We start from the raw sequence: 72,089 nt of genomic DNA on the forward strand, positions 1-72,089 counted from the left end.
CCAGTGTCTGTTCCAGTTCCTGAGCCGGAGCCAGTGTCTGTGTCTGTTCCAGTTCCTGAGCCGGAGTCTGTGTCTGTTCCAGTTCCTGAGCCGGTGGAGTCTGTTCCAGTTCCTGAGCCGGTGGAGTCTGTTCCAGTTCCTGAGCCGGTGGAGTCTGTTCCAGTTTCTGAGCCGGTGGAGCCGGAGCCAGTGTCTGTTCCAGTTCCTGAGCCGGAGCCAGTGTCTGTGTCTGTTCCAGTTCCTGAGCCGGTGGAGTCTGTTCCAGTTTCTGAGCCGGTGGAGCCGGAGCCAGTGTCTGTTCCAGTTCCTGAGCCGGAGCCAGTGTCTGTGTCTGTTCCAGTTCCTGAGCCGGTGGAGTCTGTTCCAGTTTCTGAGCCGGTGGAGCCGGAGCCAGTGTCTGTTCCAGTTCCTGAGCCGGAGCCAGTGTCTGTGTCTGTTCCAGTTCCTGAGCCGGAGTCTGTGTCTGTTCCAGTTCCTGAGCCGGTGGAGTCTGTTCCAGTTCCTGAGCCGGTGGAGTCTGTTCCAGTTCCTGAGCCGGTGGAGTCTGTTCCAGTTTCTGAGCCGGTGGAGCCGGAGCCAGTGTCTGTTCCAGTTCCTGAGCCGGAGCCAGTGTCTGTGTCTGTTCCAGTTCCTGAGCCGGTGGAGTCTGTTCCAGTTTCTGAGCCGGTGGAGCCGGAGCCAGTGTCTGTTCCAGTTCCTGAGCCGGAGCCAGTGTCTGTGTCTGTTCCAGTTCCTGAGCCGGAGTCTGTGTCTGTTCCAGTTCCTGAGCCGGTGGAGTCTGTGTCTGTTCCAGTTCCTGAGCCGGTGGAGTCTGTTCCAGTTCCTGAGCCGGTGGAGTCTGTTCCAGTTCCTGAGCCGGTGGAGTCTGTTCCAGTTTCTGAGCCGGTGGAGTCTCCGCCGTGGCCGCCCGAGGGGTCGTCTCCGCCGTGGCCGCCCGAGGGGTCGTCTCCGCCGTGGCCGCCCGAGGGGTCGTCTCCGCCGTGGCCGCCCGAGGGGTCGTCTCCGCCGTGGCCGCCCGAGGGGTCGTCTCCGCCGTGGCCGCCCGAGGGGTCGTCTCCGCCGTGGCCGCCCGAGGGGTCGTCTCCGCCGTGGCCGCCCGAGGGGTCGTCTCCGCCGTGGCCGCCCGAGGGGTCGTCTCCGCCGTGGCCGCCCGAGGGGTCGTCTCCTCCCTGGCCGCCCGAGGGGTCGTCTCCTCCCTGGCCGCCTGATGGACTGTCTACTCCGCCCTGGCCGCCTGAGGGGAGGTCTCCGCCATGGCCGCTCGATGGACTATCTGCTCCGCCCTGGCCGCCCGATGAGTGGTCTGTTCTGCCTTGGCCGCCCGAGGGAAAGTCTCCGCCCTGGCCGCCCGATGGACTCTCTGCTTCGCCCCGGTCGCCGGTTAAGCTGTCAGCTCCTGTTCCCCTCCATGGACCTGGCCCCCCATCCCTCCCCCTGATCCTCCATCGTTGCACCTTCATCCTGGACTTTTGTTGGGTTTTTGTTATGTCTTGGAGCGTCTGGTAGCCGCTCCGTAGAGGGGGGGTTATGTCACAGTGTCTGGTTTATGTTCTTTGGGTCACCACTAGATGTCCTCCTTCCTCACGGTGTCCAGCACACTCTTGGACTACATTCCCCATGATCCTTGTCTTTTCATTGCACTCAGCTGTCCCTTATCACTGATCATTGCACTCAACCTGTTTCCCATTATCATTGTCATTTCCCTGTGTATAAATACCCTGCCTGTTTAGTGTTTGTTACGGAGTCCTTGTCTTAGATCACACCACTTTTGAGTACTGCCTTCCTGCCTGTCTGGTATTGTTCTTGTTTTTGGATTGCTTCTCTGGTTTTGACCCCTGCATGGACTGTTTGTGAGTACGGATTCCCCAATAAATCAACTGCTTTTGGATCTTTAATTCCCTGTGTGTGTGTCGTGACAAATGGACAATGAAAATTGGCAAATTGGCAACTCATCTGTCTCTAGCCAACTTAATTGCAATAAACATACATTCTCTTGATTTGTTTATCTATAGTAAATAGTGAATGATATAAACGAGTGTCCTGTTCTGATAATACTATAATATTTTCTATCATTATCCTAGCCTATAACGACCCTCTACTATTTGCTTTTGAATAGTCTAGGCTACTATTTAAATGAATTCTTACCACTTTAGTGTTAAATAATGTTATATATATATATATATTGACAATATTGTCCACTTGAAATGTTTATTAAAGCTGAAAAAGAGACAGTACATTACCACATTTAATGCCTGAACATCCTCCACCCAGTGAAGGGTAACAAAACTGATTTTAATTCAGTTGAAATACAGATATGACATTAAAAAATGGGAATATGTATTGCTGTAGCTGTGTGAGAGACCTGCTGCTATAGGATGGAACCATCTTTAATAATGAAGATGTACATTTGAAGATGTAGCATAATTAAATATTTTCTATATTTAAAACTTCAAACAAGAGTGTGTTAGAATCAGGTCAGAAAACATTATACTGAATTATAATTAATTGAAGTTTGAAGTTCATTATAATCTAGGCTTCTTTTATTTATGGCGACATTATATAGCCTATGCAAAAAGAAATGAAGGCTATTAAAACATAGATATTGTTGCTGTTTGTGACTAGGTGGTACGCCATTGCTTGGGACGTCTCTACGCACGCAGTATTATGAATGTTATTTACCGGTATTTATTTGTTTATTTATTTTAAGACGCTCTGAGAGAGACGAATAAATTATTCAAATAGGAGTGATCAATCTCCCAAGCAGCCAATCCGGGTCGGTGTAGAAAGTAGGGGCGGGGCTTGTGTTGGAGCTCACCTTTCTAATCCACACTCAGGTGACCGAGAAAGAACCGTGGCGTCAGAGCTCTCTGGATCTTTAAAGTGAGATCTGACAGATAAATAGAACCGTCGCGGCGAATTGCACTGAGCCACGATTATGAAATATGAAAAAGAGACGGTATTATGATTGGTTCAACGACAGAGGAATATAACAGAGGGACACGGAGCTGCTTAGTCGAAGTTTTGACAGGTGTCGAAGAAAAAAAGCGTTTGGACATTAAAGGCGAAGTATGTGCTATTTTACAATGCTGTCTATGTTGGTGCTGTTTTATTCTTATATGTTTAATGGTTTTAAAAAAAGCATATTCTACCGGGTTATTGTGTTGTTCTGCTCGAAATCGGAGTTGTACCTTGTTTCTAATCCAGCCCGAACATGAACAGATTGGTCTAGGTTCAAAACATGCGTGGACTCTTGATGGAGCCATGACTACTAAAACAAAACTCTTATTTACATAACCACATAGTTAATAACCTACCTAGTTATTTATACACGTACTCAGTCCATTGTCCACTCTAAAGATCTTCCTCTGTGTAGTGTAGGCTACCAAGTTTCTTTGTTGACATGACATGAAAAATGCAACAGATGTTTTGTTTGAATTTGGTCATACAGGAAACACCTATATTTTACACATGGATCATTTTTATTTAAAATGTAATGCTGTGTGTATGCTGGGATTGGCTCAACGAAGTTGGAATTCAAACGTTTATACACTGATAATGAGACAGTCAAGAAAACTTTAACAAGGGTGGGAATAAAAATGAAAGGGGAGCTGAGCAGAAACGTAAGTTAAGGGGGAAGAAACGGACATAGAAACCAAAATATATGACAGAACAGCGGGAGGGTCTGAGAAAATCACTGCTAGATTTAGTATGAAAGTGTGAGAATTCCAAGAATGCTCTAGATCCCTCTGTGCAATGTTATTCTTCAGCAACAAGTGAAGAAGTTGCACATCTGAAGCTTTTTTTCTGGTTGCACCTGTGATGGAAGTTGGAACCATGTGACTTTATGGCAGTATGTTTCTACCAAGTTGAAATAGATAAGTAATTTTATAAAAAAATAATTTTTATTTGTGCTTACAGCAGCAAAAATACTGTTAAGTTGTCACATATGCCAGTGGTTCCCAACCCTGTTCCCTGAGGCACACCAACACTTCACATTTTCAAACTCTTCCTAATCAAATACACCTGAATCAACTCTGCTTGTTTATAGAGACTCCAAGACCAGAAATATATTGATCGGATAAGGGAGACATCCAAAAATGTGCACTGTTGGTGTGCCTCTGGGAACAGGGTTGGGAAACACTGACATATGCTATCATCCCCACAGTTGCCTGTCATAGATATAGTCTCAATAACTCTAAAATGCGTCATCTCAAAGCTTGTCCATGATGCTTTCCGGTAGCTGCCAAGCTGAATATAATGGATTGTATGGTTTTTGAAAGGAGAAACCCTTCAGGTTGATTTTTATGCTACTTTTTTGCAGTAGAAGACAGATTAACAGCTTTAACTTGTTTCTAAACTTCAGTATAGCCTACAATTCCAGCCGTAGCTCCTCCCCTCTGCTTGCCCCTGTTTGGTTCAGCCTTGTCTTGTGTTGAAGATTAAAACACACACACACACACACACACACACACACACACACACACACACACACACACACACACACACACACACACACACACACACACACACACACACACACACACACACCAACCAACCTTCAGTACTGCATAGCTGTGACATTAGACGCACTAGGGAATGCTGGGGGAATAGTGACTGATTATTACATCACTTGAACTATGAATGTCACGATGTTGGGCAAACAAAATGTTTAATCCCTGCCTCCAGTTATTTCACTAATTTCCTGGTTTATTATGTTCTATTCATAAATCGTGTTTACTGAATCATCAGAGACTCCTGGTGAAAGAGTGGCATTGAATGCTTACAGGAAAAAATGGCTCAATGGGACTGCAAAGAGCGTTCAGACTTCAAAAAGCACTTTGTGTCTCTCTCATCTCTGCGTTTGATCTGACTTGTGTAACTGGAGCATGCGTGCATCTCTTTTGCTTTGTGAGACAAACCACGTCGTGAGGGTGCAAACATTCCCTCTTCTTTCTATCATTTTTTACGATCTGCCTCATTTTGTTTGCCCTTCCCCTTTGAATCATACACAAACAGCCTTTGCTCATTATGTAAACATCTCACACGTTTTGATAAATGCTAGCAAACCAACAATGATGTAGCATGCCTGTCATATCAGAATCATGTCAGTACAGTGTTTATGTTGTTTCCTTAGGCATTTTCAGAAGATTGTAAAATTACGAGATTGGTACTCATGAACACATCCTGAACTCGAATAGCCTAAGTTTAACGCCAATAATCAATTTAAAGGTGCCTTCAGTAAGCCTTTGTTTGCCTTCTCTTCTTCGTCCTATTGTGTTGAGCTTCCTTCACCTTCGTTGTCACGAAGGCGTTGTCACCTTTATTTATATAGCGCTTTTTACAATACAAATTGTTTCAAAGCAGCTTAATTGTGATAATTGGAAATTAATGCAACAAAGATAGTTTTGGCTGTACAGCAGCTCTAGAAGAAAGTCATTGTCTAGCTTAAAGGGACTGTGTGTAGGAATTTCTCCCATCTAGTGGTGAAATTGTATTTTGCATTCAAACGAATAATGCTCTCCAGCGCCTCACTTTTTCAAATACGCGTTGCATCTACGGTAGCCGTTATGTACCAAAAAGCTATGACGGGATGTCTTATAATAGCACTTCGAGTTTTTCTTCGGGTGAACAGGTTTGTTATTTAAAACAAACTGAAACTTGAAACAACGAAAAAAAGAATGTTACAGTACGAATTACTGACTGTGAAAAACATTAACTATGGTAATTAGTAGTAATGCCTTCTTTACTCGTTATATTTTTTGAAGTACGTGCATTGTTAGATATCATCATCATCATCATCAGAGCCTTCTCTAACGTTACTTTACTCAATAGCTGCTATTCATCAAAGAGCCTTTTTAACTTTTAACTATAAATGTTCTACTGTCTATATAATAAAGTTCACAACCAAGCAATGAAAAAAAAGCTTGTAATTAAGACCGTAACATTGACGCTTCTGCTGGGTTCAGTCACGTGACGCTGGTTCTGAACGAAAACGCGTTGTGGAAACGCGTTGGCCTAGTACTTTTTGTCCCTCTCTGCTATTATAGTTTTTCAAGATGGTGGAACTACATGGAAGCCTCCGTGGACCAACCCGTCCCATGTATATAAAGATAATAAATTCTTCGTTTACGAGGATTAGTCTGATCATTGGCATAGGTATTTGTACACCATTGAGGGCATATTTATTAATACAAATATTGATTTTGGATAATAAAATACCTAAAAAGCTACACATAGTCCCTTTAAGTAAGTTTCTGATTGATTCATTTCCATTGTAAAAATCATTAGTTATTTGGGGCCGCTTACACAACACCGTTTTCAACTGAAAACGGAAAACATTTAATGTTCTGGCCATTCATTTACATGACAACACCTGGTTGCTTGAATGCATGAAACTTATCAACTGCTGTGGCTTGGTAGGCTCCTTTTTTTTTTTACATTTTTTACATGTAGTTTTTACCCTTTTTTGCCCATTTTTCTGCTTTCACACAAAATGACATTTTGTTTTGTTGTTTTTCTCTTTTTACCCTTTCCCTCAAATGGGGTTTTGTGTTTGCTTTTGGGTTTTATTCCCAGCCATAAATGTTTTTCTCCGTTTGATAAATTACATTTTCAGATTCAATCGCAAAAAATGTATATTCTAGATGGTTAATGCAGTTGGCTGCTGCATTTCACTGTAGCTATCCTGTTTGTGCTTGATATTTTGCTGTTTATCCTCAATCTGTAGCTTGGGAGCTATGAATTTTCTCAGTTTCATCTCTCCAGCAGGCACTGCTTGTTTGTACATTTTATTTTGTACTTACACTTATTCTATTTGGACAGGTGAATGGCACTCATACAGGCCCATGCCATCCCGCTAGATTACGCTGTTGAATTGGGTGTCTTATGAGGATTTGTAGCATTTGTTTTTCTTATTGTTTATGCATTTATTAGGGGTGTGACAATACTCTTCACTCACAAGATGAGACGATACACAATATTGGGTTCACGAGAACAAGACAATATTTTAACACTATTTTTAAAAACTCTTCAATGACTAAATATAATACTGGAAAAATACAATGCAGGTGCACTTTGAAATGTTTTTTCTTAATCTATGGCTGTGACGATTATTTTGTGTAATCGTGTGAACCGGTCGATTATTTTGACAATTAATCGAGTAATCAGATATTTTTTGTGGTACTAAAAATAGACCTATGCAAACAATAATAGCCTTTAAAATGACTTAAAATAGATTTATATTAAAAATGAGGCAATAGTAATCAGTATCAAAAGCAAGTAATCATATGATTTTGTTGAACAACACTGTTAAACTGCATAATGTAGGCTATTATACATAATATAAACACAATCATATTATGTACATTACAAATTATAACAAATGCCTGCAGAGGCGCAACGGCCTGGTGATTGTTGTTACACTTTACAGCAGATCAAATCCTTGTTTAATATTGGCCAAACATTTCATTAAAATGTCCACTTAGTCTTTAATATTTGGTCACTTCTTTACGACAGAGCATTACAAAGAACATGTGGACATCAAAACATGCAAACTGGCAATGAACAGTTTGCATATTTAGAAACCTATTTATGTATTCTCCTGTGTTGGCGTAGGTTTGTAAATTATTTACGTAACAAATCTGGTGAAATGGCGCACGTTGCGTTCCCAGATGAACATTTATAAGCAACCCAAACTCACAGAATATGCAGAGATAGAGTTTGAGACACGCTCTCTCCACACATTTAACGGAGTAACCCTTCGCAATGAAACACAAAGCACGTCAGACTTTATATGCATTCCTCCTACACAGATTAATTTAAATCAAAAACCTAAACTTTTGTCAAATACTCACACAACCACTGGTCTACGTGATATCTTCCTTTTTTCAATGAGTAGTTCTTCAGGGCTCGCAAAATTTCAAAATCGCTGGTAGCCCTTCGGGCAGCCACTCTCCAGATTTTGGTAGCCCGAAATGAATTTTACTAGCCCAGATAAAAAGACAATTTTATTAATGTAGTCAAAACACAAAATATCAATAAATATGCATCTGGTTCTAACTGAACTGAAAGGTGTGTGACCAGTATGTAAAATGAATCAGTCTGTGTCTGTGGCTCAGCCCCCAATGAGGGTATGATAATAAAAAAAAAAGTAACACTTTAGTTTAGGGTCTAATGCTCACTATTAAGTTTCATTAACCTGCAGATGGCAGGGTTTTATCATCACTGAGGTCCCGAATGTGAGGTAGACTAGTTAGGGGGGTTCGGGGGCACCCCTGAGAAAATTTTGATTTCTCTGATCTACATATGTGCATTTTAAGATGTTTTGAGGGCCAAAAAAATTGGATAACAATAGCTTTAAAACCATGTAAGTGGGCAGCTGATTATTTTTCTCTCCTCATCAGCATCACACTCCTATTCTCTTTGTTTTTCTCTTGCTCTGTCTCTTCCCCTCCTAAAGCTGAGCTTTGACTGATATAGGCTTTTCATTTTTGTCTGTCAGTGAAGTAAACATAGGGTCAACTGATAGGTTGATTTATAAATAATTTTCTGAGACGCATTAATTTACTGAAAGCTACTAGGAAAGCTAGGTAGCCTAACTAAGTTTATTAAATTTATTCACAGTATGTACACATTCATTATTGATCTTATTCCTAACACAGGGCTTTATAATCATATAGGCCTAGGTCCTACATTTAAGGTTATTAGGGGGTTAACATTTTTTATTTCTCTGATATGTCCATTTCAAGACGTTTGAATGCCAAAAAAGGATAAGAAATAGCTTTAAAACAATGTCAGTGGGCAGTAGATTATGTGTCAATACCTGCTCTCTCCTCTTATCCATCACTCTTTCTTTTTCTCTCAGTCTCCTCATCTTGCCCTGTCTCTTCCCCTCCTAAAGCTGAACTTTTTTAATTTACTGAAGGATACAAATTGTATATTAATTCTCAACATGTACACACACATTCATTATTAATCTTGTGCCTAACATGAAAACGGCTTTGTTAATGCTCTAATGTCCCCTCACAATGACAGTAAACTAATTATTAGTCACGTTACATAGGCCTATTTTCAGTTCAAAATGGCGAAATTCGACAAAAGTATATTCGTTTGTCTGATTATTTTTGTCTATCGTTTCATATTTATGACCTAAAAAAGCTGTCAAATATGAAATGTTTAGTTTAGCTACTTGCATCTTATCTCGCACTTGACCGTAAACTGAAGCGTCAGTTAGTTGCTCTGCTCAAATTCGCGCTCTGCAGCTTCTTGTGAACATAAAGCCCGCCTACTTCGATTTGATTGGTCATCTAAAATATTCTGACATTGACAGACCAATGAGACTCAGATAAACACACACACACACACACACACACCTTTCTGACGTGCGCTCTGCTCTGAGCCGCTGCGGATTGAAGATGAAGAACGCGCTGAATCTGATTATAACAAGACTGACGCGAACACTATTTTAGATAGCCCGTCGGGCAGGCCGGTTATGAATTTTGGTAGCCCGACTGGAAAACACAATAGCCCCGGGACGTCGGGCAGGCGATTTTGCGAGCCCTGTTCTTAATACAGTATTTTATGCAGGTTTAAAACATTTAATTTATTGCCAGTTTAACAAACATTTAAGAAGTAAAAAATAAACATTAAAAGTAATTCAAGTGTAATCAATCAGTCTCTGTTATCCCGTTTCCACTGTGTTCGGCTGTGGAACTGCTAACTTCAGACCGCCACCCTGTGTTTCACTCATAGCTGAATCTATAATTTGCCCATAAACAAACAGTGCCCAGTTAGATTCAGTATCTTTGTGCATAAAATCATTTATTTTATGCAAGGAATCAGTGCGACTCTAGTTTAGGTGACTTGCATAAGATTAAATGATTTACAGCACAGTAACAATTTTATAAATGAAATAAAACATACGCAAACATGTAAAAACACCAAAGAAATTCACCAATTTGGTGACGCTGAGAACTGCTCTCTGAAGAGAATGCAAAAAGCCTGTGCTCTATAACCAAAACAAAAACTACCCAAACACTGAAAAAATAGTTTGGGTAGAAAAAATAACGTAGCATTTTTTAGAGTGTAGTGAGTAGCCCAGTCAATTGCGTGACACAGTTGGTCATGTGATCTTAAAGTCGGCATGAAACAGAAGTTGTGATGTATATCTTAGTGAAACAGCAAGAAAAAAAAAAGTATAGGGTAGGACTTGATTTGGTCTATTGTGAATTGATTGGATGATTGGATGGCTGAGGTTTGCTATTGCTGTGATCTCATGTGAGTGACAGGATGTCCCACCCTCGTGCCAGTAAACACATCATCAAAGAAAAGAAGAAATGTTGTTTCAAGAGGGAGGGGAAGTTATTCAGATTAAAGATTACGAGAGCACATGAATTTAAAAAAAGTTAAATAATTTAAAATAAATGCTGTAATATTCCATAAAAAAGAATTGTAAATGTTATTGTCGGCTCCCATGAGAGCACAACCCACTCTGTGTAGCATAAAACTACTTTTAAATAGTGAGCACACCTTTAAGCCTGCAGGATTTCTCACATAATGGTGTACTTTATCACAAAAGGCAAACACCTGACTGCTGTTCCTTTGTTTGACTTAATGGGGCCACCATAGTTTTGTTTTATCTCAGTGTAACAGGCAGCATCATAAAATCCTTTCATTTTGAAAAGCTTTCTTCTGTGGGAACTGGGAAGGATTGCCTTGCTTGGTGTCATAGATTTTCTGTTTCTCTCTCTCTCTGTGTGTGTTTCGTCAGGATTGTTGTGTCAGATTTTCTTTACTACTTGTAAGTGTGGAAACAGTCACGCTCTGTAAACAGAAGATGAACACCAACCATGTTTTGTATGAAAACATGCAAACATGCCATATTTGCATGGGTTCTCTTGCATTATGTAAAGGCGTTGTCTCCCCAACCCACTTCCCTGTTTGCAAGTAACACTCGGGTTGCGAATGTCCCCATAGTTACTGGTCCCAAGTTACCTCTAGGCCTGTGCAGTTCCCAACAATCAGGAGATGGAGACAGGTGGTGTGTTAATAATATTTATGCAGATCAGGTGCTTTGAACTCTGGGTAGGGAACAGACAGTGTAGTATAACGCACAGCACGTGTTTGGATCTAGCGTGCATACAGTAAAACCTTCACAGGCCATAAAATTATGATAAGGGTTCTGGTTATCTGCTGCATTTTGCAAAACAAAAACTAATCATTTAAAGATCTTAATGCATTGCTGCCCTTTACGATTCCATGGGCAGGTGTAACTTTTGAAAATGTGTTTTCATGTGTGGGTTTGCTTTCAGGTCAGAAATCGTGACCTGAGCCGGGATCAGTACCTGAGGCTGTAGTTGTCTCATTGCATCCATTGTAAATTTTTCAGTAGTCTCTGTCACTGTAATAGCCCTCACGTCACCCAGTCACCATGGGCACCATGCAGGACTCCTGGTGAATTCCCTTGTGTGTCTTCAGACAGCGCTTGATCATGAGAAATGTCCCTGCTTTGATTTGCTTGGGCGTCCTTCATGTGTACGTGCATCACTGTGAGTGTGACAGAAAGAGAGAGAGTGAAAGAGAAAAGAGGAAGGGCCAGGTGTTCCCATCTTCAAAGTCATTCGAGATCAAAAACCATGCATTACTGTCTATTGGTAATTGTTAATTTTGGTTTTATTTTATGTTTCTGAAATGTTCATGCCTATGGCTATCAGTCTATTTAAACATTTAATCAAATGAATTGCAAGAGCTAATTAATTATGAAATGATTGGATATTGAATATTTAATTATACTTGCTCATTTGCCCCTATTTTCATTTAAATTACATTTGCCATCATTTACCACTCATTTAAATTTAATCTGTAAAAAAAGTAACTTGTTAAATGTATTCTTTCTTTAGCAAATCTCAGTGAATACCCATTTTCACACTACATGCAACTTTTAATTTGAAATTAGTCAATTTCAAATTTAAAATTAGTAATTTTAGTTTTCAATACACTAAACTATTTTTAAGAATAGAATTTAAAGTGTAGTTTTATAGAATAGATTTTATGTTTTCTTGTTACGTTTCATTATTTAACCCTAATGCCAAATTTCAATGACTTGTAAAAGTCTACATATATCTTAATGAGGTTTTTTTTCTGAGTAATGCTGCTGTTCATTTAACCGACCTCATTTCAGCCTTGCTTCAAATGAATGTTCTGAGCTACTGATCTGACATATGGCAGTCGAACATATGGTGTGGAATGTGTCAGGCAAGTGCTAGTAAATGAATGCGCACAGAACAGTCTCCAACACAAGTTACGACAGCCCTGTGATAGGGTGGGACTGTCTTACTCAACCTCTCGCTTCAGCATGAAAAGCTCCAAGGACACTCCTTTTGGCCTGCGGGGCGTGAAACCCAACCCATTCTCAAAGGAGAGTCAATCACAAAGGGACTCCAAACAAATAGTCCAGCCCTGACCACTATCACATTACTTTTTAAAGTGATTTTTTTTTTCTCGTATGGGAACAGGTGCTCTTATGAGGTCCTGTGAGTTTTGGCGTGACTACAAACACATGAAACCTGTTTTTCAGTGGTGTGGCATGACATTTAAAGGGTGACGTCATTTCAGACCTGCTTTATAGGATGTGACCAGCATTGGTGCTCAAATCAAATTCAGTTTCTCAGTCCTAAGCAGGCAAAAATGGAGAAGTGTTGTAAGACTGTCTTTTTGGATTATACATTTACCATAAAATCATTCTTTTTTTGTGGTTTGTAATTTCTCAGGAAGTGGAAAGTATCTAATTAACATACTTAACTAAATGACCATAATTGGATAAGTGCTGTTAATCTGAGGTAAATTCAGATGCTGCTCATCATGAGTGACCTCATTCTCATACACCCACACGTTAGACCATTACTAAGATAAGACATCTGTGCTGCTCTGTCAGGAAAGTCATTTCCTAATATCTGTAGTGCCTCTGTCCCAGTATCTCCTGTGATCTCTTTTAAGAAGTAGATCAAGATCAAGAATCCAGTGTAGTTTCCTCTCCAGTGGTTTACTCTGTCCACCCCTCTCTCACACTGATTAATGAGTGTGTGCGCAATTTGGGTCACGTTTTTCTGATAACAGAACGCTTACCCTGGTCATTTCCTGTGAGTGTACTGCATCTGGACCTCCTCCAGAAGTGGCAAGTAAGCTGCCTTTATTGCAATAAATGAGCAAATTTTTTCAGAAGCTCATAGTACATGGCATTCAGACAATATAACTGAATTTGATTTGTGTCTAGTCAACTGGATCGCTCAGTAAAGGTCAGGCATGAGGCGTAATGCTGCTGAATAGTCACTAGCCAGGTTCATATGCTTAACAGTAGATGTACTTGTCCACTTGTCACACTGGTACATTGTTTGGGCATTGATGCACAGTTGCAGTATGTGTCTGAAACTGAAGATTGTTGCCTTGCTACCCAGTCAACGATTTAAGTGACAATGTTTTTGTATGAAAGCATTATTTAAGTAAACTTCCGAAGGCATCATAACCTCATGTATAATGATCTACAACAAATTTAAGTGAACTTAAAGGAATAGTTCACTTACAAATAAAAAAATTCTGTCATCATTTACTCACCCTCAAGTTGTTTCAAACCTGTATGAATTTCTTTCTTCTGCTGAACATTGACATTCTTCAAAATACTTTCCCGTTCATACATTTTTTCCTGGTCCTGGAGTAGGCTACTCCCAACACTGCACATTTTTGGCGTCTCTCTTATCTTACACACATATCTAAGGTCTTGGGCTACTTTTCACACTGTCAGTCCAAATCTAAATATTTGTATATCCAATTGTAATTTGATCTAAAATTATTGACTGTCCACATCGTGTATCGCAACTGTTCAGATCCAATTTGTGTGTCCAATGCCTCTCTTTCGTTTCCTGGAATATCTGCATTGATTTCTATGGCAATGACGTTGCGTTGGTAGGTACGCCAAAAATGACAACTATAACCGCAACATGGAGGGGTTTGCAATTAGGGTTGCAAAGGGGCGGAAAATTTCCGGTAAATTTCCGGAAAGTTTCCGGTAAATTTCCATGGGAAGTTAAGCTGGGGAATTTTGGAAATATTCATTACCACGGCAACCGCTTGCGCGTCCACTCTGAAAGTAACTGTACACATAAGAGACGGATAGATACATTATTTAAGGTTATTTCTATTTGTTAGAATATTGATATGAACTTGTTGTCAAGTAAGCCCCGTTGTGCGTCTCTCTAAACTTTCAGTGTGCTGCACTGCTCTAGTTGACTTCTGCGCCTCCCCCCGAAAATATCACGTTAATTTTGAAAACGTAATTCCTTTTGTGGATCCTTTTGGTCTTTCTTCATGTTTCTTTGACAAACATCAGTGTCTCAGTCTCACGCACGCTGCACGTGAGTTAACCACGCCTTCTTATTTACATGTTGCGGTATACACGGAATAAAAAAATCTGTTACGGTTGACATTTTCTTCCGCGGTAACGATATATACCGTCATACCGCCCAGCCCTGCTTATGTGGTAAATAAAGTTATGCTAGCTTATTTAGCATCTAACTTATCAGCTTGCTATCTACTAGATGAATACATTTGTATGTGATATTTGCAATTTAAACATTTAATAAATATATTTCCCCATAATATAATCAAAACTTACTTCACTTTGTTTAGTCCACAGGCTCAAATGTGTGCCTTCAATAGTCTTGTGCTTTGGGCTTCTGTACATGTGATGGAGGCATGCACAGTGCCAGTAGGGGGTGTGGTCTCAATAGCCATGCAGTAAGCAGTGTGATATGTGCATGTGATTGAGGAATGGCATGGATATTCAAGTGTAATTGAATGGCATCTGTTTGTTTTAGTCAAGATTATGCTAAAATATACTTTCCTCAACTATATTTAAGTTCCCTATGAAGAGCCAACCTTCAAATTTGAAAATTCACAGTTTATTCCCGTTTATTCCCATAAATTCCTGTTAATTCCCTTAAATTCCCATTCATTCCCATGGAAAGTTTCCATCTTTGAAAATTCCCAGAATTTTGCAACCCTATTTGCAATACAGATGTTGTCTTATTTACAACATGACAATGTGTAGCCGCCGCGCTGGACTACTGCATCTTAGGAGGCAGCGGCAGAACTGTAGGAGGCTGGTATGTGTGGCTCTATTCCACATTTCATGGGATTATTATAATATTTTATTTTTTTTTGCCATTCACACTTGCTAAATCTGATTGGATTTCCAACGGATATGCACAAAAATCAGATTTGGATTGACAGTCTGAACAAGGCTTTGGAGTATTTACAAATGAGCCGATGAGTTAAATCAGGTGTGTTTGAATAGGGAGGCCCCTAAAAGTGCTGGGGGTGCTCCTAGACCAGGATTTGGAACCACTGCTGTAAAACAAATTTTCAGGCTGGATCAAGCTAACGCGCATGCCCAGTAGAAGTGCGCATCTGACTAACCGGAGCTTCTAACGGCAGCTGCAGTGATGTGATGACTTTACCAATTGCCGATTGGCTCTTATTTAGAAGGCGGGGCTTACTCCGCCATATTGAGCTTTGCACTTTTCCATTTTCAAAACAATAAGAGTGACTCGTCTCGTCCTGTGTTATTCTATAGTCTTTGGCCACAGTCTTCAGTGTCACTTGATCCATCAGAATTAATTCAACTATTCCCATTTGGTGCTCAAGATATATAACTTCAAGATATATAATTTTTTTGGCAGGGCTGGTCCTGACAAAGGAAGGGAAAAATGATCCCCAGCAGTTTAAACATTATCTCCTGAAGCTGCAGTGGCTCATGGGATCAGTATTTTCATGCTCTTTGTGTCTGTCCATTTATTGAATGGGATTTAAGAATAACTTTATTTGAGGATTTTTCACAGACACTAGTTCCCTCTCTCCCCTTCTCCCGCTCTCTGCGTTTCTGAATTCCCACCTCTTCTGGTGTCTCCCTCATTCTCATTCCCGCTCTTCTGCAGTACTGTTCTAAAGCTCTTTGTCACTGCTCTGATCCATCTAGTCATGCCCCTTTTTTCCCTTTTTAAATCTTTTTCAGAGCCCCCTTTGACTAGATCTTAATCTACATGTCTCAGGAGAGACTCCTGAACCCTCTGAAGATGTGGATGTTTTATGCCATACGAAATACTTTATCCCCGGCTGCAGCTTTCAGCAGTAGTCTGACTGAGGTAGGTGGAAATTTAAAATCCATTCTGACGGTCTCCCCTCTGTGTCTGTGCTTTAGTGAGAGTGGATAGCCCCACGTGTATCTCTGCCTATTTCTGTCACATTTATGTTTGAGATAGATTGAGCTTTTTGCACTGATTGGTTCTAATTCAGGCATGGGTAATGGTTTCTGGCTACTGATTGGCTGGTTATTGTAGTGTAAAGATTCAGTTGTGGTGTGTGATGCACTCATTTAGGGTCCTGTTTGTAGAGGTGTACTGCACACATGCTTATGCTGAGAAGAACACTTCTTAAACTTGAATCTAATGTAGAGAGAGACTGACTAGTTTGACCATTGTTAATAAGAAGAATGAGAATAAAATGTGCATATTATGTTTTTAATATAGTGTTTTAGTTAGTATTATAGTGTTGTATTTAGCATTGCATCATGCATTTATTTAAAGGGAAAATTATTAAAAATGGTCTCTTCATAAAAAAAATCAGTTTCTCAATTCTCAAATCTCAATTCTCAAATCTCAAGGTCAATATAAAATACATAACTGCTTTTTTTTTTTTAAGAATTTTTAAATTGATGAGTGTGAATGAATGTGAAGGAAAAACAGCCAAACATCCTACATGGAAATGTTTAACATATGTTATATGTTTAAACGGCATCCCAGCATGCATCTCATGAAGCTTGAGCGAATACCCTGAGCGTGCAATAATATATCTCAAATATATACGATTTTTGGTCACAACTGCATTCTTGGAGGTTTGATCTTTCTTTAGAAAGAACTCCAGACGACATGGATTGTGGAGAATGCCATTGTTTATGCTTTTGCTCATCTTTTAGACACACACACCATGAATCTATAGCCTAGATAATTCTCCCCTCATTTTTGACTAGAGAGACAATGGTTATCTTTGTGTCCATCTAGAATCATTAGTGCACACACATTTGGTTTAAGCCAATAGCTGTTATCTAAATGCTTAAGGCTGTGGGTCTGCCTATTGATTTGATAAAAATAGCTTGGCATATACAGTAGAGAGAAAGCTATGCGGTATTGCTAAAAAAAATTTTTTTAGAAAGCATTACATAAGCCGTAACATGTAGGCTACGATATTGCATAACACTCACATCCACATGCTGTTGATTAACATCTAGAAGTGATGGCAGTGCATTCATTCACTTTCATAAAGAGGTCCCTCTTATGTATAGGGTTTAGGCAGCTACATGATCCCAGCAAATCCTGCATGGAAGGCTTTGATTTTCTAAAGATGACACAATGCTGTTGCCAAGACATCTACTGAAAGTGATGCACATTTGAAAAAGACCACAACCCAATGGTTCTCTGAAGTTACTATTTGTGTTTGGTTTGTGCTTATATTTTATTTGTATGCGTGTATGTATGTGTGTATGATTTAATACATTAGTTAGTTCATTAATAAATACATTTTTTGTTTCAATTTCAGATTTATTGAAACTGTTCATTTAATTTTTCCTATTTTTTTTTAATTAGGCTTTTCTGTGATTTATTCATCTGCAGGTGATCAGTGTCTAATGCTACCGTACCGTGCAGTTGTCCACATTGAAATTTGCTATCAGCGCCACCCTGCAACCTGAACATGATGGTTTAGTGAGGGCACAACAATGACATCCATGGTTGCTGATGGGAACCGAGATGGCCAGTCACTGGTCCTGAAAGGAGTAGACCCTGAAACATGCATGATTGTGTTCAAAAACCACTGGGCGCAGGTACGCAATATCTTTCCAATATCTTGCTCTTCATAAATATAAACAACACTCTCTTCAACTATGCCATGCTATTTCTCTTCTGTTTTATATACACATGTTGCTATTGTTGGCAAAAAAACAAACAAAAAAAAAACACACACAACCATTGTGTTGACCTCCAAATGAGAGATTACATTTTTTCTTAAAATTCTTTGCTAATTCTTTTTTTTCGTACGGGAAATATTGTTTTATGCAGTATATAACTGGCAGACAGAAGATAACCGTTACCACCTGCTATACAACCTGCTTGCTACTTTTGTTTTGTATGTAATTAGATGAATTTTGAATATACAGCATATATACAGTTCTTATACAAATAAGTTGTTAGTTGAAAAGTGTACAAACCAAATATTATACAAGTAGTGTTTTTTTATTTACGAGTTTTGAAGCGTCATGATAAAACAATTAAAATAAAATATTTACATTTAAATGGTATTTTTTGAGGATAATAAAATATAAAATTTTCGATAATTAAAATAAGTAAATTAAACTGGATTGAACTGGTCTTAGGACAGGCTATCCTGTTGTAATGCTACACTGTGAATAAGGCTCCTGACCTCTCCTGTTGATTCAGCAGAATGCTCCAGAACATAGGAGGCATTGTTTGGGTACAGAAGACAAGTTCAGGCCATTAGAGAAACTCTAAAGACAGAAATTTGGGTGGTTTTCTGAAAGCAAGCTAGTATGTTTGGTAACAGCATATCAAATCATTTGAATAGTTTAGTACTCCGTTGCATTAGTTAACACTTTCACTCTTTCACCTCTTCCTGCTTACTTTGCATTGATGAATGATACACTTTAAGAGCATTATGCCATTTGCCCTTGCTTGCACTTCCTCTTCCTTGGCTCTGTAAATGACAAAATCTTAGTCTGACACACCTGACTGGGAGTTTTGTCGCAATGTTAATGGATCAGCACAAGGACAGGGGGCTCATTGTTTCAGATGATCAGGATTAGCAGCTTTCACCTACTTCTGATTTAATTAGCATAATATATTACAGAATTAATAATAACTATTAACTATAATAATAACAACTATATTCATCTAATTGTTTTTAAGAACACTTTGGGCGACTTCATACTGTAAAGAGAGAACTTTTCGTAATTTTCTATAGCATTAGCATGTTAAAATGTTAACTTTGACCGTTCTCTCCAGCTTGAACTATCTCTGATCTCTTGACATTTTCTCAGGTGGTAAAGATTCTAGAGAAGCACGATCCACTGCGCAGTAATGTTGGTGGCCTGGGTGGAGGTCACGGTCTTGGTGGGGGCGGAGGAATCGGCAGCTTACGTTTTGGACCAATCCCTGGCGATGAGGCCAGCGCTGTGCAGAACTATGTAGAGCACATGCTCTTCCTTCTCATGGAGGAGGAGTGTGGTCAAAATGGAGCCATGGGGCCCATCCTGGAGTTTGTGGTTATGGAGAACGTGTTGGAGAGACTGTTTATCTGGAGCCTGAGGCGAGAATTCACAGATGATATGAAAATAGAGCAACTGAAGATGTATGAGATGCTGATCGGACAAGCCAAGCAGCCATTACTTCATCATAAACCTGTACTGAAGCCCTTGATGATGCTCCTGTCATCCTGCTCTGGCTCGCCGTCAGGTCCGAGCTCTTCAACTGTGGAGACAGAACTTGTGCTGCTCCTGAACCAGCTGTGCTGTGTCCTGGCTAAAGACCCATCGGTCCTGGAGCTGTTTTTCCATACAAGTGAGGACCAAGGAGCAGCTAATTTCCTCATCTTTTCCTTACTCATCCCTTTCATACACAGGGAAGGGTCAGTCGGACAGCAGGCCAGGGATGCGCTTCTGCTTATCATGGCTCTCTCTGCTGAGAACAATGTTGTGGCCAAACACATTGCGGAGAACACCTATTTCTGTCCGGTATGAGTCTCTTATTGTAGGTCGTCCTCTTTTATTTATAGTCTTTCTCTATTTGTTTTCCTCTCTATTTAAGCTACTTGGATAATCTTGAGCACTTCTGGACAGAATCCAAGTTACTGCTGTGGTAGGCTTACTTTATTTAATGCTGTGCATTGCCTAAATTACCATTTAATTAAATAGTCTCTAGGGACCTTGGTGCTTTCTGAAGTGTTGAGTGCATAAAAAGGAATTTCCATTTGGCTTGCATTCCCATTTCACTTGTTCAAAATACTGTATTGAATCCCAATGTAATCAAAGCCTTGTTCATACTGTCAAACCAATTTGAATCCAATTATATTTAGCCTGTGTGAACGACAAAAAAAAATATCACATAAAATACAGTTTTTACAAATCTGTTTTTAAGCTACAGATATGTGATTTGAAATCATCTGATTGGATTTCACATAGCTTTTCTGCCTGACTTTGACTTTTAAAATTACTTTTATGACACATAAAACGTAATTGAAAAAGTAATTGCAGAAACAAAGTTGTTGTGAAGTGCAGGTCGAGCAAAATATTACAATATACTGCTAGTCAGCCTGGTCTACACACTTCACAGTAGCAGGGAATAAAGCCACACATGCCATCCTCCTGTGTTTCTGCTGCTGCCTCATAAGACGTCATTGTCTTGTTATACTCATTGTCATGTTGTAAGACAACATCTGTAGTATATATATATATATATATATATATATATATATATATATATATATATATATATATATATAAAATGCATAAACAAAAACTTTTATGTTAGATGTGATTACTCGTGATTAATCATTTTGACAGCACTAATTATAATATTTATGCAATATAATAATAAAAATAGATGCGCACAAAAAAGTATGACAAATCCTTAAAACAGACAATTCATCATCAAAATCTTCAAAGCCCTAAAATAGACTATTTATTCTCATAATCATAATTTCTTAGACAATTAGGCCTAATCGTCACCCAAATTTCATAATCATGACTGCCCTAGTGTGGACAGTGAATCATTTAGAGATACACAGATATACAAATAATCAGATTTGGACTGACAGTGTGAACGTTGCCTAAAATACACAATATATATATATATATTTTTTTGTACATTTAGATAACTTTTGCCATCATCTGCTCACATAAAAAAAAAAAATCTAAAATCTTATCTTAATCAAAAGAATTATTTATTTAAAATATTTAATAACACTGTTAAATGTAATCTTTAGTACATTTCAAAATGAATATGCATGTTGAGATGCCTAAATTTACTTGCAACTTTTAAAACTTTTTTTTTTCTTTGTTTTATTTTTAACCTTTTAGACCAATAGTTTTTGTTTTTATCACCGATAAAAAAAAAAAAAAAAAAAATGAACGCTTATTAGTATTGTATGAAATTTTTGAATCCATAAACACTCATTAATTTGGGCCAAGTAATGTTAAATGTGACAGAACAAAACAAAAAAATACAAAACCAGAACTGAATTTACACATACTGTACAATATCATAATAATCATTATATGAACTATCAAACCCTAAAGAAATATGCTCATTATAACTTTGAGTTATAATTATTATGCCTTTGAGCATAAATAACACTTAAGTAATTTTATCTGTCTGTTTATGAAATCACAATGAAATCCAGTCTGGACAGTCAAACTGCTTTAGTGAATGCCTGAATTTGTTTCTGAATTTCTTTCGAATATCTGTCACTGTGGGCCTCCAGCAGCACAGTATGTGCTTATGTAAAGTAATTAGAGATAATTGCATAATGATCCGTTACACCATAGATGAGTACCCTTCTTACTAAGATGACATCACCCTCAACTTCAATAGAGTCTGGCAGCAGACATGCACTCTCAGCCTCACATGCTCTCTCAGCCCTATGTGACCTCACATGCATCTGCCAGTGAATAAAGCCAGGAAGCATGTAACTAAAGATTGTTGTGCTATTACATAATGATTGTCTTTCTTCAAATGTGCACACGTTGCATTTTGAGTTATTTGGCTATTACATTTACTCAATATTCATACATTATAAACCTGGCATCCACAGCAGTGCTCATCCATAATTCATCCAGTTACGTTTTCTCATTGATTTCAAAGCCAGGAGAAGAAAATCCTGGCAGGTTGTTCCCAGGTGAAGATTTTAATGTTTGCAGATGAATGAAATGGAGTAACACATGTCATTTGTTTTGATTAAAGGTTTTGGCTACAGGTCTGAGTGGGCTTTACTCGTCTTTGCCTACCAAGTTAGATGTACCAAGTGAGGAGTGGCACTGTTTGCATCGTGAAGACTGGCAGCAGCTGCCCGCTCTTGTGCAGTTTCTTAACTCCCTGGAGTTCTGCAACGCCGTCATACAGGTTTGTGCTATTGCTACTTCATTTCTACTGCACTACTGAGTTTTTGTCCATAGCAGAGGTGTCCAGTCTTGCTCCTGGTCTATTTCCTGCAGAGTTTAGCTCCAGCACACCTTCCTGGAAAATTCTAGTGATCCTGAAGTCCTTATTCAGCTGGTGTGTTTAATTAGGCTAGAGCTTAAAGTTGCTTGAAGATAGCCCTACAGAAAGAGTACTGGACACCACTGGTCTATAGCAAAAATGATCAGTCATTTTACAATCAGACACAAGACTTCAGGAAGAATGTTTAAAAATGTGCAGAGGAAGTTTATGTCAGGAGACAAAGGTTGAGCTTTTAAATAAACATTATTGTTGGTCCCTTATCTTTATGTGCCAAGTTGATAAAAGGAAGTGAAAGCACATTTATATAGTGTGAATGTGTCTCAGTTTAGCTTTGCTTTCTGTGCAGGTGGCCCATCCTTCCATCAGAAACCAGCTGGTTGGCTACATCCATAATGGTTTTCTGGTACCTGTTCTAGCACCGGCATTACACAAGGTTAGTGAGCCATGAGCCATTTTTTTTCTAGATCCGACAGCAGATATAAAAAAGATTTAATTTCAAGCAACCTAATCTTCTGTAGCTGACACTTGAAGAGGTGATGACCACAACAGCATACCTGGACCTGTTTATACGCAGTGTTTCTGAACCTGCATTACTGCACACCTTCCTCAGCTTCATTCTGCTCCATCGCCATGACAGTGTACATATTTTGGACACACTAGTCAGCCGCATCAATACTCCCTTTCAGGTAATCACAATTTTATTCTGAATGTCAGCCATTTATATTAAACGATCTAAAAACAGTTCATACTTGAGAATGGGCAACTGAACAATTGTTAGTAACACTACTGTATACTTCAAATAAAGGGTGAAGTCAGGCTACGAAAGTATTTAAGGGTTAGTTCACCCCAAAATAAAAATTCTGTCAATTACACACCCTCATGTTATTCCAAACCCGAAAGACTTTAGTTCATATTTGAAACTGAAATGAAGATATTTTTAATAAAACCTGAGAGAATTCTGTCCCACCATTAAAAGTTCATTCCACCAAAACTTTGAAGTTTCAAAGGCTTCATGAGACATAACTGTTAAAGTGATCCATATGAATTAAGCTGTTTAATCAAAGTCTACTTAAGAGACAATCAATATATATAATAAACAGGTTTAAGTTATGCTTTTATTCACTTATAAGAATTGATCAATGCACATATAGAGCACATCAAATAGCTAAATGGCAGGTACTGTACTTGCATGTCTTGCGAGAACAAATCTCATCAGTTATTGCAGAATCTCAAACATGATTGTGTGACACATAAAAACAAACCTCATTGGTTCTCACGCTCATTGATTCTTTCATTGGTGCCATATAAAGTCTAATGTAATAAGTTTGGAATGACATGAGGATGACTAATTGATGATTTTTGGGTGAACTATTCCTGTAAGAAGTGGTTGGTATATTGAGTAGAGGGATGAAGGTAAAGGTTCTCCAATTGCAGACTCTTAATCGTTCTCCAATTGCAGACTCTACTACATGAGACTAATATTTGAAGTCAAATATTAGTTTTCATAGCATGTGTATTTAAACAAAACACCCTACAGCACTGAGCCTTAAGCATCCTGTTATCCACGAGAAAGTCAACTTTGTTTTATCCAAGATTAATATGGAATAATGTTTTACATCAACTAGGTTTATTGTTTTTAAACATTCAGTGTCTTCATTAAGCTGTTTTTGTTTGTAGTAGTGTGTTTTATAGGCTGTGCTTATGTTACAGCTTGGCACTGTATCTCTGGCTCTGTTCCGCACTCTCATTGGCTTATATTGTGAGGATGTCATGCTCCAGTTGATTTTCAAGTGAGTATACTTCTGCTACCTCGTCATGTTTATTTACTCATTTGACACACAAGATTTTTATCATATGTATTTTAAATATTCTCAAAGGCTGCAGTGTGAACTTAACCATAGTCTCTGTTCTGTAAACCACAGTCTCACAGGAGCAGTTGTTCATTGTGACATGTTAATCACTTTCCCTTTGGGTGTAGAAGTGCATATCTTTGGGCACTATAAGTTGTCTCTCTCCTCCCCCTACAGGTACCTGATCCCCTGTAACCATATGATGTTGAGTCAGCGTAGAGTCCTGAGAGAAAGAGACTGTTACTCTGTATCGGCTGCCAAGTTTCTAGCCCTTACACCCTCTTGCTGCTCTCCAGATATCATCCCCCCGCCACTTAGAAAACTGGACTCCATCTTGTGGTCAAAAGTCACTGATGGCTTCCATACAGGAACAATAGGTATCATGTAGTTTCATTACTTCCTGTGGAACTGTTTGCCATATTATGTCATTTGAGGTTGCAGTGTGCATAATGTATAATAATTGTAATAACAAGACTTTTAAATCTTTTAAGGACCTAGGTTATTAGTGTCCAATCTTGCTCTTGGAGGGCCACTGTCCTGTGATTTAGCTTCAACCCCAATTAAATACACCTGAACCAGCTAATTTAAGGTCTTCAGGCTGACTAGAAAGTTCCAGGCATTTGTGTTGGGGCAAGTTGAAGTTGAAGCTGAACTGTCCATGGCATTAGTTCTCCAGGAGCAAGAAGTGGACACTCCTGTCCTAGATTATTGCATAGCCTTAGAAGTGCTTTATCAAATTATTTCCAGGTTTCAATGTCAAAAGTGAGACAAGAAGATTTCATGCATCTTTTTGTGTTGGTCTCCAATAAATTATGCGCTGAAGATTTGTTGACAGAGATCAAACTTGATCAAAATTGGTTCAGATGACGGGACTCCAGTTGCTCTGTGGACTGTTTGTAGACTGAAATGCCATTTACGTCTTAGTGACTTCCGTCTTATGGATTAAATCTGCAACATACTTCACTGCATCAACTTCATTTCTTCATTCCAGACATGTAATCCGCTTAATGTCTATGCCTGTTATTAAAGTGTTTACAAGCTGATACAAATTCCAGAGAACTACTTTTGTTAGGATCAGTATTTTTGAAAAACAGGTCATGAAATGTAATGAGATGTGTGTCAAAAACAGTTTTAAAATTGCTTGTATATCTTACTTTAGAATCAGAGGAGGTCCTATCAGAGGAGGACGAATGTGGTAACTCCTGTGTCATTGGCTCAGAGATCTACCTGGATGTCAGTTACCTGCACTACTTGTACGATGCACAAAACGGCATCAGTCACTGTATGCGAGCATGCCGTGTGTGGTCCGCCCCATACGACGGTGAGAACCCTCCTCCAGAGGAATACCAGCGTAGTACCTTGGAAGAAGCAGGTAGGACTCGGCAACCAATTACCAGCAGGAAAACCCCAAATCAGATGCATCGCTCCGGTCCACCCCTCAAAGATCTCACTGCTACTCCCAGAATGCTGGAGCTGGAGTGGGATGATAGCTATGATGCTTGTCCAACACAATTGCATCCAGAGGAAGATCAGGAGACTCGTCCCATCCCTGAAGAACCCCCAAAGCACATTCAAGAACTAAGGAGAACTGCTATTATGATTGTGAAGGGCTCTTACATTGAAGAGTCTGAGTTTCAGAATGATGTTATGGTCTATGACCTGGTAGCTCAGAAGGATGCCAATGACTCTGGTAGCAACTATCATGTCTCATCCAGACCTACTGAACCAGCAGAGCAGGAGGTGTTAGATGGACCAGTAACTGATCAAAAGACTACAAATTCAGAATCTTCAATAAGCAATGGCTTGAGCTCCTCAGTAAATGAAATGGACAGTCAAAAGAGAGGGTCACAATCAGACCACAAGTCAATGGGTCCAGAAGGGGAGGACCTCATGGCCCAGTATGAGGAACTGATTAGAACTCTGGGTGCACAGCCTAGTAGTCCAGCAAAAGCAGACAGTGAACTCAAGAGTCCTACAGACCTCATGAATGATGAGGAAGATGAGATAGACTTTAACTCTTTTTCACCTGAGACACCAGAGGCAGAAACATTGCTGTCTCCTTTTGGGACCAAACCTCGCAGTGGGAGCAAGGGTCATTCTGTGCCTTTTACAGGTCGGAAAACATATTTTGATATGGACTCATAATGAGAGGCTTATGGGGTGATTTCGGATACAGCCAGAGTCAAATTTTTGTTCTATACCTGAAACAGTTAATCAAATGTTGTATTAGACATGGAATACTAGCATACTGCATTTCCCAACCCTGTTCCTGGAGGCACACCAACACTACACATTTTCCAACTCTTCCTAATCAAACACAAATGATTCAACTCATCAGCTCGTTAGTAGAGACTCCAAGACCAGAATACTGTATATGGGTCAGATAAAGGAAACATCCAAAATGTGCACTGTTGTTGTACCTCCAGGAACAAGGTTGGGAAACACTGCATTAATGTATATTGCCTGTTCATGTAAAACAGTATGCAGTATGCTATAATTTCAGCAGTACTCTGCTTCTAATGTCACATGGCCTGTTCAACTCAACAATTGGCATCTATACACAATTTGTTCAATCATTTTACATTTGCATGGCAATTAAATCAAAGTACGAGTCAAGAAAGATTGCAACTGATGTTGCTGATTCTATTCTAAAGTATTCTAAAATATCTTATGAAGTGTGACTTCAGTTCTGACCCCCATAAACTACTATGCAGAGTTTTGGAATTATTTAGTGTTGACTTCAGTTTAATATTCTGTATGATATTTGGGTTTGTGTTCTATTTATTTGAGTTCTACTCTTCTTGTCTCTTTTAGGGCCGTTTGTGAGTGTACTGCTGTCTCGTCTAGAAAACATGCCGAGTAACGCGCTCCATGTGAACTTGCTTCTGACTGGCATCCTGGCTCAGTTAGCTTCTTATCCTCAGCCCCTGCTGCGCTCCTTCCTTCTCAACACAAACATGGTGTTCCAGCCCAGCGTCCGCTCACTATACCAGGTACTGAAGTACATACAGTATCTGATCTACTTGCATACATATCTCTGTTCTTCTATGTTTTGACATGGACAGTAAGGCAATATTTGTTGGCCAAATACAATTTGTTTTTTAATTTGGCCCTCTTTCACTTTTTAAGTCACACTAACTCAATATTCACTGTCATTGCATGCTTAATGTAGAAAATAATGAGTCCCTGGAATGTCACTAAACATCAGGTTCAACACAACCAAGCTCAATAAATTTCTTTCAGATTCAGATTAACATGCCAGATGCTTTGAGTGTTTTATGTATGCATGTCCATTTAGAAATGTCACCTGTTCAGACCAATGTCTAATGTGGGGCACATTTAAGAGCTTGTGAACATTGCCTCGGATTTGGGGGATACATTTTTTTTATTTGGACCACATTCAGCTGCGGTGTGAATGTTGCATTTGTCTCTATAACTCTAATATTATTCAGATGCACAGTACTCAGTGGCACATATCAGAATGACAGTGTCAATGGAAGATTTTGTACTCAATACTTAAGGTATTATTTAGATTTCCCCTTTGTCAGTAAAAGAGTGGAAAAGTCTCTCCAAAATGGGCATGTAGCCCTCAAAATCTCAGTGAAGCTTGGTCATTAATACATGGTATCAGTAGAATGTGGAATCTGTTTATTCATTAATTTCTCTCTCCCTTCTTGCCTTTCCATTTTGAATTTTGTAGGTACTGGCCTCAGTGAAGAACCAGATAGAGCAGTGGTCCGCAAATAATAAAGACTTCCCTGAGCTCCTCACAGCTGCTCAGCACTGCTTATTGGCCAGAGAGAGTTCACTAAGAGGTCAGAGAATGTTCATATCCTTTTAGTCATGTTGTTTTATATTTAATACACTATGTATCAAAGCTTAATAAACACAAAACTGTTTTAAGAATGATCAATATGTACGTGTTTCATAAACATGACCCACCGTGAGCGTCTACTCCTGTGTCAGCAGAATGTTTTCTGAAGACTGTTGCACACAACAGGTGTACTGTAGTTATGAAAATAATATGATAATTATGAAAATAATTGAGAGAACAAAATCGCATACATCAAATTTTTTCATCGAAATTACTCAATATAATATAATATAATATAATATAATATAATAAAGATATAGACCTGTGGAAGAAACTGTCCTCTGATTCACACATTTTGTTTTACTCTGAATCTAATTTATTTGATATTGAAGTTATTTTTCTCAGTTTCAGTTTTTTTTATGACAATATAAACTGCTTCATCTTCTTTATTTGACTTGTTCAGTTACTCATCCTTTTATTGGTTTGAATGATAGACGTTATGAAAATGCTTAAATATTGCACAATGACTAGGTTTTTCTTCCATTTCAATCTAGACTCTCAGAGTCCACAGACTGGAGATTGGCTCCATGGTTCTGAAGCAGACAGAATCAAGAAGAACCAAATCCAACCTAAAACTGTGGTTCCCCTAAACAAAACTGAGGTATATGCCACAGTTCTTTTCACAGAGTTCCTAAAAGAACTGGCAGCCATTGCACAAGAACACTCCATTCTTTCTCATTTTCCAACAGACCAGTAGCCTTTGATTCTGTGTTTGTTGTTAATGTTTCCAGGAAACTTTTGACATTTTGAATGAATTTTAGTTGAAAGTACTGAACCTCTAAGTTAATGTTTTTTGGACAATTTTTTAATATATATTTTTGATGGGGGATTCTTTCAGCATGTTTTTGTCTGCTGTTTGAAACAGTCTTTTGTACTTCCATCATTTATTTATGCATTACCAAGCCTCATTTCCCAGCAAATACAGTTACAGCCCAAATCATCACTCATAAAACCAGTGTATCCTGCCATAAGGCAATAAATTGATGTGCCTTCACTTCATAAATGCTGGATAAAGCCTGCCTAACTTCAGGCCAAAACCAAAGAGTGACGGTCATACAGCCATGAGCATTAAGAGGTGGCGGGGCATTAGACATTAATAACAACACTTGACGACTGAATGTTTTGCAGATTGTTCAGTGATGCTGATGTCTCTTGCTGCATTGTTCTCCTGATGGCCTTATACTAAAAGTGCCTATTCCTTTAGTACTTAATTTTCAACATGTCTGTACAGTTTTCTATACAGTAAACATACTTTGTAAACCTGGACACTGGTCAACATTTTATACAACTGACCAAGTGACCTGATACCAATCTTATATTTGAAAGTCACTTTTCTAGTATCTGTAAAACCGCATTCTTCCATCTTAAAAATATATCTTAATTGCGTCATATGCTCACAATGACAAATGCGGAACAATTAGTTCATGCGTTCATGACATCAAGGCTAGATTATTGTAATGCTCTTATGGGTGGTTGCCCTGCACGCTTAATAAATAAACAACAGCTGGTCCAAAATGCAGCAGCTCGAGTTCTTACCAGAACCAGGAAGTATGACCATATTAGCCCGGTTCTATCAACACTGCATTGGCTCCTAATTAAACATTGTATAAATTAAAGTAAGTAAATATTACTAAATTAATATTGCTGATTACTTACAAAGCACTAAATGGTTTAGTTCCCCAGTACTTGAGCTAGCTCTTAACGCATTATAGTCCTTGGCTAGTCCTATTGCGATCTCAAAATTCCGGCCAGTTGATAATACCTAGAATATCAAAATCGACTGCTGGCGGTAGATCCTTTTCCTATTTAGCACCAAAACTCTGGAACAGTCTTCCTAACATTGTCCGGGAAGCAGACACACTCTGTCAGTTTAAATCTATAGACTAAAAACACATCTCTTTGACCTAGCATACACATAACACATTATAAACTTCTATAATTCAATGTTAGGCTGCATAGATTAGGTCAGCCGGAACCGGGAACACTTCCTATAAATCCTGATGTACTCGTTACATCATAAGAAGAATGGCGTCTACGCTAATATTAGTCTCTCTGTTTATCCCGAGGTTTACCGCAGTCCGCCGAATCCAGGCCGTATCTAGATCTGATGAAGGACATGTCACATGCGCCTGGACACTACGACAATGCAGTTCTGAAGTGTCAACTAGTCTCTCCCCTGTGAAGACCTCCTTTCCGTGCCTTCCCTTCCCTCTAACTCTGTACTGAAAAAACATTGTCAAAATAATTCCAGTTCACATGGCTACGTGGATGCGATACAAAATTCTGTATTATAATTTTTTAAGGCCAGATAAGTAATTTGTTGAGGTCAATTTGTAAAAAAAGACAACACGCCTGTGCACATATATTCAAACATGCATACCTATTGACTAAACACGTAATACACATGTGCACGCCGTCAGCGTTTTCACAGGTTTGCATTTTGTAAAGTTTGCGCAGAGATAACCTATTTCAAGGTTTGCATTCTCGAGCCACCAGGCGCTGTTGTTGTGCGAATGAGCGGGCCGGAGCACGTTAAGGGTTTTCTGTTAGAACGGTGTCGTGTAAGCGACCCTAAGTTAATAACTAATCATCTTTGCAACGGAAGTGAATCAATCAAAACTAACTTTAGCTGGACAATAACTTTATTCTAGAGCTGCTGTAAAGCCAAAACAATCTCTGTTACTTTAATTTCCTATTATCACTGTAAAGCTGCTTTAAAACAATCTATATTGTTAAAAGCACTGTATAAATGAAGGTGACTTGACTTGACCTGTAGAATTGCTGGAATTTGAGAAACACAGTTGTTCTGGTTCCTTGTAGAGCATCACTGATATTAACTTATTACAATGTGAAAGGAACTAAGTTGTTAACAAACATGTTTGAAAGTAGCAAACCGCCTACTTGTAAATCAGGATGAGGTGTCTTTTTTTAGTGAGGTAAGACATTCACTACCGTTCAAAAGTTTGTGGTCATAAGATTTTTGTTTAGAAATAAATATATACTTTTATTCAGCAAGATTGCATTAAATTAATCAAAATTGACAGTAAATATATATATATATATATATATATATATATATATATATATATATATATATATATATATATATATTTTTTTTTTTTTATTATATAAATTCATCAAATAATCCTGAAAAAATACATCACAGTTTCCACAAAAATATTTTAAGCGGAGCAACTATTTTTAACATTGATAATAATAATAAATGTTACTTGAGTAGTAAATCAGCATATTAGAATGATTTCTGAATGATCATGTGACACTGAAGTCTGGAGCAATGATGCTGAAAATTCAGCTTTGCCTTCACAGGAATAACTTGCATTTTACAAATGTAATTAAAAAAAAATAAAATAAAAATAAATAAAATAAAACAATTGTAATAATATTTCACAATGCTACTTATTTTTTTCTTTATTTTTGATCAAATATATTCAGCATTGTTGAGAATTTTTCAAAATAAAAAAAACTTACCAACATCAAACTTTTGACCGATAATGTATTAAAACCATTATAGAGTTACATAAAATCTTCACAGAAATGATTTTCTTTTTTTCTTTGTTTAAATAAAAGACTATTTTTCTTTCTATTGAATCCCTATGACTTTGTTTGCAATTGTCATGAATGGTCATGAATTTAGCTGAAACACAATCAGAGAGACTATGCATACAGTACATCACATATTTTAAATGTATAAAAGAAAGCAAATTATATAATTCCAGTGTATCTAAACACCCCATATGCAAAATAGAAAGTGTCCTTTAGTATAAAAGTTGCCTTGATTTGAAAGTATTTTTACTATCTCCAGGTGTCTTGTTATATGTATGTATATAGAAACTCTGGAAATTCACCTGATCCCTGAGCACATTTGATTTTAGTGCAAACTGATAGTTACATGGAATTTGTAAACACACCATAAGCAGGTGATCATGAACATTGGTGGTTATGCTTTAAATAGTTTTACGAGAAAATAAAAAATTTGAATGTATATTTTTGACATATGTGATTAAATGTCTTCAACATATTCAGTGGTCAATTTTTGAAGGTGGATGTTTTGCTTTCCCCCTTGTACAAATTATGTCAATCAAAACCTGATTACCAAACATCCAGAGGCCACAATGTAGCTTGTCAATCCAAAGATATTTATATGCAGTTTTATGTAATGAAGGTGACTTTTTTGTAAGGGGGGTGTAATAGATTAGAAATTCTGGATTAAATTGCCTTTACTGGTGGTAAGCATTACTTAAATTGTACAGTTCTGTATGCCTTGGTTGTAAAAAGAAATGCTGAATCTGTAGAAATGTCACCAGCTCATATTTTCACCTTCAAATGACAACGGTTTCAAATGGCAATAGTTTCTATGTCAGAAATGTAAAGCAGGATGACTTGAATAAAGACATCTCTTGTCCACTAACAGAAGTGTCATATGAGTTAGTGGGCAATAACATTGTCAATCCTCCGTGCTTTAACTGATATGAACATCCCTTTTCTGCTGCTTGTTTAATATACTTGTTTTTACAGCTCCAATACATAATGCATATATAATCACAGCACACGAATTCTCTCATTTGTTAGGTTGCTCGGAGTGTAATTTTTGTATATATACTGTATATAAATAAACAGATAGGGGTTTTTATACCTAAATAAAACATTATAGAATTGTCCATGAAGTGCCTACTCCCAAATAATGCTATTGTAAATATAATCTTAAGGGCTGGTAGTGGCATCAAATGTTTGTATTGTAATTTATTGTTAACATTAGCCTACTACATGTACAGCTCTGGGTGAAGTTGCATCTGTATGTTTGGTAATGTTAACTCATGGATACTCATGTATGCACATGCACTGTTGACACAATTTAACTCCTGTTCCCCAGATAGTCCTTTCAGCCGAAGGGGTTTTTTGTTTAAAACTGGGTCCTTCCTCAATTCATTTTCACTAATGGCAGCCAGCAGCAATAGTCTCTATCATCAAACCTTTTTCTAAAGGGCTATCTATCCATCACGATTAACTTTTATTGAATGGATAAGACGACTTTATTCAAAATATCTTGTCTCTTAAGAGTCATACTGCTTTTTAGCACATTTCTTAACATGGGTAGACATTTGTATTAAAATTAAAAAGTACCATAAACTGAACTAATTTCACAAACATTTCAAATTAAGTTGAATTCAAAATTTAAAGTATGTTGACCATGGTAACTGAGCATTGACTCACAGGCCTTGGCATAATGGTATATGAAATTCATACTCCACCAGAGGGCGCTTGTTAATCATATGACACAAGACCACCATCAAGTTATCTTAAACATATACAACTTTTTTTGCTGTCTTAAATACTTTGGGTCGGACAAAAAGCAAGTCTTAGCAGTACACAAAAACATTCCTTTTATTTCAATCACTCATGCCAGCAGACATCGGCTGTGCTAGCAATGGCTAATGGTGATTACACACCAGAAGTTTCAGGCAACCTTGGCCTGACCTGCTAAATTCTAAAAGTGACGAATAATCCCACAAAACCCAATTATAATAGAAAATCCATACAGAGCGGCAAACAACTTAAAGCAGCACAAAAATATTCTGTGCACACAAAAGGTTTTCTCACAAGGCTCGACTATTAAGGAATCGATGATCATTTAGTGATAAATGTCTCAGAGCCCAGAATTAAATGAGCTGTGATTAATTAAATACTGAAATCCTTAGAAGTAAAACAACACAAAGTAATGTTGCATGAAACACCTTTGTTTATCAAAATGTTTGATGAATATATTTTACAGTGGAGACACCTTTCTGGAACGTAGAGAGGCTATTAAATGTTAATTCCATTGCTCCATTAAGCTGCTTGTCCAGAACACAACATTAACCCACAAAATAGGCATGCTGGGCAGTTCATGAGATCATTTCCTCTAGAATGGCTTTGACTTGGACCGGATCAGTTCTGCCTTTAGTTTCTCTCTGAACTTCACCCATTAATTTGTTCAGTACTTTCTTATTACCCCCTCTGATAATCTGAACCTGCAACAAAATTCATTTGCAAAAATTAGTGTGCAAGATATTAGGTTTTGGCAAATAGTTTATCTTTAAATAAACAAATTGTTTTGCGTTTCACAATAATATCACATGTTTGTGCAAAAAAAAGTTTTCTGATAATCTGAAGCTGCAAAACACAAAATTCATTTGAAAAAAAAAAAAATAGTGTAGAGATTATCGCTGGCTAGCAGTTATATAGTTTTAAATGTTTTTATTTTATTTCTACAAGCTGAAAATAGTTGAAGACGAACTAGGTTTTTAAGGTAGATTAATGTCTGGATTTACCTCCTCAGTGTAACGGTCCACAATCCTCTGACAGATCTTTCGTAGTTCCTCTTTGTCATTTATCATCCACAAATCCTGCTCCTTCACTATCTGGCCCACTGTCTTCTCTGGAGCCTTCCACATCTCCTGGAAAACCTGCGCTCACCACATACAAACACAAAACAGGCCTGTGGTTTAAAGAGAACCTCACATAATATGGCTTGTACGTCTGTCAATTAGCCAAGTTAAGGATTGTTTTTCTCTCTTACTTGTTTGGCAGTCGAGGATGAGATGTGACCAGATTCCACAAGATTGATCAGCTCAGCAAGAGCACATGGAGAGATGGGACTAAGAAAGAAACGGAGAGATTAGTTAGAAAGAACAGATTTCACACTCACATTCACTTACATAATTCGTTGAGCAAGACTTAGAAACATTATGACCAAGGAGAACTCATTACTGGATGGGTCAAACATGGCTTCTTTCTTACAATTTGGCCCCACTCACATATTAGTGAACTCAAGAAAACAAGAGATGATCATTGAGGCAGTTTCTGATCACTGAGCTGGAGGAGTCCCAGAAAAACACTCCCGTATATACAGTATATATCCCAAGGCATGGAGTGAACACAACCGCCATTATTTATTATTTACTGACAGGAAACAATATTGGAGAGAAGGAATCACAAACAGACTGGAAAAAAGCCTACGGCGCTCACACACGCACACTTCCTCTCTCCCTATTTCTTGGAATTATTTATTCTAATTTATTTTCCAATGTATTGGAGCTGTTGAATGATTGTTTTCAGTGCTGGCTCACCTCTGAGAGACTTTCAGACTCTGAAGATTCAGATTTCCCATCAGCTCATTCATCACCCAGCCAATCACCTTCCTCGGTTCTACCTTGGTCATCTGAACGACACTCTCAAAGAAGTCCATAAGCCCATCCTCATTCTGAAACAGAATAGTTATCATATCAATACAAAGCTTAATGCTAATCGGTGAAGTATCCCTTTAATATGAAATATCTGTGATGAAAAAAAGTAAAATGAAAAATAAATAAAAAAGTATAACAAATGGACAAGATTAACCCAAAACTATGGAAGCCTGTTTCCAACTCGGAGTAAAAAAAATAAGACTGTGACTGTGAGATAAGACAAGTATGCAATTGTGAGATAAATTTTAAGAAATTAAGTAACATTATGAGACATGAGGTGACAATTATGAAATAAAGTTGCAATTATGAGAAATAAAGACAAATTAGAAGTCACAATTGTGAGATAGTCGCAGTTACAAGAAATACACAATTACGAGGAATAGTCACAATTGTTAGGAATTAAGACAATTATGAGAAGTTGTGATTAAAAATACCTGAAGTTAAAACAAATAAATATGCAATTACGAGGAATAAAGTTGCTATTCCAAGAAATAGTTGCAATTATAAGCTGAAGTCGGAATTACAATAAATATTTGCCATTGTTATCCCACTGACAATTATGAGAAGCTGCAACTGTGAGTCACAGTTACAAGAAATGTTTGCAATTACAAGGAATAAAGTCACAATTATGAGAAATACTAATTACTAAGAAAAAATGTGCAATTACAAGAAATAGTTGCCATTGTGAGATATGAATTCTCAATTAAAAGAAATAATGACGCAATTGCAAGAATTAAAGTCACAATTGTGAGATATGATGATAGGATTCACAATTTTAAGCAATAATATTGCAACTGTAAGAATGTTTTTATTTATTTTTTCAGTTTTCATCACCACAGACATGACCATATGAATGTAAAATCATAGTGCTTACTACTTGACAAAGTAAAAAATACAATTGGAATGAATTATCTTAAAAGAATCAGAGTGTCTGATGGGAAATGTGTGCCATAAAACAAGCACGTACAGCTTGAATGTGAACTTTCTCACCACCAGCATCAAGCTGTGCTCTCGCAGAATGCCGTAGGTCTCCACAAGCCTCGTTCTCCTCACAGACGGCAGCTCTGGCAACTGGGCACTCAGCCTGTCAATCACCACAACCTGGGCGGAGTCAACGCCAGCAGGCACTGAAGCTTCACTCTCATAAACAAACAGTGGCGGCAAGTTGGGCTCTGGCATGAACCTGGGAGATAATGAGAGAATGTAAGTACATACAACACAACAGAAGGCGTGATTCAAGCAGGTCATGTGGGGGAACACAAGAGCGTGTTCTTATCAGGTGCAAAGATAAGCCAGCGTTTGTAGTGTTCAGACAGCGTGTGTCATCTCAAGGCCTAATCTCCAGCCCTCTCTGTCTTTCTGTCACACCCTCCTCATATATCTTTGACCTGAACCGGCCACACATGTCCAGCCATCCGTGTGTCTGACAGCGTCCTCTCCAGTGGCAGACCATCAGAGGCAATGGAGGCTGAGCGTACTGGAGTTCTGATCGTTGCATGAATGTCAGAGAACACATCTCAGATTAATAAAATGATCAATCAAAATGGACATTTACATTTGTTTCTCTCAAAGAATGCAGCTGAAAAGGCTGAGAAAAAAACTGAGAAATGACTTCCTTCTGCATAGTTAATCAATCATACATACTGTACGAGTCAGATTTTTTTTTTAAAGTTTTTGAAAGACTGCATTTATTTGACTGGAAATACAGTATAAGTCATATTGTGAAATATTATTACAATTTAAACTGTTTTCAATTTTAACATATTTCAAAGTTTTATTTATTCAACAGTATTTTCAGTAGCCATTACTTCATTCTTCAGTGTCACATGATCCTTAATCATGATCCTTAAGAAATCATTCTAATATGGTGATTTGCTGCTCAAAATAAACTTTTTTATTATCATTGTTAAAACAGTGTTGTGCTGCTTAGTATTTTTTGTGGAAACCGTGATAAAAAAAAATTCAGGACTCTTTGATGAATAGAAAGTTCAAATGAACAGCATTTATTTCAAACTGAATTTTGTGTGCAATGTGTTTACCGTCACTTTTGATCAATTTAATGCATCCTTGCTGAATTAAAAATTTACTGACCCCAAAATTGTGTGTGTGTGTGTGTGTATATATATATATATATATATATATATATATATATATATATATATATATATATATATATATATATATATATATAGTTAAAATATGTGTATAGATGGAAAGTGGCTTTCAATGATTTATTAATGTTTATTTTAGTCTCAGTCTGTAGATGGCACTGCATGATTTGCTCCATTTCTTTAGTACATCCACCCACTCTTCCCTCTCTCCTCCTTTATGTGGATCTACAGCTGCATTATCACAGCACAGCTGATGCATATTCAGTCCTTCATATCACCACTTGTCTAGTCTTCCTGTCCTCTTCCTCCACTGTTTTGTCCGCCCAATCACTCTCTTTCCTCTACAGCACCATATTAATCTCCATGTTACTCCCTTGCTGTCTATAGAAACACAGTATTTTCTGCTGCTTTCCTTTTACCTGTTTTCCTTTTATCCTGCACTGTTTCCAATTCCAAACTCCAATGTCCTCTCCTGTTTTTCTTTATCTTTACTCCCTGTAGTACTCCACAGGAAGGAGCAGATTTTATTTACCTGCAGGGTTCAATGGAGCATTACACTCACCTGTAGTCCTGTAGGCCTTCCTTATCCCTCATCGGAATTGTGTTACTGGCGAGAGAGAAAGAGAGATGGTAATAAATAAGTTATAGCTTCAAATAAAATAGAAAGTTACAAGCAAAGTATGTTCTGATAGAAGGTTCTTACAGGGAATTTAGAGTTTACATGTTCAGTCAGCTGGTCATTATTACCATGCAGGAGTTGTGATTCGCTCAGCATGTAATTACTAGATGACAACCAGGACTAAATGGCAACACTGTTAATGCCAAAATTAATATGTAATTTCAGTAATCAACAGACAAAAGCACAATAACAAGTAACAGTCATTATGCCAATGCCTTTTTGATAAACTTTTAAGTTTATTTAGCTTACAATAGTTATCCAACTGTGCAAGCTACGTTAAACTGTATTGTCTTTCATTTATTGTCAGATTAATCTTGCATTAAGACATTAACAATAGTCAATTATAGGAATTATTATTAAATAACTGCTAACTACTGTAACTACATTTTAATTCTGAAACTGAGGCCATTTTGAGTGATTATGAATGACGATGCAGTGGTCAGGTGGTACAAGTTGAGGCTCTTTTTACAATAATTATCCTGTATCATGTAAATTGAATGACTACAAACCAAATAAAACATAAATGGATTCAAAATTTTGTTGAAATTAAGTGAGAAGAGACCCAAAGTAAATTATAGTTTTGCGGCCATTTTAGAAAGATATTTGATGACAGACTGCCATGACTGACCAATTAAAATAAAGTATGCCAAGACAGAAGGTTGTGTACTAAGCTCTTATATATTGGAGGTTTGTGCTAGCAGATCATATCCAAGAGCAGGAGGACACAGCTGTGAGATGAGGCTTTTATTTCATGGGCAGATGCTCACAATAATACTGCTCTGTCATCTGTAGAGAGCATGAGTTAGTGTGTGTGTGTGTGTGTGTGTGTGTGTGTGTGTGTGTGTGTGTGTGTGTGTGTCTGGTGCTGCCATGTGTACAAGTCAACACATGACAGAACTACTGAGGTCAAATGACCACATTCATCTTTGGTCACAGATGGACAGGAAAAAGACCAAGGGAAAAATATGCTGCCCATGACTAAACACATTATTTCCAGATTCACTATTTGCCAGCGCTGCAGAATCTACAGCACCACAAAAGAAAACCGTTTGCAGTTTGAATTGAAATTGAAATGAGATAAAAGACAGTGTATCACAAAAAAATGACAAGACAACATTGTGCTGTCTTCACTGGCTGCACACAAAAAACAGCATGACAAGCGTAGTCAGATTCACAAACAAATGAACGTTATTGGTTTGAATAAGTATGACGGATCCTTCAAGGTTCCTGACTTGCACAATTGTTCAAAAGTGCTGATTTGGTGCTCAGGAAATATTTCTAGTTTTAACCACAGTTGTGCTGCTTAATATTTTTATGAAAACTTGATTTTCTTTCTTTTCCAACATTTATTCAGGATTAATAGAATGTTCAGAAGAACAGCATTTATTTGAAATAGCATTTTTATGTAAAAGTATTTACCGTTAATTTTGATCAAAAAAATCTTACAGACCCCAAACTTTTAAACGGTAGTGTACTTACTGAAGCACAAGTCTTGACTTTAAGTGATGTCCAGCTCGAATCAAAGCAATAACTTTTGAAACTTTAATTATCAGCATTTTGACTGGTTGTTCATATGACAATGTGTTGATTTTTAATACGTTTTCGGTTATAAATTGTGTTTTTTGGCATTGTTCTTATATGGTTGGTTTGCAAAAACAGAATTCTGTCAGAAACACTGACTAAACCTGAAGCAGAAGCTCAATGTGTTCAACGTAAAGCTCAATGTGTGTGATCAGCCATGAGACGCTAAACGTTTAAGTGGCAGTGGGTTTAAAATTCAAAAAGAAACCAATATAGAATCTGAGACTCAAACCATGTAAAACTCAGATCGTCTAATTGCATTGCTCTGTTCCAGTTGATATCACAGGAGAATGCAGCTCTTGTAGAAATCTGCCTGTTCTGGGCCCCCTTACCCAGATTTGCTGTCAAATGCTCGGGTCTCATTAAGAACCGTCCCACCGCTCTGCAGAACCGCCATCTGTCTCTGGATCTCGTAGTCTATGGAACATGTACCAAGAGAGGACCAATCAAACTCTAACCATAACCTTCTGCCAAAAAAAGACCCTAAAGTACTTTTGAAATGGCTGCACATCAGCATTTTTCCTCATGACTGCTTAAATGTGCTTTTGGGGGAAATTGTACTAGTATAGAAAACTACTGGTAGTCCTTTAGTTTTAGGACAATGTGCAGTATTAAACAAGTTAATAACTGACTTTTCAAGACATCAAAACAAAATACATTATAAATATGAATTAAATTGCACAACTTTCTCTCAGGGGGAACAGTGTAAAACATCATGTCACATTCAGCAATGAAATATTTTCATGTTTTCAATGTTTATTCTTGCTTTCATTGACAGCACTATTTAATCTTCTCGTCCTTGACAGGCATGTTTATGTGGGTCTTCAACACTCATTATTTTCTTGGATCAAATCAGTCAGATTTCCTTTTGAGTGAAACTCCTCGTTTCAAAAACACAACTTTGTGATTGTGTGTGTGTGTGTGTGTGAGATGATTGCTTCTGCAGCCTTTATTCAACGGTGCACATCTTGACAGAGCATTTAACACGAGACAGAGATGGAGTGAGGTGAAAATGCTTATTGTTCGTGTTTCTTATCTGGAGTTTGCAGTCTGACTTTCAGCGCTGGCATAATTACACACAGACACTCATTCCCTCCAACTGATGCTGGGCTAAATGTGACAACCACACAAGAAAAGTGACTTCCAGCTATTACTAAAGTGCGTGTGTGTGTGTGAATATGAATGCAGCATGATTAAAAGATTTCTGAAACCCACTGGCTGAAAGTCTATTTCATTCCCTCGACACGTCTTGCTGTACTGAGGAGCGGCAAAGAGATTTTACTGTATGCTTGAGCTTAAACCAGAAAAACCTGGTCCAAACCAACAGGCAGATCTTGATATCCATATCAGTTAGACATATCCTCACCTATGGCTTTGGCCATGTGCCTGACACTGTTGATGTTTTTGACCTCTGTCCTCACTCCCATAGGCTCTCCAGGTCGATGCACGGACACATTGGCATCGACCCTAAGTTGTCCCTCTTGTGAGAGGAGAGAAAGAGGGATCAAATGAGAATCACTCTGAACAGTCATTACAATTCAACCATCCACAGCTCTCAAAACCCCTGCTTAACAAACAGCGCATACATTTGAATTTGAATGATTTATTTGCATGAAATACTGTATTCTGGAGAGCACCGTTGAATAGTCTGCAACAAATAAACAATTTGCTGTATTTTGCTTCAAGGGGTTTTGATTAAACAAGAGCTATTGAATTTTTCATTACAGGAAGACAACAGGTTTATTTATCAGTGACACATTAAAAACGGTTGAGGAACAGGTCAGTTATTTTCTTATTTGAATTTGTTTATCTTCCACAAACACTACATTTCCTTAATGTTCTTACCTAAAGTGTGTAACTGAAACTATGATTTACTCATATTAAGATACAAGAACATCTCAGTGCATCCGAAGCACACATTCTAGTGAAGTCGGAAAGGGGGAAAGGTGTTTACAAATTGGTTGGGAAAAGAGGGTCATTGATGCGGGGGGCCACCTATAATCCTTTTATGCTATATAGGCTATTCATTTAGTTACAATGCCAAGACATTCTATTTATGTGTGCCTTTTTCAGTTTTAAAGATGATTTTTAGATTTGTAAAAAACATCATTTTGTCAACATTTTCTCATCAACAATACATCTTAAGATGTCAGAATGGCATTCAGCAGACATTTCTGCAATATTCATGATTCAAGACGTACACGAGTCCACATGTGTTTATCGGATGTTTGAACACAAAAATTAGCGTTAGTGGCTTTCCACCTAATGCGCTCTTTAATAGACATCTTGGTGACATATGGCACACTATGTACTGGGCTGGTCGGTATATTGAATATCTGCAGTGATTTTGCTGCCGATGTAAACTTCAGTAGCATTATGATTATTGTTTTAACATTCTTTTTTAGCCATTATGTTTTATAAACACTGTGTCATTGGACTACTTTTGCAATCTTTACCGGTCTTATTAAAAGCAAATCTTTAATTTAAAGTTCAGGGACCAAATCAAGTCGGTACGTTCAATTAATCTCTGTGAATTAGTTCAAATTGTTCTTTTCAGTGAATTAGTTCTGATTCAACATCTCGTTTGCCTACTCACAAATGTTTGCATAGCAAATTAATGTATTAAAAGTTGTTCCAAACCTGGATGAATTTCTCTCTTCTGCTGAACACAAAAGAAGATATTTTGAAGAATATGGGTAACCAAACAGTTGATGTACCCCATTGACATCCATAGTATGAATACTATGGAAGTCAATGGGTCCCATCAACTGTTTGGTTACCCATACTATCCCTTTAAATTGTTAAAATATTAATTTAATATTAGCACGATTTAGTTTTATTTAGTTTTCCTGTATTTCACATATTGCATTAAATATTTTCTTCAACATAAGTCTCTCTAGTGACAGGGGCTGTTTGGTCAAAATTATGGTTCTTCTGATGTAAGAGTATGACATCGATTTTTAGCCATATGGACTATCCTTATGGGTACTGGGTGGATTACTAACTCAGATAACATTGGTGCAAGCAATGCGATTTGTGCCTGAGACCAATTCATGGGAATAAATGTGTGTAGACATTAAAGGTTGTGATCAATGTTAGCTGTAGGGGGTGTATTAAATCACCAGCCATGTTGCCCTGGCAGGTGCCCAGAGCCTGCAGGATGAGTTGAAGCTCTCTGACGGCAGCTGCTGCCTCCTCTCCACAACACATCTCAGGCTCCATCACCAGCTCCATCAGACCTACACCTACAGACAGAGAGACACAGCCTTCATATCAGACACTGTCCACAAAGATACAGTCATTATGTTTCTGTATAAGAGTAAAGAAGCAGCACCTGCTCTGTTGAGATCTATTAGAGTCTGGCTCTGTTCAGTATCATGGAGACTCTTTCCACTGTCTTGCTCAAGCTGGATCTGTTTGATTTTCACACTCTTGGTTACCACTTGATTCCTTTTGCGACCTTCAAAAAGACTATAGACCAGTGTTCCATCCACTGCTATGGGAAGCCTCTGCTGAGTGATCTGGTAGCCTGCCTGAAAACACACACACACAAAAAACTGTTACAAAACTAAGCAATGGTGTCGAGACCATTTGAATTGCTACACAGAAGTTTATCTAGACCTAAATAGATATGTTACAGTAATGTACAGGGTGGGCCATTTATATGGATACACCGTAATAACATGGGAATGGTTGGTGATATTAAAGTCCTGTTTGTGGCACATTAGTATATGTGAGGGGGCAAACTCCTCAAGATGGGTGGTGACCATGGTGGCCATTTAGAAGTCAGCCATCTTGGATACAACTTTTGTTTTTTCAATAGGAAGAGGGCCATGTGACACATCAAACTTATTGGTAATATCACAAGAAAAACAATGGTGTGCTTGGTTTCAACGTAACTTTATTCGTTCATGAGTTATTTACAAGTTTCTGACCACTTATAAAATGTGTTCAATGTGCTGCCCATTAAGTTGGATTGTCAATGCAACCCTGTTCTCCCACTCTTCACACACTGATAGCAACACCGCAGGAGAAATGCCAGCACAGGCATCCAGTATCCGTAGTTTCAGGTGCTGCACATCTCGTATCTTCACACCATAGACAATTGCCTTCAGATGACCCCAAAGATAAAAGTCTAAGGGGGTCAGATCGGGAGACCTTGGGGGCCATTCAGTGTGTGAAGAGTGGGAGAACAGGGTTGCATTGACAATCCAACACAATGGGCAGCACATTGAACACATTTTATAAGTTGTCAGAAACTTGTAAATAACTCATGAACAAATAAAGTTACGTTGAAACCAAGCACACCATTGTTTTTCTTGTGACATTACCAATAAGTTTGATGTGTCACATGGCCCTCTTCCTATTGAAAAAACAAAAGTTGTATCCAAGATGGCCGACTTCTAAATGGCCACCATGGTCACCACCCATCTTGAGGAGTTTGCCCCCTCACATATACTAATGTGCCACAAACAGGACTTTAATATCACCAACCATTCCCATGTTATTACAGTGTATCCATAAATGGCCCACCCTGTACTTCTGTTTCTGATAGGGGTTTCCAAACAGCAGGAGAGTGCTAGAAGAGCCATGTATAAAAACAAATACAATATAATAAAACAATGATAGATTTTGTCATTGTTACAATTACATTCTGCATTTTAAATACTGGTCAGAAATTAAATTAAATCACAATTATTTAATAGAACTTGATAGAAACTAACAAATATTTTCTAGACAATATTTTACACATACACTACTGTTAAAAAATTTGGGGTCGTTTACTTTTTTTTTTTTAAGGGGTGCTATCATGCTTTTCCACTTTTCCAACTTTAATTAGTGTGTAATGTTGCTGTTTGAGCATAAAAAGATCTGCAAGGTTACAAAGCTCAAAGTCCACTCCAAAGGGAGATATTTTATATAACAGAATCCACTTTCCAAGAACTACAACGAACAGCTCGTTTGAACTACAATGCGATTTTACAGATCTTATGAAGTCACAATGGTACTCATTTAAATAATCCGCGCCCACGGAATATGCAAAAAAGTGGACGAGGCCTGGTTGAGCTGCATTAGAAAAGTCGCTATGTCAAAGAGAGACTGTTTTTTCCACAACATTTCCAAAACTCATTTGTTTAACCTTCCTTAGGCTGATGAACTTAGAGTGGTAAAAATGTATCCTTTTCCTGAAAATTATAACCCCAACGTTTATCTGTGCGCTGCACATTTTATGGAGAACAGCTTGTTTTCCGTTGCTTTTGTAAGCAACATCCTGTGAAATCGGTGCTTGCAAAGCCTGTGCATGAAATCCGTTCTGGACGATCCTCTTGTTTGTTAACATTGTCAGGGTCTGAATCGGGCTCAAATAGGTTTGAAATAACCTTAATATTTACGCTAGAGAAGAACACACAGTTATGGAGGGACGGGACATTTCTCGAACACATGCAAAGCGGTGCCAATCACAACACACTGGGCCAGCTAACCAATTCACAGCACACAGCACATTTCGTGTTTCGGAAGGAGGGGCTTTGTCGAAATTGCCCTATTTGAGCCAGACTGGGGAGAGAGGAGCTGTAAAATGCAAAATATGTGAAAAATAATGAGTTTTTTTAACAATCCAGCATGAAAACATATTCTAGTACACCCCAAAAACAAAATCAAGACTTCGTATACGGTAATAATAGGACCCCTTTAATAAGTTAATACTTTTATTCAGCAAGGATGCATTAAATGGATCAAAAGTGACAGTACAGACTTTTACATAGTTACCAAATAAATTCTGTTCTTTTTAAGTTTCTATAATTCTATTCATCACAAGAAAAAAAAAATATCACGGTTTCCACAAAAAAAATTAAGCGGCACAACTGTTTTCAACATTGATAATCAATCAAGCAAGCAAATCAGCATATTGGAATGATTTCTGAAGGATCATGTGACACTAAAGACTGGAGTAATGATGCTGAAAAATAAGCTTTACCATCACAGATTAAATAAAAGCATAAGAAAAAATCAGATCAACCCCAAACTTTTGAAGGGTAGTGCATTTATAATATTTGTTACACAGTATAAATTAGGTCTTTCTTTAAACATTAAAATATAACTGCCTTTTGTATTTTAGGGGACTGTCATATTTTGGTGACTGTAGCATCAAAGCCACTACTGTGCTTTGGGTCAGACCTCTTTCAGACTTGACTTGAAATCTAATTGAATGACCTTAAAATATCAATATTGTATAATCACAGCAGTCTTTTGTGAAGAACCATCATCAGGATCAAATATGGGGTTGGATAGGGTTAAAAGGCCAGGATTAGGGTTGTGACTAAATGAAACCACATACAGATATGTGTGATCTGGCTACATTTTCAACCTCCTTCAGTTTAACTGTGAAGCAAAACAGAGCACTTGTAACTGTTGCTATGGCAACACCATGACCAAAAAGCCACTAGAAATTTATCATAGTTATTGGCATGCAAAAGAGTAAAGGAAAGGGGAAAAAGCAATTATCCATTACCATCTGTGTGTTGTACCTGATCAACTACTTCATCACTAGCACAAAAACAAACAAATGTAAGCACTTAAGAAATTATATTAGCACTAATGAAGAGTGACAGATTCCTCAGAAGTCAAAGATTCCCTCCTCCATTTCAATATCTGAGCTTTTTCAACGTCAATTCGATTTTGATTTTTCAAGCAAGTCCTTGATTACCTTCGATTATTCTGGCTTAAAATTGGTTTAGCAGTCCATTTGGTAATGTAGACACAATGCATAATTCAAGAAAAAGAGGACATGGCTCACAAATCACTCGTATAACTGGTCAAATATATGTATGAATTCAAAACAGAATTCAATATTTTGTCTTGCGGTTATTTTGTGTCGGAACTAAAATGACATTTGCACTTAGTCTAATAATGCTATTTAATTACAAGTTAATTTCAAACACTGTGTCTTTACACAAGAGATATCGGTGTATCTGGTCTTCAATTATGATGCGCTGATACAACAAAAATCAATCTGTAAAGGGACTTTAGCCAAAGGATCGATGAAAAGACTTGAGAGCACAGTCGTGTTCCAGGGGGGAAAAGAATCCAATTTATTATTAGGTTTTTAATGATGATAAAATATATAACCTTTCAAGACAGAGTATCTTAAGCTCCAGGGTTGTTCAGAGATAGCTTCAAAACGAGCTACACAATTTCATTTTAAGAACATCATATTCAGTTACAGAATTCCCAGTGGAGAACTACATTACCCACACTGCTCAAAAGAGATCTACCAATAAGAGAAGGCGTTGTTACCATGGAAGCAAGAAATGCAGCAATCTCACTCTACAGTAATCCACCACTTGAAAATCTCTCTACATTTAAAATTAACTAATTTATTTGTATATACTGCATACTGTACTGTAGACTTATAGCTAATTGTTTGTAGGTTTTATTTTTTGTAGGCCAAAACATGAAAACAAGTTAGCATTTTAGCACTTCCACTTCCATCGTCTTGAAATCAATGTTTTTTTTAAAAACAATGTTTTATGCTTTTAGGTTAAATGCCTGAAATAAGGTCTGTGGTTTACACAAGCTAAACAAATTTGCATGTTTTATTCTACAGCACATGTGTCAAACTCAAGGCCCGCGGGCCAAATCCGGCCCGCCACGTTATTTTATATGGCCCGCGAGAGCATATGGAAATTTAGGCTGCCGAAAAATTTCGGCCGAAAATAACATTTTCGTTTTTTGGCCGAAAGATACTAAAAAGCCGCCGCGCCCCTCCGTGTTCGGCGATGGTTTGACTCTGGCTCAACGTGTTTTATGACTTTGCGTGCGAGTCCGCTTCCGAAGATGCATAACTTCTAAGCGCGTTCCGCTGTGTGTGTGCGCTGTGCTCTCCGCTCCGTGTTCACAGCGCGTTCTGCTCAATGTTCCGCAAGCAACCTCCGTGTGTGTGTGTGTGTGTGTGCGTGTTGCGAGCTCTGCTCACGCTCACCGGAAAGGCAAAGTCCGCTAAAAAAACGTGCCGACATGAAATTTCTCTGGACTTGTTTCTTTTTGCAATAGCACTACTGTGCTGTAACATGTGTATAGTCATGGTGTGTATAGCCGTGCTGGGCAACACTGGTAAAATTACTCTCGTTCACTGGTCCTCTCCCTGCTCTGCTCATGGTTTGATTAAAAATAGCTTTGTAGGACTATACTTTATTTTGACAATTGGTCAAAAAATAAATCTGTTAAATCTGATTCTGCTGCATAGAACTGATTGAAGAATAATATATTGATATTTTATATTATTTTAATATATTTTAATATACTGTATACTTAACATTTGCACCATTTGGATCACTCCGCTTATCTGTGTTTGCGCCACTTGCATCATTAAGCCAGTAGGTGGCGACAAGTGACTGTCTTTATGAGTGAACAATTGAACTTAAAACTGATTAGTGCCAAAACAATGATTAACTCAGGAAAGAAACAAGTTGCTGAAACCAATCTTTAATGCTAATATAAATTGCTCATTTGCCTCTGGACACAAAAAGATTGCACTGGTGTTCAATTGAAATGTAACATCTATGCAAAATAATCCTTGAAAGATTTCTCATTTAAGGCCATTCCTGTTTGGAATATGTGATTGTGTATTGTCAACAATAAGCAGAAACATTCTGCATTTCCATTTTGTAGTGTGGATCATTCATTGCAATATTTATCCTCATTCTCATTTTTAAGAATCTGTTATCTTGACAAATAATTTATGCTACTGCCCACTGACATGCTTTTAAAGCTATTGTTATCAAAAAATTTTGGCCTTTAAACACCTTAAAATGCACATATGTAGGTCAGAGAAATCCAAATTTTCTCGGGGGAGCATGTCCCCGAACCCCCCTAACTACCTCACATTTGAATAAGCATGACTGTGTGGTAATGTGTGCTGGTGTGGCTACAGTGCCAGGGCTGAATTTTTGAACCAGTTTACCTTTGCATATATACAATAATACATTATTCTCTGTATCAAATCATTATTACCCAGCTCCTGATGTTTTTAAAACCTAGAAACACCCCTGCAAATGCATATACAATATTTGTAACTTAAATAAGTAATAATCAAATAAAGAGACACTATATTAACATTTTAAAAGTCTTACAGTTACAACCGGCCCTTTGAGGGCAGCCATAATTCTGAAGTGGCCCTCAGTGAAAATGAGTTTGACACCCCTGTTCTACAGCATAAAATAAATCAGTAATACCCCCTCATTTTTTATAGCTTTTGCTTGTCTTGGAAAAAAAAAGTGCCTAAATGGGACTACAGATGATGTCAGGGACATTAAATGTCCTCACCCCGAACAGGAAAACTCATCTACTCACTAATTTTCTTTCACAGCCTCACTGTTTATAATTGTGCTCATGCAAACTATTCTAACCCAAATTTGAAGGGAAACCGTTTTTCAAATGAAGAACTCGATAATACTTACAAGAGGTGGGTTTGTAGTGCTTGTTTGGTGGTGACAGTATTAAGAACATATTTATGTACCTAAATGTATACAAAAACTGACCCCCCCCCCCACCCCACCCCACTCGTACAACTATATGGCCTCACAAGTCTGAATACCAGAGCTGAAACATTGCTCAAACCAGAGCTTGAATGTTTAAAGCTTTTAAGAGCTGACACTTGTTATTCATCTACATTAGTGGCAGCTGTTCTGTTTCCTGCCTGTTCAGCATTGACAGCCATCACTTCTTCATTAAAGCTCAGGAAAAGAGATGTACTGGATATATGTGCACGTCTCTTTGACAAACGATGAATCTATAAAGCAGCTAATCAAAAATAACAACCACATAGAGTTGGAAGCATAAGAAAGATGTTCTTGTTTATTGCATTTGTATCATCAGCACTTCTATGCTTTGGAATACGAAGATAAAACTACAGACAAATTGATTAAGCACCCAGATGTGTGTGCAGCTAAGGGAACTCACAGGCATGTCTGCATAAAAGTAGTGCTTCCTGTCGAACAGTGACTTCCTGTTGATGGTACAGTTTAAAGCAAGGCCTGTCAATACAGCAGCCTCCACACATCTTCTGTTCAGCACCTTAGGAAATGAAGCAGCAAGACATTCAATAGCATTTATAAATGCAATGAAACGACATATATAGTGTAGATTTATATTAATATATAATTGAGAATAAATTTTTTTCAATTATTTTTATGTTAATTCAATTGATTTACTTACTGGCAGTGTTCCTGGTAACGACGCATCAAAATATGAGACAAGCGAGTTCGGTGGAGCCAAGAATCTAACATGAGATCCAGAAAAGAGCTTTGATGTGGACTGAATCTGAGCGTGGATTTCCAGACCCACAACACCAACCATTTGAGGAAGACTAGAAAACATAGCACAAGGGATGAAGAGTTGGTGAGAACTGGTGACTCTATACAGTTACTTTAATACATAGGATATTAAAAGACAATTATATAATGCTTTAAAAATCAGCAGCTCAATTCCATTAAATTATGAGTTTATATGAAGATATATAAATCAAAGTTGAAATAAAAGGTAGACTGGTCTAATTTAAATAAAAAAAGAAGACTTATTATCATAAGTCTTATGATTATTATCTCTTGGCTAAGTGCTAATTGGTCAAACTTGTTAAGAGAGAGTTATGTTTTTTTTTTAATGCAATTAAAAATATGTAATTATAAAAAAGAAAAAGGAATAGTAAAAATGTGCATCTCAGTTACTATAATGCTTTGAGTCAGAAGTCCAATAACAGTGGATTTGTATGTTGGTATCAAATACTTACACTACCGTTCAAAAACTTGGTGTCAGTACTCAGTAAGACATTTTTTATAACGAAATTAATATTTTTACTCAGCAACAACACATTCAATTGATCAAAGTGACATTTAATACATTTAAAGACATTTAATATTACATAAGATTTATATTTCAAATAAATGCTGTTCTTTTGAACTTTCTATACATCAGAGAATCTTGAAAAAAATCTATCATGTTCTCATAAAAATAATAAACAGCACAAATGTTTTCAACATTGATAATAATAAGAAATGTTACTTAAGAACCAAATCAGCCTATTAGAATGATTTCTGAAGGATCATGTAACACTGTCATCACAAGAATAAATTACATTTTCAAATAAATAGAAAACAGGTATTTTAAATTAATAATATTTCACAATATTGCTGTTATTAATATTTTTTATCAAATAAATGCACCTTAGATGAGCATAAGGGACTTCTAAACTATATATAAACTAATATAAGCTATGGTAGTGTGGTTTAAAGTGTTAGTAAATTCTGTCACCCAAACTAAAATTCCATTATTGTTATATTTTTGCTTACACAATAAACTGTTGAACTGTGTTCTCATGACAATGCTGTTTTTCCATAAATGTCAGGATGTGGTTAATTATAACTGACTTGCTGGTTTTGATGATTAAATTTGATCAATACCAATTTTTTGCATTGAAGATTTTATGTGGCTATTGAGAAAAATACACCTACCCTAAGAATTATTAATTGGAGTAAAAAATGTGAGAACTAGCCAGGATGAACTCACATGTAATAATTTCTAAGTACAGTAATTTAATTCATTTTAATTACTATTTTCCGTTTGTTTTATTTTGTTTCGTATATTTTTTTTTAAAACATTTTTTTTAAATAACCACACTATTATCAAACACCATCTGTTCATCTTAGTAGTATCTGTTAATGGGATTTATATTTTGTACATTTTTCAGAGCACACATGTAAAGTCAAGGTCAGCAATCAAGTGTGGACTTGCAGTCTGTCAGCACACCTATACTCCATTCATTAATTCGATTAAACCAGAGAGAGACAACTATTCAAATTCAGTGTGTCATGTTGATGACAAATGTCAGAATGCCTGTATCTCCGTCTGCAAACATATGAACCTCCTATTTACAGTAGACAGCATTTTGGGGGGTATTTGACGCCTACCTTTTTGTCTGTACTTTGAGCTTAAGTTGTTTTTTTGATCCGGATGTCCATATTGTCCTTATCACGAAATTAGTATCAATATGATACAAACTTTGTGATTTATTAGTATATTTTCTCAGGCTAAAGAGCATTCTTCTGTATCCTGAAGAGGAGGCTGCCATGCTTGTGTTTGTGTAGCTGGTGCATGTAGTTTTACAGAGCCACCAGGAACCCGCTGGTATACCGTAGGATAACGAAGAAAAAACTTCAACTCCCACAATGCCAGTGGCTTAACGGCAACGTTTCCGGCGATTTCTTGTGACGGCATTCACAAACCGCGAAATCTCATAACTGCAGTTGGTGGCGGGAGATTAACGCATGGTCCTGCAAGTGAATGATCATTTGTGATCACCCCTCTATTTTCAGTAACGTTACTAGCCTTTCGCTCGTCTCAGTTACAATGGCACTTCAACAAAACGGGACCGCATCCAAAATGCCCAAACAAAACGGCGAAACTTCCAGTCATCACCCAGCTTTAAATGGGAACGGAGAAATCAAGAGCGATCAGGCCGAGCGTTTCACTTTCACCCCCGAACCGACACTTGAAGATATCCGCCACATGCAGGCTGAGTTCACGGACGAGAGGAACTGGAACCAGTTCCACCAGCCGAGGAACCTGCTGCTTGCGCTGGTCGGAGAGGTCGGGGAAGTGTCGGAGCTGTTCCAGTGGCGCGGGGAGGTGGCGGAAGGTCTACCGGACTGGACCGAGCCGGAGCGGGAACACCTGGCTCAGGAACTCAGCGACGTATTGATCTATCTGGTTGAACTGGCCGAGAAATGCCACGTTGATTTACCTCAAGCTGTTCTGCGCAAAATGGCTCTCAATCGACTCAAGTACCCGGCCAGCAAAGTTCATGGATCAGCCAAGAAATACACGGAATACAAGGACTGATGTGGGTGACTTCGTGCTGTAGCCAAAGACGATCGTTACTGAGCAGTATACGAGGGAACTGATGTTGAGTGCCTTAAGTTCCAAACTGTAAAATTCCACTGGGCTCTTAGTTGCTGATTTTATTTTTTCTGCTGTTTGGCACTAGTATCCTTGGTTTTACATTAAGCTTTTGTATGCAAGAATCTGTATGTAAGCAACTTCGTTTTAAAGTTCTTCTGTTTTTATTTTACCAAACAACAGCTGATATAGTTACTTTGTGCTTTTGTAGTGTTTTTGCATCACAGTAAACTGTTTTGCCGCACACGTGGTCTCTGTGCAACTGTTCACTCTGGAAACATCCAAACTGGCATTTTCAAGCTCAGCTGCATATAGCTGCACTGATACAGAATTCTTTGATTCTGGCCCTCAAGGTCCTTATCAAACACGCCTGAACAGGCAAATCAAGGTCTTCAAGTCAAAGATTACAAAAAAAAAAGTTAAAAAACATTAACATTTAAAAACATTAGCTATTTTTAGTTTCAGACACCGCAAAATGGGTTAATATATTTAACTATAATTAAGAAAAATCATGCTTTTGAAAATGAGTCAGAACTTTCCACCTAATGTAAGATTAGGTAATCTGTCAATAATTTTGACAGGTGTTCAGTAACACTTTTTTTTTATACTGCTTGTCATCATTTGCTGGAATTATCCATAAATGCCTTGTTCATCCTCCTGCACAATTGATATTACAACCAAAACCAACTGAGTGTTGCAGTGTTGGCATATTTGTATCCCACAAGTTTGTATCACCCTGGTTCTCTCAACAAAAGCCCAATATGGTTTCTTTCCACTGGCTTTTGGATTATTGCAGAAAATAAACTGAAACCAACAGTGATTCTTAGATTTTTTTGTTAATCTTCACAAATGAACAAGTTTTATAAACTTTTCACCTTCACAAAGCTTCTGACAAAATTTTCAGTCAATTCAGTTCAGAAAAATCATTTTCAATTAGAATTAAAATACTGCGCAAGAGCTTGATGATAAGGGTCAATGATATGACATGCATATTCTGTCTCCAAGTGCATTATTTCCTTATAAAATAATTTGATAAATTCATGACATGTATCACTTTATTCTTTAAAACCTATTTAGTTTGAGTTCATTTTCAGCACATTAAAATTAGAAATATTATTTTACGTTTTGGTTTCGTTCTTAAACCCCCAAAATGTCAGATGGTGCAACTGTTCGCACAAATGAACAGAAAACTAAGATAGTGTTTTAATAAGAAATTCTAAATAAAATACTTTGGCATAATATGTTTGAAACCTTTTCCATAAATTGTATAAATATCAGTAGTGTTAAAGCTGTTGAGATCATTGAAAAACCTTTGTCTGGCAATTTGTAAATTCTCAAATGTCAGGGTGGCACATCAGCAAACATGGGTCTTTTATTTTGAATTTGAAAGGTAATAGCAGTAAGCATAGTAATGCAGCATCCAGAGGATCCCATCCTGAAAAGGTTCGTAGTTCACTTAAATAAAAACAGCTACTTCCAAGTATATGTTGGTTGGTACACTCTCCATGTCAGGTGATACAACCAATGTAAAACTAGGAAAATGCTATTTCATCATAAACTTCTTTGTTATATTTAAAAAGTCTGGCTCCATCCGAAATCGCATACTCTTTCATACTTATTTTGAATTGGTAAAGTAATTACTTCTCGGCTGCTAAAATAAGTAGGTTCTATGTAGTATGAATGTAATCTGGATGTATACTACATTCGGCATGTTGTCATTATGACCTACTAGCATCAGTTGCGTCGCTTCACTGCCTTTCACAAATCCTCTCCCATGACCTCATGGGTTAGTAAAGTGTTCATGCACACTTGAGAATCTCGCTGGAAGTAGTAGATCATCCAGGTACTTTTTGCCTTATCTTTTCAATTTTCTCTTTTATGAATACTGTGGATTCAGACATACTTCTTTTGTCACATGCTGTTTTTCGCCTACTATATAGTAGGGAAGTATGCGATTTGGATGCAGCCCATATGTATGAACTTGCTAGCATAGGCAAAAGCAAGTATACTGGCATCCAAGTAAGAAGCCTGTTCAATGTAAAATTAGTTGCAGAAGTCAGGTGGGGCAACTGCAATAAATAAAATAAATAAACATTATTTAAGCTAAATAAATAATAAATTTAAGCTAAGATTGTCTATTATTATTCTATTTTTTAATTATTGTTCTAAAATGTTAAAGAGGTTTTACACTTTCAATTATATAAATGATAATAATTTTGTATCAAGTAAAGAATCAGTCACACTTTATATTAGTCAAGTCAAGTCAAGTCAACTTTATTTATATAGCGCTTTTCACAATACAGATTGTATCAAAGCAGCTTCACAGTATTAAATAAAATGGTGTAAAACATCCACGTTTGGTAATGTTGATCAATAGCACTGTTGAATCGATTAATCAAATTAAGTATCCCCAACTGAGCAAGCCAAAGGCAACAGTGGCAAGGAACCGAAAAACTCCATCAGGTGACCTAATGGAGAAAAAAAAAAAACCTTGGGAGAACCCAGGCTCAGTCGGGGGCCAGTTCTCCTCTGGCGTTTATGAAGTAGAGACCGGATTAAACTGTAAGATTAAAAATGTTATATAAATGCCTGGCTGAAGAGATGCGTCTTTAATCTAGTTTTAAACTGGGAGAGCGAGTCTGAGCAACGAACAGTATCAGGAAGACTATTCCAGAGTTTTGGAGCTAAATGTGAAAATGCTCTCCCTCCTTTGGTGGATCTGGATATCCTAGGTATGACCAAAAGCCTCGAATTTATTGATCTTAAAGAGTGCGATGGATTATAGGGCGATAGAAGATCTGTTAAATAAACTGGATCTAAGCCGTTTAGGGCTTTATAAGTCAGTAGCAATACCTTGTAATTAATACGGAACTTTATAGGTAACCAATGTAGTGATGATAAAATTGGTGTTATATGGTCAAATTTTCTTGATCTAGTAAGAACTCTAGCGGCGGCATTTTGGACTAACTGTAGCTTGTTTATTGAGGATGCAGGACAACCAGCTAATATAGCATTACAGTAATCTAGTCTCGAGGTCATGAATGCATGAACTAACTTTTCTGCGTCAGAAACTGATAGCATATTACGTAACTTAGCAATGTTTCTAAGGTGGAAAAAGGCTGTTCTTGTAACATATGAAATATGATTTTCAAAAGACAAGTTACAATCTAATATAACACCCAGGTCTTTTACTGTAGAGGATAAAGTAACAGGACACCCTACTATGTTAAAGTTGTATTGTGAGAGGTTTTGTGGGTGGTTTTTTGAACCGATGATTAGTACCTCTGTCTTATCTGGATTTAATAAAAGAAAATTGCGCGTCATCCAATCTTTTATATCTTTAACACACTCTGTCAATTTGGATAATTTAGCGTTTTCATCCGGCCGTGATGAAATATATAGTTGAGCGTCATCAGCATAACAATGGAAACTAATTCCATGTTTCCTTATAATATTTCCAAGTGGCAGCATATATATTGAGAATAATAGAGGGCCTAACACAGTTCCTTGCGGCACTCCATAGTTTACTGGAGTTATGATCGATTTTTCTCCGTTTAAATAGACAAAATGGTAGCGGTCAGATAGGTATGATCTGAACCAGCTTAATGCTTGTCCTTGAACACCGGTATAGTTTTGTAGTCGATCTAAGAGTATTATGTGATCTATAGTATCGAACGCAGCACTAAGATCAAGTAAAACTAGTATTGAGATACAGCCTTGGTCAGAAGTTAAGAGTAAATCATTTGTGATTTTAACGAGCGCAGTTTCAGTGCTATGGTGCGGCCCGAACCCAGACTGAAACTTTTCATAGGTGTCATTTTCTTGCAAGAAAGAGCCCAGTTGGGCAGACACAACTTTTTCTAATATTTTGGACATAAAAGGAAGATTTGAAATGGGTCTATAATTTGCTAGATTATTATGATCTAATTGTGGTTTCTTAATGAGAGGTTTTATAACTGCCAATTTAAATGTTCTTGGAACATGACCTAAAGTTAAAGATGAGTTAATAATATTGAGGAGAGGCTCTTCCACTATAGGTAACACTTCTTTCAGTAATTTAGTTGGTATAGGATCTAATAAACATGTTGTTGTTTTAGAGGAAATGATAAGTTTATTTAACTCTTTTTGTTCTATAGTTGTAAAGCACTGTAATTGTTCTTGCGGGGTGATAATCGAGTCTGAATTATAAGGCGCGATTGAGGATTGAACGTTTACAATTGTGGATCTGATGTTTTCTATTTTCTCAGTGAAAAAATTCATGAAATCATTACTACTAAACTGTAACGGGATATTTTGTTCAGGAGACATCTGTTTATTTGTTAGTCTAGCCACGGTGTTAAATAAGAACCTAGGATTGTTTTGGTTGTTTTCTATTAGTTTGCGGAGGTGCTCAGCCCTGGCCACTTTTAGGGCCTTTTTATAGCGTGACATACTGTCTTTCCAAGCGATTCTAAAAACCTCTAAATTAGTTTGTTTCCATTTACGCTCTAAATTACGGGTTTCTCTCTTTAGAACACGCGTAGTATTGTTGTACCATGGTGCTTTAATTTTCTCTCTGACCTTTTTTAGTCTCATAGGTGCAACAATATCCAATTTTCCAGAGAGAATGGTGCTCATAGTGCTAGTTACTTCCTCAAGTTCATCTGTTTGTTTGGGTTCAGGCAGCAGCTGAGACATATCCGATAAGCAATTTGAAAAATTATCTATGGTGGATGGAAGGATTGTTCTGCCTAATCGATAACGTGGCGCAGCATGATATATTACCGGGGTATGTAATTATGGGGCGCCGTTTGTAAAGCGGCTCACGCTGAAAATAACAGCAACATTTTGTCACATTTAGCTTCAAACAATGTTTAAAAAACTGGTATGAATTTTTGACGTCACTTTTTACCACATTTACAACAATATTTGTCAACTTAGAGATATTTTAAATAGTTAAATCTAAATATTAAATGTTACACCTAAATGTTAAATATTAAATCTAAATGCTAAATCTAAATCTAAATGTTAAATCTAAATCTAAATGTTAAATCAAGCGTAACATTTAGTACAAGTACTTCAAATGAAATAAACTTATAACCCGTTTTCTGAGTAACGCTAAGAAAATCTCTATAGATAGTTGCAACACCGCCGCCACGACCAATCAGACGGGGCTCGTGCTTATAGGAGTATCCTGATGGAGTAGACTCATTTAGACCGAAATAATCATTTGGTTTAAGCCAGGTTTCAGTAAGGCAAAGTACATCGATGCTATTATCTGTGACTATTTCATTTACAATAACTGCCTTAGGTGTGAGTGATCTAATGTTTAAAAGACCTAGCTTTAGAAATTGTTTTTGTTTACTAATAGCAACATTTTCTGTTTTAATAACAATTAGATTTTTCCTAAATCCTGCAGTAGATTTATTATTTGATCGCACTAAACGAGGAATAGACACAGTTTCTATGCAATGTTCTACACTAGTATATCAGTTAATTTGGTGCAGCAGAGACTATGATTTGGACTTTTGGTTACTAGTCAAAAGGTATTTAACATTTTGGAGATGTTATCTGACATTAGGTGTCTAACTATGTACTCACATCAAAAATAAAAAACAAAACGAACATAATATTGTTAGCAAAACACTTGTGCTGCTATTGAGGTGGGATACTGGTAAGATAGGGACATGTTTACTGGTATAGCTTTCAGGGTGGGTTGAGGTGTTAAAGGGGTGGTTCGGGATTTTTGACATCGGACCTCATTTTTAAGTCAGCCTGGTTGTTATTCATCAGTGGAGACATTTTTTAAAAAAAATTATCCAGTCCTTATATTTGGATAGTTAGCCGATGCTAGGCTAGCGCGAGTCAAGGGTAGATGTTAGCCAGCCATTAAAAACCGTTTTACCCACTCCACAGTGCACCAAACGCAAATCAATTATAACACTAGACTATCGATGAAAATGTCCGTTGAGAGAATAATGTTAGAAATCAAACTTACCTTTCATCTCAATGATCCCAAAGGAACTAGTTTCTCAGCAGCTGCGGAATTTTACTTTGCTCCAGTTAGTAATGCGGCAAAAAGTAAACACAGAAAAGAAGCGCACTACAGTGTGTGCAGTACATGTGTGTACCGGCTCACTCGGTTGCCTAGGTAATCAATATCACTCCGCTGCTGCTGTAGACAAGGCTTATGATTACAGGGAACAAATTATAACTAATGCAATGTGATGAAAGGTAAGTTTGATTTCTAACATTATTCTCTCAACGGACATTTGCGTCGATAGTCTAGTGTTATAATTGATTTGCGTTTGGTGCACTGTGGAGTGGGTAAAACGGTTTTTAATGGCTGGCTAACATCTACCCTTGACTCGCGTTAGCCTAGCATCGGCTAACTATCCAAATATAAGGACTGGATAATTTTTTTAAAAAAAATGTCTCCACTGATGAATAACAACCAGGCTGACTTAAAAATGAGGTGCGATGTCAAAAATCCCGAACCACCCCTTTAAGGGGTAAGAGAAGGGTCAACAGTGTAATTATACTGTAGATGCCATTACAGAAATTAATTACAGATGTAACATGCAGGCATTTTTTAAATATAAGTACAACCTAAGACATGTATGTAGACAATAAGTGCATTGTATTTAAATTATTTATGTAAATTTTGTTTAGGGCATTAAAATATCAAGTCAAGAGCATGCAAGAGAATCATATCTTGTAAAAAGAAAAATGAGGTGATGAATCTTGTTTAGTAGTTATTATAGTATTCCATTAAAGTTGATATGCATTTAATGTTTTAAACATTTTGATAAATGCATTTTTGAGATTTTAATTTAAAACTCTCAACTTATTAAGCTGATGATTATTTTTGTATCAATATAAAACATGACTTTGTTGTTATTCAATCAAAATAGATTACAGTGTATCTACAGGAACCATATATTGCACTGTAACCTATTCTAGTTCCTATGTTCCGAATGTGATGTCAAGTCAAGTCAAGTCATCTTCATTTATATAGCGCTTTTAACAATGTAGATTGTCTCAAAGCAGCTTTACAGAGATAAGCGTATAATTTAAGGTAACAGAGATTGTTTCGGCTTTACAGCAGAGTTAAGTTATTTCCATCTAAAGTTAGTTTTAATTGATTTGGTTCCGTCGCAATGATCATTTGTTATTAAATTAGGGGCCGCTAAGACGACACCATTCTCTCTACACAGACTTTAAACGCGAACCTGTGAGAAACGCTGATGGCGGTCACATGCGCATTTAGAATGGGTTCTATAGTTATGTGCGTTTGAATATACGGAGGTTTGGAATTCCCTACAAGCCAAGCCTAAACAAAATACTTGTTTTTCCTTATAAATTTTGATAAGGAATTTTATTTGTTGCTTTGGGGTAGGACCGCAAGACGAATTTCCCCGACAACGCCTTATCTGTAGAGTGGTAGTGGGATCCTCCATAGGGAGAGACTAGTTGGCACTTCAGCACTGCGTTGTCATCGGTCCAGGTGAAGGTCCTTCGTCAGATCTGGATACGGCCTGGATCCGGCAGGCTGCAGGAAAAACCTTGGGATAAACACAGACACTAAAATTAGCGTAGATGCCATTCTTCTCGTGATGTAACGAGTACATCAGGATTTTTGGGAAGTGTTCCCGGTTCCGGCTGACCTAATCTATGCAGCATAACATTAAATTATAGAAGTCTATAATGTATTATGTGAAAGCTAGGTCAAAGAGATGTGTCTTTAATCTGGCTTTGAACTGACAGAGTGTGTCTGCTTCCCGGACAATGGTAGGAAGACTGTTCCAGAGTTTTGGTGCTAAATAGGAAAAGGATCTACCGCCAGCAGTCGATTTTGATATTCTAGGTATAATCAACTGGCCGGAATTTTGAGATCGTAATAGACGTGACGGACTATAATGCGTTAAGAGCTCGCTCAAGTACTGCGGAGCTAAACCATTCAGTGCTTTGTAAGTAATCAGCAATATTTTAAAATTGATGCGATGTTTAATAGGGAGCCAGTGCAGTTTTGACAGAACCGGGCTAATATGGTCATACTTCCTGGTTCTGGTAAGAACTCGAGCTGCTGCGTTATGGACCAGCTGTAGTTTGTTTATTAAGCGTGCAGGGCAACCACCCAGTAGAGCATTACAATAATCTAGCCTTGAGGTCATGAACGCATGAACTAATTGTTCCGCATTTGTCAATGAGAGCATATGACGTAATTTAGATATATTTTTAAGATGGAAAAATGCAGTTTTACAGATACTAGACACGTGACTTTCAAATGAAAGATTGGTATCAAAGAGCACACCCAGGTTCCTAACCGACGACGAAGACTTAACAGAGCAGCCATGAAGTGTTAGACAGTATTCTAGATTATTACGTGAGGAAGTTTTTTGTCCAATAATTAGAAACTCTGTTTTTTCAGAATTTAGAAGTAGGAAATTACAAGTCATCCAATTTTTTATATCCGCTATGCATTCCGTTAATTTTGTGAATTGATAAGTTTCGTTAGGTTTTGAAGAAATATAGAGCTGAGTATCGTCAGCATAACAGTGAAAGCTAATTCCATGTTTCCTAATGATATCTCCTAAGGGTAGCATGTACAGAGTGAACAGCAGCGGTCCTAATACTGAGCCTTGTGGTACGCCATACTTAACCTGTGATCGATGAGACATCTCATCATTTACTGCTACAAACTGATAACGGTCAGATAAGTATGATTTAAACCATGCTAGTGCATTTCCTGTAATGCCAACATAATGTTCTAATCTATTTAAAAGAACGTTGTGGTCGATGGTGTCAAATGCAGCGCTAAGATCGAGTAACACTAATAGAGAGATACAACCACGATCGGATGATAAGAGCAAATCATTTGTGACTCTAACGAGAGCTGTTTCGGTACTATGGTACGGTCTAAATCCGGACTGGAAATCCTCGCAGATATCATTTCTTTCAAGAAAGGAACACAGTTGTGAGGATACTGCCTTTTCTAATATCTTTGACAGAAAAGGTAGATTCGAGATCGGCCTGTAATTGACTAATTCTGAAGGATCAAGTTGCGTTTTTTTAACAAGCGGTTTAATCAAAGCCAGCTTAAAGTTTTTTGGTACGTATCCTAGAGACAAAGACGAATTAATGATATTAAGAAGAGGATCTATGACCTCTGGAAGTATTTCTTTCAGTAGCTTAGTCGGTATAGGGTCTAACATACATGTTGTAGATTTAGATGATTTAATGAGTTTAGTAAATTCTTCCTCTCCTATAGCAACGAATGAATCAAATTTTTCCTCAGGGAGACTACAATGCACTGCCTGATGCGATACTGTAGTAGACGGTTGCATAGTTATAATTTTGTCCCTGATATTATCAATCTTATAAGTGAAGAAGTTCATAAAGTCATTACTGCTGTGTTGCTTGGAAACTTCGGTGCTTGAAGCTTTATTTTTCGTTAGTTTAGCCACCGTTTCAAATAAATACCTAGGATTATGTTTATTTTCTTCTAATAGGGTTGAAAAATAAGCAGACCTAGCAGCTTTTAAAGCCTCTCTGTAAGTAATTGAGCTCTCTTTCCATGAAATGCGAAATACCTCTAGTTTTGTTTTCTTCCAGTTGCGCTCCATTTTTCTGGCTGCTCTCTTAAGGGCCCGATTGTGCTCGTTGTACCACGGCGTTGGACTATTTTCTTTAATCTTCTTTAAGCGCAACGGAGCAACTGTGTCTAAAGTGCTGGAAAAGAGAGAGTTAAACGTTTCTGTTGTAATATCTAGTTCTTCTAAGCTATCTGAGATGCTGAGATGATGAAACTGATTAGGAAGATTATTAATAAAGCAATCTTTAGTAGCAGAAGTGATAGGTCTCACATATGTGACCCTGGATCACAAAACCAGTCTTATGTTGCACGGGTATATTTGTGGCAATAGCCAACAAAACATTGTATGGGTCAAAATTATAAATTTTTCTTTTATGCCAAAAATCATTAGGATATTAAGAAAAGATCATGTTCCATGAAGATATTTTGTAAATTTCCCACCTTAAATATATAAAACATTTATTTTTGTGAATGGATGCAGCACTATCGCCAATAGAAATGGACAACTTTAAAGGCGATTTTCTCAATATTTCGATTTTTCTGTACCCTCAAATTCCAGATATTCAAATAGTTGTATCTCGGCCAAATATTGTCAAATCCTAACAAACCATACATCAATGGAAAGATTATGTATTCAGCTTTCAGATGATGTATTAATCTCAATTAAAAAAAAAATACACTTAAGACTGGTTTTGTGGTCCAGGGTCACATATTTGAAACACGGAGTCGGCTTTGCAGCCTTGGCTAAATGCAAATTACACGAGACTAGATAATGATCTGAGATGTCATCGCTCTGCTGCAGAATTTCAACGGCATCCACATCTATTCCGTGTGATAATATTAGATCTAGAGTATGATTACGACGATGAGTAGGTCCTGACACGTGTTGTCTAACTCCAATTGAATTTACAATGTCTTTAAATGCCAATCCCAATGCATCTTTTTCATTATCGATGTGTATATTAAAATCACCAACAATTAGTACTTTATCTGCAGTCAATATTAATTCTGATAGAAAGTCCGCAAATTCTTTGATAAAGTCTGTATGGTGCCCTGGTGGCCTGTATACAGTAGCCAGCACAAATCTCAAACGTGATTTATCGTTTACACTATATATTTTTACATTAAGCACCAATGCTTCAAAAGAATTATATTTAAAACTGGATTTCTTAGTGGTTTTGAAACTATTACTATAGATTACAGCAACACCACCCCCTTTGCGTTTCAGACGAGGCTCATGTTTATAACAGTAATCTTGCGGGGTTGATTCATTTAAAGTAATGTAATCGTTTGGTTTTAGCCAGGTTTCTGTCAAACACAGCACATCTAGGTTATTATCTGAAATCATATCATTAACAATGAGTGCTTTTGAAGTAAGCGATCGAATATTCAGCAACCCAAGCTTTAGCATTTGCTCATCTGTATTATAGCTGTTTTTTATTTGTTGAACATCAATTAAATTTTTAACCTTAGTTGGGTTTAAACGTTTTTTGGATTTCCAAATTCGGGGAACAGACACAGTCTCTATATGATGATATCTAGGTGAAAGAGGCTCTATGTGATGGGATTTATCTGACCTTGGTGACGAGAGGCCGCTAGCAGACAGTCGGTTTAGCCAGTCTGTCTGCTTCCTGACCTGAGCCCCAGATTGTCATGTTTGAGCTCTAAGACTATGAGCCATATTACTAGAGAGAAGAGCAGCACCATCCCAGGAGGGATGAATACCATCTCTTTTCAACAGGTCAGGTTTGCCCCAAAAACTTTTCCAATTGTCTATGAATTCTATATTATTAAGCGGACACCACTTAGACAGCCAACCGTTAAGCGAACACAATCTACTAACTATCTCATCACTCCTGCGAACAGGAAGGGGGCCAGAGCAAATTACAGTCCTTGACATCGTACTTGCAAGTTCACACACCTCTTTAATATTAATTTTAGTGATCTCCGACTGGCGGAGTCGAACATCATTAGTGCCGACATGAATAATGATCTTAGAGAATTTACGATTAGCATTAGCCAGCACTTTTAAATTTGCTTTGATGTCAGGCGCTCTGGCTCCCGGCAAACATGTGACTATGGTGGTTGGTGTCTCTATTTTCACGTTCCGTGTAATAGAATCGCCAATAACTAGGGCACAATCATTCTCAGTGGGTGTTTCACTGAGCGGGGCAAATCGATTTGTTATGGTAATCGGAACGGAAGAGTGGTTTTTAGATCCGCGACTAGAGCGATCCCTCACTGTCACCCATTTGCCCGGCTGCACAGGCTCTACTTCAGCCAGAACCGACTCATGTAAAGTGTTCACTATTCTATGCGCATCCAAAACATCTAAAGCACTAGCACTCTTACTATCCTCAATTAAAGTTTGGATGCGTGTTTCTAATTCTGAAATCTTCTCTGTCAACCTAACTGTCTCCTTACATTTATCACATATAAATCCTATATTGTCGACAGAGAAGCCTATACTAAACATGTGACATGAAGTGCAAGTGACAATAACAGGACAAGACATTACTCACCGTGTTTGTTGAGTGATTCTTACTCACCTGAGCTTTTTATGAACTCAAAGGCGCGGACGCGCGAGAGAAAAATAAATAAATAAAATAGCTGAGCGCACGGGTGGCGCGTTTCAGGCTAGCGAATTACTAGCGTTTTGTGCTAGTAGTACTAATAACAAAAGCTAGCGATGTCAGGTTAATCTGAGATGTTGGGTAAAATGTAGTAGTATAAACAACTAGAAATGGTAGTAAAATGATGGTTCAAAACAAAGAAATATATGGCTAAGACGGAGCTTATCGCACCGAATCAAACAAACACACTCACAGCAGGCAGCGAGGCAGACATATGACGGCAAATCAATGCCAATAATAAACGAGCGCACAACTGATGCGGGCGCGCGCGGTAAATGACTTCCGCGAGAGGATAACAGATCTACACGCGAAGAAACGGGAACTCGCGAGCTCATTCAAACCCTGCGCGCGCGCATAACATCATCTCTGCACGCAATACAAGCCCTCGCGCGCGCGCATGATCATTCCCCACGCGCTCGCGCTTGATCTGCTCTCGCCTGCTGCTTTTGCTCGCTCGAACAATTTTATTTTTGGCAGTCGAGGGGCGGGACTTACTGTTTTAATAACCTCAAATGTCATTGGTTACTTTTCCCCTTTTCCAGAAGTCAGTTGCGATTGGACGCCTGTCCAATGACTCGTAATTCACTTGACTTGAGACATGAGACATCACTTCATTTGTTTTATTTATTGTGGTTTATTGATGTGTAATGTGATTTAATGCATTGTTAATACAGAATAGATTCTTACCAGATACTTTATTAACAGAAAGTCTTATTGCATTGTGTTGTTAAGAGATATTTAGGCTACATACTATGACGCATTTCCATGGTTATTAGCATTGCAAATTGACCCAAATTTGTATACATTTTTACATTTTATATTTATAACACTGTGATTTGTGATATTGGCATTAAAATATCTTAAAGAAATTGGAGAAAAACGGGAATGTAAAGTCATACAAGTGAAACTCGAAAAATTAGAATAAGTTAATGTGCAAAAGTTCATTTATTTCAGCTTATAAGGTGAAACTAATTCAACCTACAAGGTGAAACTAATATATTATATAGACTCATTACATGCAAAGTGAGATATTTCAAGCCTTTATTTGTTATAATTTTGATGATTATGTCTTACAGTTTATGAAAACCTTTTCACAATATTCTAATTTTGAATTTGTTTCTAATTTTGAACTTTTGCACGATGTTCTAACTTTTCGAGTTTCACCTGTATTTGCTGTATATCACCACTACATTACCACTACTCTCATTCACCACTATTTACATTTACCCAACCAAAATTATATTAGTTCTGTGAACCTCAGAAATGTAAAACGTGACCATTAAATAGTTGCAAATATAACAAGGGCTTTGGATGAATGATACATTACTTGTTTATATCAATATTCAAGAGTTGTTGTGTAAGCTTTTTGTTATCATCTTGTGTATTACTTTTATGTCAATTTTGAGTGGTTTATTATATTTTCTATTAAATGTAAAAGGGATTCTGGCTTTTCAAGATACAGTACAAGGCATAAATAATTACACCCCTCTGAAACCCAAACAAATTCAGAATTTTTTTCTTTATAGGTCTAGGACATTTTTTTTTTTAAAGATATGTTATGTTCAGATGGGGTGTAATCATTTATATGGTGTACTGTACTTGCCTCATACTTTCTCTTATTAGGTTATTAGTTAGATGGTTAAGATCACTTTATAATATTTTAATATCTAATTTGCTGGGTTTAATTTTGTTCCTCTATATTTTGTAGCAAATTCTGAAAAGGCATATGTAAGCTAATTCATGCTGTGTAGGCTACTGTATCTTAACTTGAGAAGCCAGAACCCCTTTTGCATTTAATAGAAAACATAATTAACCACTTATATTACCTAAAATGTATGTGTCATTAGTCTAGCCTAAATATTTCTTAACGACACAATGCAATAAGACTTTCTGTTAATAAAGTATCTGGTAAGAATCTATTCTGTATTAACAATGCATTAAATCACATTACACATCAATAAACCACAATAAATAAAACAAATGAAGTGATGTCTCATGTCTCAAGTCAAGTGAATTACGAGTCATTGGACAGGCGTCCAATCGCAACTGACTTCTGGAAAAGGGGAAAAGTAACCAATGACATTTGAGGTTATTAAAACAGTAAGTCCCGCCCCTCGACTGCCAAAAATAAAATTGTTCGAGCGAGCAAAAGCAGCAGGCGAGAGCAGATCAAGCACGAGCGCGTGGGGAATGATCATGCGCGCGCGCGAGGGCTTGTATTGCGTGCAGAGATGATGTTATGCGCGCGCGCAGGGTTTGAATGAGCTCGCGAGTTCCCGTTTCTTCGCGTGTAGATCTGTTATCCTCTCGCGGAAGTCATTTACCGCGCGCGCCCGCATCAGTTGTGCGCTCGTTTTTTATTGGCATTGATTTGCCGTCATACAGACAGGAGCAATCGATCAGAGCAGCGTTAACTGCACAGTACAACCCAGAAGTTTGCTTGTTTACATGTCATGTGATTTATTTGTTTTTGATCAATTAAGTAGTAAATAGAGACTGTTGACTAAAACACTTGTTTTTGTATTTTGTTTTTATAATTGAAATTAAGAATCTAGCATTCAGCATATTCCATGTAATTATTAATGTTGTCAATTATTAATGTTAATGATCAATGTTGGCTCAACTATCATCAGGTAGTACAACATCTACATTCTTGATTTAAACTATCGAATAATAGTCAAAGTGAAAAAAATGCCTGTATTCTGTCTTTATGAGTAAAATCGGATGCTAAAGATACTAAATAACTGGCCACTAGACTGCATAATTACAATATATTTGGTTGCACCACCTGACAAAAAAAAAAAAAAAAAAAAATTAAACTTGTTTAAACACATTATTCCTGCCTCAAAAATATGCATTTCATCAATTTTGAAAAACAAAATTGTTTTTGAAGCTTTATTTTGTCATTGACCCATAAGCACAACGAGGGTGTGAAAATGAACAAGGGAGTTTTTCTATTCGGTGTGTGTGACGTTAAAATGCCCCTGAAACTTCTATAGTCCAGTTTATTCATATGTTTGCAACCGCCCTTAATGAAATCTCAAGGGGGCTTTAATTATGTTTTTATGTCAGAATAAAATGTGAAAATATCTTGATCTCGTGTAAACCACAGACCTTTTATTTACTTAAGAACCTATATAAAAAACCCACTGACTTTGGGGTAATGGAACAGGAAGTGCTAAAATAACTTCTAAAATAAATTTAAAGTCAAATTTACTAAACAAAATAAGTTATTTTCTGTATTTATGTGAACATAAATGTGAAATGTGAATATATATTTATGACTACTCAGGAGAGTAAATGTTGAAATGAAGTGTTATTTTATGTGTTTTTGCACATGATGATATAGTGAAGATCTGTTAGTGTTTAATGATCTGTTGGGATTTAAAGCATTCCTGTTGAGTTTTGTGGGTCACATTGTGCTGAAGAGTAGAGCCTGTGTGCTTCAGTTCAGGATGAGCAGAGAAACACTGATGATATGCTGAATGTTGCTTTATTTAAAGGCAGTGACTGTGTATTGCTGATGCATTGATGATCTTTTTGTTAAGTTCATCGTCTCATGCATGTGTGCTGTTGTTGACTAACAATTATCTGGAAGAGGACTGAGTTAAATTGATGTTTTGCTGACTCATTTACAGTGTGTGCAGAATTATTAGGCACGTTGATTTTCTGATCATATTTTATTTCCAGGAACATTTTGCCAATTCCAAACCATATTAAATAACTACTATTAATTTTCTATTTAATCATGTATAAGTGATATATAATTGTTCATTAAGGCTGGAAATGAAAAATGTCTTATTTTCAGGTGTGCAGAATTATTAGGCAAGTTTTCTATTATAGATAAAATAAGCCAAAAAAGAGATTTAACAAAGACTGAAAAGTCAAAAAATATTAAATTTCCATGAGAAGAATGCAATACTAATGCAATACTAGAGATTGCAGTTAAAGCATGACCATTGGACAGTGAAATGCTCATTGGGTCAGCAGGGTCAGACAAAAACAGGTGGAGAAGAAAAAACACATGTTAACTGCAAAAGAATGAAAAATTAAGGTGAAGAATTAAGTGTGAAACCATCGGGAACCCTTTAGTCTCCAGCACCACCATTTTCCAGAACTGCAACCTACCTGGAGTCTCCAGAAGAGCAAGGTGTCAGGGTCTCAGAGACTTGGGTTAGGCAAAGAATCCTAAAAAATAACCCCCTCTTAATAAGAGTCACAAGCTGAAGTGTTGTTAAATACATGAAGACTGTTTTTTTATAGGCTTTATAGACAGACAGATTGAGAGTGACTCTTGAAGGACCAGCAACACATCCTCTTCTACCACTGTTTGAAGAATTCATCTTCCAGAATACATTTTAATACGTTTTGTGAGTTTATTTTTAGTCCATCTCCTACCCTGAAGTCCGTTTTGCAGAGATGGACTAAAAATTAACTCCCAAAACGTATTAAGATGTATTCTGGAAGATGAATTCTTCAAACAGTGGTAGAAGAGGATGTGGTGCTGGTCCTTCAAGAGTCACTCTCAATCTGTCTGTCTATAAAGCCTATAAAAAAACAGTCTTCATGTATTTTACTACTCTTCAGCTTGTGATTCTTATTAAGAGGGGGTCATTTTTTAGGATTCTTTGCCTAACCCAAGTCTCTGAGACCCTGACACCTTGCTCTTCTGGAGACTCCAGGTAGGTTGCAGTTCTGGAAAATGGTGGCGCTGAAGACTAAAGGGTTCCTGATGGTTTCACACTTAATTCTTCACCTTAATTCTTCATTCTTTTGCAGTTAACATGTGTTTTTTCTTCGCCACCTGTTTTTGTCTGACCCTGCTGACCCAGTGAGCATTTCACTGTCCAATGGTCATGCCTTAACTGTAATCTCTAGTATTGCATTAGTTTTGCATTCTTCTCATGGGGATTTAATAATTTTTGACTTTTCAGTCTTTGTTAAATCTCATTTTTGGCTTATTTTTTCTGTAAAAGAAAACTTGCCTAATAATTCTGCACACCTGAAAATAAGACATTTTTCATTTCCAGCCTTCATGAACAATTATATATCACTTATACATGATTAAATAGAAAATTAATAGTAGTTATTAAGTTTAATATGGTTTGGAATTGGCAAAATGTTCCTGGAAATAAAATATGATCAGAAAATCAACGTGCCTAATAATTCTGCACACACTGTAAATACATTTTATTTGTTAGAAACTTTCTTTTTTAGTGGACTCAAATGAAATAAGATCACATGTATAAACATGAAATGGCAATTGACCAATTTAAGATAATCGGTTTCCTCAAATGAAATGAGTTTACACAGGTTTTAATTCATTCTGTAAAGATTACAGTAAAGAACTGTAAATTCACAGCTGCTCTCGTTTTGCTGCTTTTACAGGTGTGCTGTATTTTACAGTTTAAGTGTAGTTGATGATTTACGGTAATCTTTTTTAAAATTTACAGGCTTACTGGCAACCAAAATTGCCAGTAAGTTGCTGTAAATTTTACAGTAAATTTTTTACATTGTACAAAAATACATAATCCCTGCAACACCCTTCAGAGAATTATGGAATGACATTTGGCTTTCTGGTTATCATCCTGTAATGTTTGTTTTTCTGATAGTATGTACACCTCTAATTAGCTAAGTAAAGGTTTGGACACCTGATTCAATTCATCAGCTTATTATAGTGTTTCATCTCCTGAGCTAAGTGTAAGATGCCTTAACACTGCAGTGTTGAGGGAGGGACCTCCAGGAAAGATACACTATTAAAGAAAGTGTCTGATACAAGCAAAGTAGACTTCTGCGGCAAATAGATTAGAGAGTACCTTAATAGATTATTTAAAAATGTTCATATTTATTACATTTTTACAGGAAACCATTTTCTTTTCAGAACTACACTCTCTCACTGCACTGTTAGTATGTGATCAATATATTTGATTTTATTCCAACTCAGTGCTGGCGGTCGAAGAAGGCCATCTGCAGCTTTGCATTGTTTCCGGATTTAAAAGATTTGAGGTCTATTTACCAAAGTCTGTTTTAGCAGAGGTTTTTATCTTTGACTGCTGTTTAAACCCTTAGCAAATAAGTTGTATTTATTGCAATATCAAAATAGCTAAAGCATAATAAAGAAGATACAAACAGAAGTTGAATCTCCCTGACATTGTTGATCTATTGTGTATCTCTCACTCTGTGTCTGCCATAGTGGGGGGCAGAGTGAGCTGTCAGCGTCCTGCACCAAAGGGGATGGCGTACTGCTGCTTTCCCCCTCGCTCAGTGATTTCTCATGCCACTCAGTCTTTAGTAGCCAGACAGTGATTTTCCCAGCATCTGTTTTTCATTTGATGTCATCCAGACCTGAGTGTATGTACATGTATGGAAGACCCACCACCTTTGTCACTCTTTGATCTCTGCATGAAAATGTCAATATTCAACATGTTTTCTGGCCTATCTCGAAAGCTGTAAACAGTCTCATAATTATAAATTGGTGAAATGTTGATTTTAAAAAGCTGCATTTGGAGATGTAAGGCCTAGTGTTTAGAGGTTTATCCAAATCCACAACAATTTTCCTCAAATGGGACAATTTTCAACCATATCATCAAGTCTTATTTTGTCCCCGAATGAGGCGTCCACAGGGAATGAAAACACTAACTTCCTCTGCCCCTTACAGAAGACTTTTCATTCTCTCAAATTTCTCCCAAAATCACATACATTCAAACAGATGATTAAGCAGCCACAGAATAGATAGGGATTTATGTGATCAGACTTTAATTCAGTTCACCACTGAAGAAGATAAGTGTAACAGGTTTAAAGTTCAGGGAAGAAGGAGGCAGGAATTGGAATACAATACTTTAATTCCCAAAATAAACAAACAACAAAACGAAATTAAAGTGGCAGTCCCTACAGACGACTGCCGCATATAAACATCATAAAAAAAAAACACAACATAAATGTCCCAGGCCTGGTCCTCTCTCCTCCTTCACTGTCATCGCTCCTCCTTTTATCCTCCTGGAGCTCCTCCGTGAGAAACTCGAGGCACTCGCGCCACCGGCCTCCGTTCCCACGGCTCTCGGCCCCTCCCTGCTTGCCACAATAAGCATTTCAGAATCCCACTGAAATTTTGCTGAAATATCAATGTGACAATAGTGCTTTACAGTAGAGCATCTCCAAAAACAAACCTTAAAATGGAATGGCTACTGAAACAGAAGACCATAGAAGACATGAAGACAGAAAATAATGTCTGGTCCGGATTGTAGGATGGCCATTTTTT

The 72,089-nt window shown here is 37.5% G+C and overlaps 3 protein-coding genes across 3 annotated transcripts; 2 read left to right on the forward strand and 1 right to left on the reverse strand.

The window, feature by feature from the left end:
• Nucleotides 1–2,851: 2,851 nt before the first annotated feature.
• On the forward strand, nt 2,852–29,323 carry fhip1aa (FHF complex subunit HOOK interacting protein 1Aa). Its single transcript, XM_081361414.1, has 13 exons — nt 2,852–3,066; nt 16,064–16,193; nt 17,718–17,926; nt 19,157–19,849; nt 22,077–22,235; nt 22,681–22,767; nt 22,853–23,020; nt 24,045–24,124; nt 24,362–24,561; nt 25,344–26,297; nt 26,999–27,177; nt 27,885–27,999; nt 28,553–29,323. Exons 3-13 carry the CDS (start codon nt 17,822–17,824, stop codon nt 28,753–28,755), a joined length of 2,943 nt encoding a protein of 980 aa, XP_081217540.1. The 5' UTR covers nt 2,852–3,066; nt 16,064–16,193; nt 17,718–17,821; the 3' UTR covers nt 28,756–29,323.
• Nucleotides 29,324–33,070: 3,747 nt separating this feature from the next.
• Nucleotides 33,071–51,964, reverse strand: gatb (glutamyl-tRNA(Gln) amidotransferase, subunit B). Its single transcript, XM_081360347.1, has 13 exons — nt 51,637–51,964; nt 49,889–50,039; nt 49,634–49,747; nt 43,008–43,206; nt 42,796–42,918; nt 41,040–41,153; nt 40,006–40,090; nt 37,976–38,020; nt 36,293–36,485; nt 35,186–35,319; nt 34,636–34,714; nt 34,388–34,522; nt 33,071–34,087 (listed from the first exon to the last, which is right to left on the reverse strand). The coding sequence occupies exons 1-13, from the start codon at nt 51,795–51,797 to the stop codon at nt 33,962–33,964; spliced, it is 1,659 nt and encodes a 552-aa protein (XP_081216473.1). The 5' UTR covers nt 51,798–51,964; the 3' UTR covers nt 33,071–33,961.
• Nucleotides 51,965–52,009: 45 nt separating this feature from the next.
• On the forward strand, nt 52,010–53,740 carry dctpp1 (dCTP pyrophosphatase 1; the record flags this gene model as incomplete). The annotated part of the gene is made up of 1 exon (XM_081360349.1): nt 52,010–53,740. One exon carries the CDS (start codon nt 52,010–52,012, stop codon nt 52,565–52,567), a length of 558 nt encoding a protein of 185 aa, XP_081216475.1. The 3' UTR covers nt 52,568–53,740.
• Between the last annotated feature and the right edge of the window lie 18,349 nt (nt 53,741–72,089).

The sequence above is a fragment of the Scardinius erythrophthalmus genome, assembly GCF_964197995.2.
Source record: "Scardinius erythrophthalmus genome assembly, chromosome: 3".
Classification (NCBI taxonomy): domain Eukaryota; kingdom Metazoa; phylum Chordata; class Actinopteri; order Cypriniformes; family Leuciscidae; genus Scardinius; species Scardinius erythrophthalmus.

Bases quoted from the DNA above. Each gene is read 5' to 3' on its own strand.
- fhip1aa (XM_081361414.1), top strand. From the start codon at position 17,822: ATGACATCCATGGTTGCTGATGGGAACCGAGATGGCCAGTCACTGGTC. The intron at 19,850-22,076 runs GTATGAGTCTCT...TTTTGATTAAAG, and splicing joins AGAACACCTATTTCTGTCCG to GTTTTGGCTACAGGTCTGAG. The intron at 27,178-27,884 runs GTACTGAAGTAC...TGAATTTTGTAG, and splicing joins GCGTCCGCTCACTATACCAG to GTACTGGCCTCAGTGAAGAA.
- gatb (XM_081360347.1), bottom strand. From the start codon at position 51,797: ATGGCAGCCTCCTCTTCAGGATACAGAAGAATGCTCTTTAGCCTGAGA. The intron at 50,040-51,636 runs GTAGGCGTCAAA...TATGTTTTCTAG, and splicing joins CTCAAAGTACAGACAAAAAG to TCTTCCTCAAATGGTTGGTG. The intron at 34,088-34,387 runs GTAAATCCAGAC...ATTTTGTTGCAG, and splicing joins TGGACCGTTACACTGAGGAG to GTTCAGATTATCAGAGGGGG.